At 36.8% G+C, this 60,948-nt stretch overlaps 1 protein-coding gene across 1 annotated transcript; it reads left to right on the plus strand.

Annotated features, from left to right (window-relative positions):
* The first annotated feature begins 6,596 nt into the window (after window positions 1-6,596).
* On the plus strand, window positions 6,597-60,636 carry ALDH1A1 (aldehyde dehydrogenase 1 family member A1). The gene is made up of 13 exons (XM_067744156.1): window positions 6,597-6,746; window positions 25,427-25,531; window positions 33,561-33,701; window positions 35,775-35,904; window positions 37,492-37,553; window positions 39,099-39,227; window positions 40,862-40,975; window positions 45,143-45,245; window positions 46,821-47,005; window positions 49,831-49,995; window positions 53,267-53,424; window positions 55,265-55,339; window positions 60,027-60,636. Exons 1-13 carry the CDS (start codon window positions 6,681-6,683, stop codon window positions 60,097-60,099), a joined length of 1,506 nt encoding a protein of 501 aa, XP_067600257.1. The 5' UTR covers window positions 6,597-6,680; the 3' UTR covers window positions 60,100-60,636.
* Window positions 60,637-60,948: the final 312 nt, after the last annotated feature.

Raw genomic sequence — 60,948 nt, forward strand, 5'->3', positions numbered from 1 at the left:
AGGGTCTTAAAATATGAACTAAGAGACTAGGTAGTTAACCTAATTGAGTGAAAATAGGCTGAACTAAATACTAGACATAGGTTGGGTCTATGTTTCAGTGCAGTGATCCTCAAACTTGACCTTGACTCAGAATCACCTGATGGGTTCCTTAAAGCACAGATTGCTGGGCCCTAGCTCCAAGGATTCTGATTCAGTTGTTCTGAGATGGAACCTGAGAATTAGCATTTCTAAAATATCCAGGTGATGTGATGTCACTCCAACATTGAGCACCATGAGGAAATAGAGCCAGAGCTGCTTCAGCGGTTCTGACAGCTGACCACACATTAGAATTACCTGAGGAACTTAAAATGCATACCAATAGCTGGGCTCAAACCACTGTTACTGAATCGGAATCTCTTTTGTTTTGTTTTGTTTTGAATTCCCTAGGTGATTCCAATGGGCAGGCAGGCTAAAACACTCTTCCAGTCTTCTGATGGTCAAGTTAAAATCTGGGTTTTTATGTAAATGTTTCTATTTTTTTTTAATCATACTGCATGGTCCACGTAAACAAATATACAAGCTCTCAATTTTCAAATCCAGCTACCTCACTAGATGTGACATGTAGCTCAGGTACCGAACAAGCAGCTGGAACCTAAGCCAGAGCCTGGAAGATAAGTTTGGATTGTAGTTATAGATCTGGGTACATATGTGTGTGGGAAAAATCCAAGCAAGCAAATGCAAACCAAGTTTGATATTGTCTAGCTGAAACGATCATTTTAAAAAAAGGCTTTCACAAACATCATTTTCTATTGTATCTTACTTTTGCAATTGAATGAGTATCCATTTATACTACAACGGAAACTGGAAGGATTTCAAAATGTCAGCACCTGAGAAGTTTTTATTCCAGGTACAGATGGGAGGGAGGCTTCCCTTTATTTGAACATGAATATTTAGATTTTAACAATAAACTAGAAAAACATGCAGAGGGCATGACCAATGACAGCGGATACTATTTGGCAACCCTGAACTCCTGCTTAACATTGATTATTGTATTGGGTGCCCATGACTGATGTAACAAATTACCATAAACTTGGTGGTTTAACACAGCACACATTCATTCTTACAATTCTAGAGGTCATAGGGCTGAAATCAGTTTCACTGGTCAATATCAAAGGGGTGGGCAGAGCCAGTTCCCTCCAGAGGCACAGGGGGAGAATCCATTTCCTTGTATTTTCCAGTTTCTAGAGCTGCATTCCTTGCATTCCTTGGCTCCTAGCCCCTTGATTGTCAAAGCTAGCTGCTTCAGTGGTCAAACTGCCTTCTGTTTCTGTGGTCAAATCTCCTTTGCCTCCCTCTTACAAGGATACTTGTGATTACATTTAAGGCCCACCCTGATAATACAAAATAATCTCTCATCTCATGATCCTTAACTAAATCATATCTGCAAACTTTCTTTTGCTATATAAGGTAATATTCACAGCTTCCAGAGATATCTTTAGGAATCATTATTCAGCCTGGGAAAATTCTATAAAATATAACCAAAGAAATCACATGATTGTTTTTATCATGCATAAATTCAAAATGCCAGAAATGACACTGAAGTCAAAATTCAGCTATTTAGCTTTCCAAATGCTGAGGCCAAGGTCAAAGGCAAATTGCAGATTTCAGCCAAATACTAAGAGTGAAGCACAATTTCTTAGCATGCCTACAGAGGGCACACGGGTTTATAACCTGCTTTTTTTTTTTTTTTTTTACTAATTTACAATATATCACAAAAGTTCCTCAAGTATTTGTTTACTTTTTGCACTAAGCCATGATTTATCTAACCATCTGGTATTTTTTTAATTTCATAAATAATATTCTTTTAAAGATACTTGTTCATAATTTACACATATTTATTTGTTTCCTTAAAAGAAATTTCTAGAATTAGAATAACCAGATCAAGGGTTAAATGTTTTTAATATTTTAATACAATTTGCCAAGTGTTATTAAGCTCTGAGAAACGCTACAGGAAAAGGGTCATTTCTCCGCACCCTTACATGTGCCGGGATTGGGATAAAAAAAGTGCCCCTTGACTCTTAAAAATGCTAACTTGTTGCTGCGTATTTTGCACTTATAATTTAAATTTATTGGAGGATATTTTGGTGGAGAGTACTCCCTGAGAAACTTTCTTTACCTACAACCACGATTTAACTCACTTGCCTGATTAACTTGCACCTCTGAAGTTCCTTTGTAAAAATATTCTGACTGTATGATTTGCTTACAGGTTCAAAATCAGGGAAAAAAGAATGTGTGGCATTAGAAGTTAGGATACTGGTCATCTGGGGTGAGGAAGAAGGGGATAGTGACAGAGAGGATGTACAAAGTGGGCTATGGGGTTCTAATATTGTTCAATTCTTTGACCCCGGTGGTGGTTATTTTGTTTTGTTCCTTTCATGACTGTTTGTTGAGATGTTATAAATAAAACGTTATGATTTTTGCAGTTTTTCTATACATGGTGTATTTGACTTAAAAAAATTTTAATAAAAAATAAAAGAGAAAAAAATTAGTACTGACACTCATGTCTACATACACTCAGTTTTGGGCACAATCTTATCTGCTTAGCAATAGTCAAATCTCTGCTCCAAAATCTTATCATTCACATGAACCTAGAAGTTCAACCGCATGATTAAATTAAATGTTATTCAAGTTGTTGATTTATTAGGAGGAAAGGGAAAGTGATTTCTATGAAAACAAAACTGAGTGTTATGCAAACAATCTCATCAAATTATTAAACACACTGGCATAATAATAATAATCTGTGTATAAGACAATTGTAAAAAAATTAAAAATACATAAAAATCTCAAAGTAGTCTACATTCAGATTGCCTCAAAGATGTCTTTAAAATTCTTTCTGCACTCTGAGGAAACAACAACGTGAACATTATTTATGCAAGGTTATTTCAAACTCTAGCAGCAGACCCAGTTCTAAGAAATGGTTTTGGCCCATGAAGTTTAGCAAAACCTATTTAAAGTGAAATAACTGTCTTATAGAGGATTTAATCTACTATTTCTTTTAGTGACCCTACTGATTAGTGTCCTCATTGTATCAGGTAAGAGGGACATCTGCCATCTTAGTAACACAGGACAAAGAGAAAGCGATGATAGGATATGTGAGGAGCAGGGGAAATCAGAGGTAAAAAAATATCGCCAATTGGAAAAGATTGTCAGATGAACAGAAATTAGCCCACAAACACATATGTTCACATACTCGAATTCTCTTTCCACCTCCATTTTTTTTTTTTTTTTTTTTTTTTTTGCGGTACACAGGCCTCTCACTGCTGTGGCCTCTCCTGTTGCGAAGCACAGGCTCCGGATGCGCAGGCTCAGCAGCCATAGCTCACGGGCCCAGCCGCGGATCTTCCCGGACCGGGGCACGAACCCGCGTCCCCTGCATCGGCAGGCGGACTCTCAACCACTGCGCCACCAGGGAAGCCCTCCACCTCCATTTTTAATAGCAACTTGCCAACTGAGCACATATTCTCTCATCACATACAAGATCCACTTTTTCCAAATTATTAAAACCCAAATAGGCACATAAGCCCATGTGGTGTCTGTTGAAACTGCAGTGATCAAAAGCAAAGGGACATATCCATTGCTGGGTTAACCACCTGGCAGACTCACCCAGTCATGCTGAAGGTGACAATGAAGTGTCAGGGATGGCAGATGTCACTGAGCAAAAGAAGTTCAACAAATTGATCCTGGATTTTGAAATCAGAAAATGTGAAAATCAGCTATTTTTTATTTTACCATACAATTAAGTTTGTTAAATATAAATGGTTTTTATTTCAATTACTCATGTGGGTGGGAGAAGGTTAGGTTCCATTAGCTTTTCAGTGACTATGGCTTGAATGGAGTTTTAGAGCGATTCCTTATAAAATGAGACAGCAGTTTCAGCAATGGTTGATGACCTGGTCTATATATTTCTTCGTATAATGACAGCTTTCACAAAGGACTGGAAGAAATCAGATTCAAAATAAAAATAAATTATGCTCCTTTCCCCATCCCCCCACTGCCGTGTGTGTGTGTGTGTGTGTAACTTAACTTGTCCCTAAGAAAGAAAGGAAGATTAAACATCCTTCATCTATTAATCCCAAATTCAAGTTCCAGCCCCTCCTCTGATGCATAATCCTGGCAAAATATACAAATACATATTGTATATAAAAATATACACGATTGGGTCCAGTCTTGAAGTGGGGCTTCTTGGGCCCTGTGTTCTCACCAAAGCCACTTTGTAAGGGAGGAAAGTGATCTCCTAGGCCTTTTACCCATGCAACCACTCCTAAAAATATACTATTCTACGAGACAAATTCCAGGGGCAGGATGATACTTACTTCAGAAATAGAAATCTCAGGGCCTGTGGTTTCTGGACAGAAGAGATCTGCCCTTCAAGTAAGATTAAGGTTGGAGAGTTCCTGATACTCTAATCGCAATGCTTTACTCATAGAAGATACTTGGTAAATATTTGTTAAAATTTAATGTGCAGGTGTGGTAACCTGTTTCCAAAGCTGTTCCTTTTACCTACATTCAGTAATATCTGGCATAAAGGGACCTGTTCTTATGTAATTATTCAATAGAATATGATTAAGGATGAGCTTAAAATATTGAGATGACACACCAAATGTGTTATGAAGCTTTGAGCTTTCACTGCCTGGACAAGTGTCTGACTCTACAAACACCTGCAAAGCTGAGAGAAGAAGAAAGTAGCAAAACACAGCTGTCTGGGCCTGGCCAGAGCACCACTCTGCAAGTTACGTAACAGCTATTGTGTAATTGTGCATTTAATTCGGAACACATTTTTAAGAGAGAAAACAATTAGATTTTCCAAAAAGAATGAAATTGAGAGTGAGAGAAAGAAAGGGACAGAGAGACAAAAATGGTGAAATAGCACAGAAGTTTCCATCTGGTCTTCAAGAGTGAAGCGCAGGGAAGGCAAGGACCTTGGGGATGGTTCTCTTAGAATCTAGGGGCCTGCCTATGAGTCAAATCTGGCCTGCCTCCTGTTTTTGTAAATAAAATTGTATTGCAAAACACCCTACACCCCTTAATGTATCGATTGCCTGTAGTTTGTTTCATGCAGGGTTGAGTAAGTTACAACAGAAACTATCTGGCCTAGAAAGTGGAAAATATTATCTCTTTACAGAAAAAGTTTGCTGACCCCCATTTTAGGTGAATAGAAGGCTAAGCTTGAGTGCCTGTGAGGAGTGACTACTCACTTAGAGAACCAAAACAGCCGATTCTCAAGCCCATCTGGGAATTCTCTTATGGAGAGGAGGGCAAGGAGAATAAATTGGAATAAGAGCCAGGGTTTTAGCATCCGACTGGCCTGAAATGAAATTCAGGCCAGTGAAATTCTTGTACATATTAGATTTGTGTTCATAAGCAAGCTACTTACTCTATGTCTGTAAAATGGGAAACCCAGTGAGGAAGGAAAGAGAAAGTAAGGCTTCTGCACCTGATTTGGAGTAACTACTCAGTAAGTCTTAGCTTCCCTACCTAAATCTCATTTGGGGGAGCTGGCATTTTTCACTGGAAAAAATAATTGTTGTTCTTAATTCTTAGTAACCAGTTAAGAGCATCCAAAGTTTTCCATCTTGTTCTGACTCTAGCTTTTGCTAGAGTTTCAATAAAATAAACTATTGTACTTAAAATGGGAGTAGTACAGTTAAAAATTGTCCTTTTTGAATGTTCCCAACTTGAAACATTAATTTCATTTTAAGAACTTGTATTACTTGGGAGTCCTGTTTAAAGTCACTCTTGGTACAATTGCCTGCATCAATGATTGATAAATACCAGCCAACTTCCAAAACCAGAGGTTACTTTCATTTTAAATGAGTTTTAGCAGACGATATTGCCATATTGCTACTGCGGTGACTGTGTGACAGCACAGTCCGAGTTTTTAAAAAATATCCTGCTAACTTTTCTATTCCCACATATAAAAGATAATTTAGATAAAGGTAATTTAAATAAAGGTAATTTAAGTAAAGATAAATTTAGAGCTCCTGAAATCCTAGTAGTTCTACTTACCAAGCACTGAAAATACATTTGATTGGTATGATTTTTTATAAGCTGACTTGGGGTAGGGTCTCTATAGAGGGCCTTTCTTCCACAAACAGCACCCTGCTTTTCTGGGACATGGACTGATTCTCGACTGCACTGTCCTAAAGATACCTGGCGAGGGTCCTCGACACACCAGCCTCTGCTGAGAACAAGTGCCCTTTGAGATTATTTTTCAATCCTCGAATTCTCTGATTCCAAGTCTGTCAGAGAACAGAAAGTTTCACAGCAGCATAAAAAGCATGAAAAGCCAAAAACATAATAACTGGCCTTAGTGGCCAGAGCAGCTGTGCTTCGTACCCTTATCACAGGTTTCGGCTTTGTAAATTAATTCGTCTGCAAATAGTGCCCTCTCTCCAGATGCAGCTTCAATGCTGTAGCACTGGTTTCTTAAGGATTTAAGTTTAAAGTCAAGGGCTTCCTGCCCTAGGTGTTACAAATAAGTAGTGTCGTTTTCTTTTTGCTCCCAGTTTGTTCATCCAATCATAACCCAGTATGCAAATAAACCTTAGCCCATGCAGATAAAAAGGAACAAATAAAGCCAAGTGCTCTATCAGAACCAAATCGCTGAGCCTGTCACCTGTGTTCCAGGAGCTGAACCAGAAATGTCGTCCTCTGCCATGCCAGATGTACCTGTCCCACTGACCAATTTGAAGTTTCAATATACTAAGGTTAGTACAACTTCTATTTGCTGTTTTGCCTCAGTTTTATAAAAACTACGTTTATTTAAAGCATAAAAGGTCAATTTAAGTAAACTTGTGTAAAGAGCCCTTTGCAAATATAAAAATAAAAGGCTTGCAAAATGCCGGTCTGGGTTTAGTGTCTTGATCAAATAATGAATTCTAAATTGTATCAGGCAACTTTTCATAAATTTATTTCTTAAAATATTTCTGAGTGAAAGGAATTCTCTTCGTTGTAAAAGGTTCTTGTGCCAGGATTCAGGGGACTTTACTAAGCAGTTCTATTAACTTTCAGCAGAGCCTAGCATGTGTGATAGGAGAGGCAAATACTTACTAGAGAAACTTACTGGAAACAGACAAACAAATGGGAATGTTTTTTTAAAAAGGAAAAAAAAAGAGAGAGAAACAGAGCATAGTGAAGTAACATGATTTTTATATATGTCAAATGAGTGTCAAAATTGAAAGACCTCAGTCTGATAACTGGATGAAGAAAACTCCAGTTACAAAAAAATTCATGGGACTTGCATTATTTAGCATATTTGGGGAAAGAAAGCATTCTTATTTATTTCTTCAGCCAAATTTGCTGCCATTGGAGCCAGTATGTAATTGTTAGCTGATAAATATTTACAGAAACAAGAGCAGAAGCCAGACCCAGATTTAAAAATCCACAGCTAGAGAGAAGGAGGAAATGGATCCTATTTGAGTCGATCAGGAGTATCTCTGAACTTTGCCTGTTTCACACTGTTACATTCCTGCTTTCTAGTCAGAGCCTAGAACTCCCAGAAAAACAAATAAAACAAACGAAACCAATCTAACCAAAATCATTTAAAAAGTGAGCTTTGTGGTGTGATGCAGAAAGGAAGGTAAGAAAGGAACTATTCCCACTCAGGGAGAGCCATTTTCCTGTCTGAATTAACCAATGAAAAACCAAGAGCATTATACGTTAATGAAAAAGTCCTGCTATTATTAAATTGTTTCCTTACTTGTGACCACGGATGCTTTTGAAATCCTAAAGTCTGTTACATTTTCATTTTCATAAGTACAACAAATGAGGAAGTTATTCAGCTGACTATTTTCCATAGGAAAGTGCCTGTAGAGATCAGATTGTGCCTTTAACATGGTTGACCAACAGCTACAAAGTGTATTAAAGTATTATTTTCACAAGCTTTTATTAAAAGGGAAAATATTTTTTGTCGGTTTGATTTTATTCCAAATGGGAATATGAAAAATGCGATGACACTATATATACCCTCCAAAAATTTTGCACTTGGCAAAGTTATGCCCAAAAGATAACAAGACTCCAGTTTTGCCAACTTTCTTAACTCTGTTATTCACAAGAAATTTCGATCCAAGGTAAGTACATTTAAAAATGCATTCACTTCATAAAGATCAAAACCATTGGCAATGATTGAATTATACCCTTACTATTATAGGAGTCTTTTTTTTTTTTTTCTATACTACCTGGGAAGATATTTTGGTAGTCTGAATGTCACTTTTTTTGAAAATCTGGTTTGTAGAAGTTTGCAGTCTTCCTTATATGAGAATCTCCAGGGACATCTAGTATGAAATATTCTTTCTACTGAATTAAGCTTCATTTAGTAGTTATTAATTAAACATGTGAGAAACAGTAGTAGACAAATGAGATGGTCCTTAAAATCTAACATACAAAAAAAATCTAACATACAAACACAGATCTAGTGATTCTTTAACACATAGAGATGATTTTAAGATTAAAGTCTCCTGTTCACTTAAAAGTCATTACACAAGAACACCCTCTAGGGAAACTAACTGACCTTCGTGTTCAAAAGGAGGCAAGATTCCAAGAGCAGAAATTTACTCTTGCATATAAGAACTTTTCTGGGTAAAAATGCCCAGTGCAAGTCAGTGAATTTTGATTGCTCACACATCTTCTCTACAAATCTGTTCTGCTCAGATACCATTTTATTGTCTGATTTATTGGTTACAGCATTTTCACACTTGGGAGGACACCAGTTATGTATGTAATTAAATCTAAATGGGTGAGCTTTTTCAAATGCCTTTGCATTTTCTTTTTACTGTGCCTCACTGAAGAATTGTATTGGATTTGCACTTGCAAGAGGAGTTGGAAAATGATGGTTATTAACTAAGTTTCCGGGTTGCAAACCAAATAAGCAAGGATTTTATAGTGTCTGAGAAATTACCTTCTATAGCTAGCCCCTAAACTCTTATTATTTTTCTCCCACTGTTTTAGTGTCCGTCTTTATTATCGCTAGAATATATTGGTCATTGGGGCAAGGCGGAGGGAAGAGACAAGCAAAATTGAGTAACCAAAAACTATTACAACTATGGTAGAAGAACTACACGCCCTCTCAAGCTTGAGACTGCCTCTCATCCAAACAAAAGACATCGCTGTCTCTTATGACTTATTTTCTAGTACAGTCAGTTTAATTTTTTAAGGTGCATAAAACAGAGATCAGAGTTTAAGAAATACTTTCTAAAATGATACCAAAGTTTTTAGAACTTAAAACCTCAATAACATCATTATAAATGCACATAAACTCAGATTTCATCTCTATTCTCATTTTCCCCCTTTCCAATTCTAAACAAACCCTACATCTGCCAACTCATCTGTTTTGTTGAGCTTTTAAATGATGAGGTTCTTCGGAAATTATGTGATCTTTGGGCAAACTACATTACCTCTCTCTGCCTTGGTTTCCTTACATGGAAAATAGGAATTCCTAAGGTGGAAAAAAGCATTAAATGAGTTTAATGTATTTAAGGCACTTGAAACAGTGCTTGGCACATGGGAAGTGATCGATTAACATTAGCTATCCTAGTCCTATTTATTTTTCTGAATTTCTTCCAATTTTCCAGAGCCTTCTTTTACTCAGCCTTTCCTAGACCTGTTTCCCACAAGTGTCCCTCTCATCTCATTCTCTTTTCCAAGGCTTTCTGTCACTCTTTCTTGCACAGTCATGCCCCACCTGACAGGACCGCATTGGAGCGAAGTTCCAGGGGTTGATCTGGGATTTCAGGGATCAAGAACTTTCTCTTACAGGATTTGGTAAATTTGTTTTCCATTCTCCCTTCGTAACACTGTTTTCTACCTTAAAAGATAAATAGAAAATTCAAGAAGAAAGCTTTCTCAGACAGGATTCAAACCCCAAAATATTTAACTTGACTCTTAAATGTAACTCATTGAATAATGATTTATTCATGCTGGAAAAGATCTTCATCAGCTAATGACATTTCACACCCCCCCACACCACCCCATACCCACACACACATGAAATATCATAGTTAAGTTTCATTGTGTTTACTCTGTGCCAATGACTGTTTAAGTCCTTTACAATGATTTTATTTACTCCTTACAATAACCCTATGAGGACGTTACTATTCCTGTTTTGTAGATGAGGACACTGAAGAACAGAGTGGCTAAGTAACTTGGCTTAAGTTACACAGCTAGTAAATGACAAAGCTAGACTTGGAATGCTGGCAGTCTCAGCCCTCACACCAACAAGTGACTTGTCTAAGACCAATATCACTACTTTGGGACATGGCGTTGCTGACATCCTATTCTACCTTTATTCTGTCTTTCATTTGTCCATTTCTGATTACTGGAGGGGCCATGCCCATGAGCCTTTCCAGCTGTTGCTCTGCTGTTCCCAGGCCAACAGGAGGAAGTTTGCCACCAACTTAGAAAAAGAGGAGAACAATAAGGAAGGTTGGAAATAAACATACTCTCTGCTTTGATTGAAAAGGCGGCCTTTGGGCTGGGAGAGACCATGATGCAGAGGACTTTGACATAGGTGTGCAATTTCTACGTGGACTGCATTTCTTCAACCCATAGGGAATAATAATACATTTTGGTTAGAGGAGGAGATATTTTCCTAGATTTCTGGTATTATTGTTTAACCCATGTGGGTTAAAGATATATTTTTGATAAAGAAGAGTTATGAATCATTGAATACTATGTGCTAGGCACAATTTAAAGTGTTTTCTTCCCCTACTATTATCTCCTTTTAAATTCTTACAACAAACAAATTCAGACCACATGCAGTTCCAAATACTCCACTCTCTTCACTCATTTCTCCCTTTTTCCCTTCCTCTCTCCCATTTTACCTCCCTTTATTTAACAAATCATTGAATGACTGTTCTGTGCTAGGTCTTATGATATAAGAAAGCTAGTATGATTCTTGCCTCATGGAGCTTATATTCCTGCAGGGTGTGGGGTGGGAAGGAAGGAAGCAAGTAAGTAAATACTTTAATCACAAATTGTGTTAAATGCTAAAAAGAAGAAAACAAAGCTGAGACAATATGAGGGGAAGAGCTTACTTTGGATGAGGTATCAGGGAAGGGGGAACCTGAGGGATGCAGAGCATAAGGTGGCCATGGAGCGTGGGGAAACAAAGATCCAGAGGTAATAACACGTGCAGGGACGTCTGCGGACAAGAGTTTGGTGTATTCAAAGAACTATCAAAAGGCAAACATAGCCGGAATAAAGTGAGGAAGAGAGAGCATGGAAGAGATAAGACTTGAGATGGAGCCTCCAGCCAGACTGCCTGATGGATTTCATTTGAGGGAAACCACTGAGGGGTGCTTAAAACAGGACAGGACTTATGTTGAAGACAAAGACGATTGTGCCGTGGCACTGCTTTCATTTGGGAAATCTTTTTAAGTCCCCACTGACTGAAGCAATATTTTGTTTGCTTTTGGCTTGGAAGCAGTTGAACAAATAGCTGGATGGCTGCAAGGTGCAGTGGCTTAACAAGATAAATCCGGCTTCAATTTCTAGCTCTTCTACTTATTTAATGATATGACCTTGGCCAAGCTTCTAATCTCCTTGAGTTTCAGTTCCCTTGTCTGTAAATTGGGAATAATAATGACTACCTTGGAAAGTGGCTGTGAGAATTAAGTGAGGTAATTTGTGTAAAGTGCCCAGCACTTATTAGCTCCTTGGTCCAGGCTCTCTTTAACCCTCTCCTTCCCAAGATGACTCCTAGAATTCTAAAAATTTTCAGTTGCCAATGTAAGTGGAACAAATACTTGCACTGCTTGTCAAAGTTCAAAACTACTTTCATCTGCTGGTCTCATCTGAAGTTCATAATTAACCACCGGGAAGGAGCTAGGGAAGATGTTACTTGTGACCCATTTTAGAGCTGAGGGACCTGAGCTCAGCTTAAGTGACTTGCCCAAGGTCACAGTTTTTAAGAGGCAAGCACAGAATGAACCGGATTCTGAATCTTATTTCAGATCTGATTCTTTTCCACATGATTTCATATTTTTCCTAAATATTAAAAATAGCATTTGAGTCTCACTGGATCGTCTCTAACAAATGCTTTTGCACCTGTTATTTAATTTGTATCATTCATTCCTTTATCCGATAGAGAGAATGGAAATTTGGATGATAAGAGAAGAGAGATAATTTGGACACTAGATCCCTAAACACGTGGACTAATAGAAAGAAGATACTCTAGAGCAGTATATCTCAAATTTGATTGTGTAAGTGCCTCAGTTAGAGACCATGTTGAAACACAGATTCTGATGCTGTAGGTATGAGGTGAGGTATGAAATTCTGCATCTCTAACAGACTTAAAGGTTTTGCTGATGCTACTCAAAGCATGGTCCATTGACCAGCAGCAACTGTCTAAAAGTTTTGGGTCAGCCTTATAACTTACCTACAGTGATCACCATCTAATTACTTAGGGACTTGACTTCCTATTTCTCCCAGAAACTCACTCACACCCAGCCAGGTCAGAAGCGCTTACTTTCTCTTTCAGTGCCTGAGTCCAGCAAGAACTATATCATGGCCACAAACCAGTGATGAAACCAACTATTGATTTTGATCCTGGGAGATAAACATTCTCTAAGAATGCAATATTTTAGCTTATCTCTGAAGACAGTATCTTGGCAAATTGTTTTGTTCTCTGGCACCTGCCTGGCTTCAAGAAAACCTAATCAACAAAATCCTAAAGTAAATAGCACATACCCAAAAGAGGGTGTTATTCCCATTTCATGAGGACCCTCAGGACTACAAGTGTTCACATGATTTCTTTAAACTGGACTTCACCTAATGGATTTGTCATTAACTACTTCTCAGACCAAGGGGGCAGGGTGAGAAAAACTCTTGAAGAGTATGAGAAACAACTCATTTGAAGAGCAACCCAAAGTTAGATTAGTGCCTCTGAAATGGCATGGGTAATCTACGGGATGATATAACCCAGATCAGCCAAAAAGAACCCTCATGGGAATACAGGCATTGATAAAATGGCCATAAACCTGTCTCAGGGTAGCAATTAGATGGCTTGGGGGGTGGTGGTGGTGGTGGTTTGTGTTTTCATAATGCTATTATAATTGTGGTCAAACCCATTACACATTTACCAGATTTAAGTGGCAACACAGAGCCATGTTCAAAAGAACAGGAGCAATAATTGCTTCATAATTAAACATTTAATTAAGAGCCACTGCTAATCTACAAATCAGAAAAGTAAATATTTGTGTAAACTGGATTTCATCACACTGATCCATTTGGAGTATACACACGTGCATATGTCTGTGTGTGTGTGTGTGTCTGTCAAAAGTTCCCACAAACACTGGCGATGCTTGCAAGGTATGTAGAGTGTTGCTAATATTTGATTTCTGATGTTATCTCTACCTGATGCCTTTATTGTAATGTTGGAATTATTAATGTATATTTCTTGGCTGGGGGTCTGCACAAACAGCACAGTTCTTAAAATTTTGCCTGAACAGCTACCTCCCTCACCCAGATCCCATTAACTGACTATTTCCACTGCTCTCCCAATACTTTTTCGGAAGTCAAAGGAATGCAAATATCAAACAACTGAATCATGCTCTCCATTTGGTACTTTCTTCAGAAGGAAGAAGGCTTATATGCGAGCAATTATATTATTGGGTCTTGATAATTGTTAAATATTAAATATATACAGAACTTTCTAGTGCTTCTGCATCTTACCTCTTTGATATAGGGTATATATGATGTATGGAAATTATCGACGAGTGTTTTTGTCATTTATGGGACAAAATGAAGTTGTGGCTCAAAACAGAAATGCTTTAGCATCTTTTCTTTTCCCCTAATTGAATTGAAAAGGCTGAAAGGTTTTTCAAAGAACAAGAAAGAATAGAGTATACACTCATGTTATTGAACTCAGACTATAATATAAAACAGAAATGAAAGGAAAATTTTATTTCTCTTACTTTTTTTTGGTCACCCCCTCATTTTGTTTTCATTCTTTTGACTGCAGTTAAGTATTTTCTTCCCATCTGTTATTTCCTCCTTAATTTCCTTTTAGACATTTTTACTTTGAGTCTCAACATTTTGCTTTGCAAAATGGGTTGCATTGGGGTTAAAAGTACTTGCTAGAGATCTAGCTTTGATTCTTTTAAATGTTTAACACCTGACTTCTGTTCAGTCTCTCTCTCTCTTATTATTGAACCCCCATCTTGTTCTTTCTCCCTGCCCTCACCCCCCACCCTCACGGTCTCTGGTGCTTTTTAGGTTCCTAATGCTGAGAAAAGTTTACACATTTACAGCATCCATCACTTCCTATACGTTTACAACAGTATCCATCACTTCACATGCCCGAGACCCAGGCTCTCAGGTTTGGAATTTCACACAGGTGACATAAAATGGAGAATATCATCAAACTTCCTCACTCTTGGCATGACTTAAAAGAAATTCTTTGTACGTTGAAAATGTGAAATCTGTTAAAATCTCTCTGCCACCAAGAAAGCATTGGCTTCTCTTATGGCATCTGGAGGCGCTGGCCAGGTTGCAGTCCTAAAGAGATAATGTGAATTTAGGGCTCCCCGAGGGACTGTTAGAGGGAGCCAACAGGTTCCAAAAATCTCATATCAGCAGATAAGGCTAATAGGTTTTATTTGCCTATTAGTCAAACCTAACTTGATCTAAGCCAGACATATTTTGAAGAAAGTGCTTATTTATTTAGAATTGTAGCTTTATACTAAACACACTAAGATATAATAACTTTTCCTCAGGAAAGCCTTTTTTTCCTTCAAAATTATGATTTATTGTTGGACACTAAACTACATTCAGGAAACAGCCAGTTTTTTTTATCAAAGGTTATGTACTGCATCTCTTAAAATCTGACATATCTAAAATTTAAAGAGTAAAAATCAATTTTTAAGTTGCTTCAACATTTCCATTGATTGTTTCCCCAAATAAGAAGCACTTGAAGTTTAAGAGTATGAATAGGCATCTATGATTTCCCATCAATATTGTGAACTTTGAGTCTACTGCACATATATATTATTCAAAAGTATCCTGAGTCCAAAATTCACAATTAGAATATAGTTAACATAATGGTTAAATAGGATCCAATAATTTTTTTTTTTTACTTTTATAGCATGATCCTTTCCCCCCTAAACTTGCTAAAGGCAAATAGCAAATGGAAAATGAGGTTGTAACCATGATAGATCATTTCAACAGGCCTAAAATAGGTTTCATAATCATTATAATAAACATTCATTAACCTACACATCTCCATATAACCATTTTATATAACTACAGGAAGGATGGTTATTCAAAAACATTCAGTCACACAGTTAGCTGGAAGGCAAATATAAACCCAATACAATTAAAACAGAAAAAAAGATGATTAAGATAGTCCCTATCAATAACTTCTCCACAGCTCAGGGTAAGAAAAAGATGGAACAATGCTTGCCTCTCATCTCATTATCTGTGCTGAGTTTTGTTTTCACGCTGCAAGGCCACTGTTTGGGGGAGAATGTGTATCATTCATAATTTGCAGACTATACTGCTGTGTCATTCTCCTCTAAAGCCTTAAGACGTCATGCCTGGAATGTTAGAATGGTCTCCAGGCAAATCCCCTGGACTGTCTGTGCTCCTCAAATCCATTTTGGGTACTGTAAAATCAATATTTCTAAAACATCCATTTGATCCTGTCACTCCCTTATGACATCCAGAATAGAGTCACTCAGGTATCAAGATCCACCACAAACTGGCTTCATTTTCACTGCTGGAACTTATCTAAGACTTGTTTGCACTGGAACTCTCTGCTTGGGGCTGATCTCTCTACCGTGTTCCAAACACCCCAAGAGGGTTCCCTCCTTCTGCTCCTTGTTTTCCTTTTTTTCTACCAATCCTATCTTCCAGATTGCATTCTTCCAGCCCATGGTCCTCTCTTCCATGAGTTTCACTCTGCAATTTACTGACTAAAGCACTGCTTTGGTCATTGTACTCTACAATCTTTAATTCTTTACTGGCTGATCTTGATATAAATATACTCTCCTCTTAGATCATAAACCACTCGGAAGCAGGGGCCAGAGCTCACTCATCTTCCATGTTTCCATATGACCTTACAGAGTATTTCTCAGCTATCTACACATTATTTGACAAACACTTTTCTGATCAAAGAAAAGTGACCATTTGGGATTATGTGAGTATAAGCACAAATTTAAACAAAAATTAAGTTCACTGTGTTTTCCTTTATTAAAGGTTAAAACTGAATAATGCAGAGTAGTTGCTGGTAATTTGGGATCATCCACAACTGATCTCTTCAGTTGCCTGGAGGCTGACAGATAAATTTGTTTTCTTTAATGCTCATTTACAAAATACTCACTGACTTTAATCTGAAAGGGGAGTTTTATGTGCAGTTTAAATGCAAGAGCCTGATAATAAAAATAGATGGTACATACATATTGTAATGGTTCTTTCACCAAAAGAGATTGTATGAAGGGATTAAAACAAGTTATAATGTATTGAGAGTGTATTACTGAAAAGTTGAAACCACAAATTATCAGGGTGAGAGGACTTAGGTGGGAGCTGGAAAGCTTCATCACAGGCCTATCAAAATATAATACATTCTGTCTCTTCTTTTTATGAGAGTTTTGGTGAAATTATACTGTGGAAGGGTGGAATTCTGGGCATATCTCTGACAGGGTGAGACTTTGTGCTCTCTTAGTTTAGAGATATAAAGTTGGAGGAGGGGATACTATCTTTAGGGCGAGAAGAGGCAGAATTAGACATCTGTGAGTGAATCTGAATCAAGTTTTGCAAGGCTGGCTCAAGAATCTAGAGCAAGTACCATGATGTCTTTAGTTTTCTGTTTATAATTTGATAAGCTGATACGTAGATAGCTAGCTTTAATTCAAAACAGAACATAATAAGTAATTTAATAGTAGGATATTAAAATGCTATGTTAGGAAAGAGAAAAAAAGAGGTTAAATCCAATCGGACAGACTAGTGAAATCTTCATGAGGAAATGACATTTTAAAAGAGTTTGAAGTATGAAGAGAAGAAAATAGTGAAACTCCAGTCTGAGGAACAGCATGAATCAAGGTATGGAGGAGAAAAAAATGCATGGTATTTGAGACAGTAGAATGAGGTTGAAATAAAGGGTAAATTGAGGAAAGAGTGGGATAAAAGGTTGGAAAAGGACATTGGGGCCAAACCATAAGACACCTCAAATGCCATGCTCAGTAGTTTGAGAATGGAGAACCACCTAAAAGTGTTCTGAGGAGGGGACAAAATTTGAACTGGCCTGGCTTAGGAAGGTTATGTTAACAGGGTAAAAATTAAATTTCAATTAGGCAGAGGTGGGGGCAGGGAGAACAGGGGAAAGTTTTTTATGATAGTATAAAACATAGTGATACAAAAGGATGAGTAGGGATTTTGTGTGCCATTAACAGAAGAGGGAAAGTGTGTGTGCATGTAAGAGAGAGAGAATGCAAGAGCAAGTTTTAGAACCTTAGTTTGAGTGAGAGCAGCATAAAGCTAGAGATGACAGTGAGCTGAACTTGCGACACTTAGATTGAGGTGCTTCCCAGCGATCCCATGTGAGGAAAAATAAGAGGTAAAGGCTAAAGACGCATGAAAGAGAATACTCTTTAAGAGTAATTACAGGATTCCATAAAATGCGTTTTTGATAGCTAGAATGCTGATTCACTCCAAGAGACGCTGAGTAAGTCAGTAGTTTTAATCTGAATTTATCTTTCTTCAAGTTGAACTAAGATGCCAATTTTTTTTGTTTTTTAGAAGCTAATAGGAGTTTTATGCTCTTCGTCTGTATTCCATTACCCTATCAGAGAAACAAGGATTTTCTTGATACCTCTATCTTTCTCAAACCTCCATATATGTGTCTTTGGACATCTAGTCTCTTTATCTGAACTGCTTTGTACTCCTCCCCCTTTATTTATTCACACCCACATCTTTTTCCTGTCAGTTCCAGGCTAGCATCACAATTCTTTTGAACGCCTCCAAATACATAGGTTATATTGGCAGGAACAGGCAAAGCAGGAGACTTATCCTTCCCCTTGTTTTTTAGCAAATCAAAATATCAGAGTGTACTCATGTGCAGAATATTATAGATATTACCCATACGTAGCTACTGGATTCTAGGTTCTTTGATTCAATTTTAAGTTATTTATTTAAGAGTTCTTTACTGAGGTTAAGGTCACTTGAGGACTGGGATTGTGCTGCACACCTTGGACACTTTGGCTGGGAATTTTTTATTCTGAGGATAAACCAGAAAAACAGACAAACATAACTTTATTCATCATATAAGTGGTACTTCTTAATTTGGCCTCATCAAATGTTTTTATTCTATGAAAAGATGAATATCAAAGCTCTATTAATTTCCATAATGAAATGCAAATTCAGGGCTGCAAAAGTTGAAACTCAGACTTTTTAAATGATGACATACTAACACTTCTTAATATTCTTTTTATTGTGTACAAAAAACAAAATTCCATTATTTTCTAGATCCTTCTGTTTCTTTAGATGCAGGTCTCTTTCTCATAGATAGCACTAAGAAATCTAGTACCTGATTTCAAATGAGGACAAATAATTTATTAGATAATCTTTTAAAAAGGAGAATGAAACCCTTATGCCTTTAAAAAGTCGATAAAAAATGTCACTAAGCCAATTTTTTTCTAAGCAATCTTCTTTTAAAATCCTCCCTCAGGCTACTTTCAAGACAGTAAAATAAAGGATCAAAAAATAGTCACTTATGATACCAAACCACCAGTAGCCCAAAATGAGCATGTTCAGAATCTTAAGTAGAAAACAGACAGTGATTCATAAAGATCAAGCCCACTCAAGCCTTCGCTCTTACCTCAAATTTATGGCTAACAGCATCTTTTTCTAGATTGTCTTCTCCAGTCTGTATTTTCTATTCTTTAAATGACCTCATATCTTAGTGAAATTTTAAAGTATTACCTTATCTTACTGTGTGTATGTGTGCAGGCGTGTGTGTGTATCTGTGAATGTGTGTGTAAAATGTCTTAAACGGCTAAAATATTCTTGGAGGGGGCAGGTAGGTGAGGGAGGTGAGGATGTAATATTGGCTTCACCTATGCATTCTGTAGTGCTTTAGTTTAAGTTTATAAAGAGTTTCCGAAATTTGCTGCATTATTTAAATGTCTTTTTAAAAATAGGTCTTTATTGGAGTATAATTGCTTCATGTTAGTTTCTGTTGCACAAAAAAGCGAATCAGCCATATGCATACACATGTCCCCATATCCCCTCCCTCTTGAGCTTCCCTCTCATCCTCCCTATGCCACCCCTTTAGGTCATCGCAAAGCACCGAGCTGATCTCCCTGTGCTATGCTGCTGCTTCCCACCAGCCAACTATTTTACATTCGGCAGAGTATATATGTCGATGCTACTCTCACTTCACCCCAGCTTCACCCTCCCACCCCATGTCCTCAAGTCCATTCTCTATGCCTACCTCTTTATTCCTGCCCTGCAACTAAGTTCATCAGTACCATTTTTTTTTTTTTTTAGATTCCACGTATATGTGTTAGCACATGGTATTTGTTTTTTTCTTTCTGACTTACTTCACTCTGCATGAGAGACTCTAGGTCCATCTACCTCACTACAAATAACTCAATTTTGTTTCTTATTATGGCTAAGAAATATTCCATTGTATATATGTGCCATATCTTCTTTATCCATTCATCTGCTGATGGACATTTAGGTTGGTTCCATGTCCTGGCTATTGTAAAGAGTGCTGCAATGAACATTGTGCTGCATGTCTCTTTTTGAATTATGGTTTTCTCAGGGTATATGACCAGTGGTGGGGTGCTGGGTCATATGGTAGATCTATTTTTAGTTTTTTAAGGAAACTCCATACTCTTCTCCATAGTGGTTGTATCAATTTACATTCCCACCAACAGTGTAGGAGGGTTCCCTTTTCACCACACCCTTTCCAGAATTTATTGTTTCTAGGTTTTTTGATAATGGCCATTCTGACTGGCGTGAGGTGATACCTCATTGTAGTTTTGATTTGCATGTCTCTAATAATTAGTGATGTTGAGCATTTTTTCATGTGCCTCTTGGCCATCTTTATCTTCCTTGGTCAAATGTCTGTTTAGATCTTCCACCCATTTTTGGATTGGGTTTTTTGTCTTTTTGATATTGAGCTCCATGAGCTGTTTGTGTATTTTGGAGATTAATCCTTTGTCTGTTGATTCATTTGCAATATTTTCTCCAATTCTGAGGGTTGTCTTTTTGTTTTGTTTATGGTTTCCTTTGCTGTGCAAAGGCTTTTAAGTCCCATTTGTTTATTAATTTTTTTTATTTGTCACTCTAGGAGGTGGGTCAAAAAAGATCTTGCTGTGGTTTATGTCAAAGAGTGTTTTTCCTATGTTTTCCTCTAAAAGTTTTATAGTGTCTGTTTTACATTTGAGTCTTTAATCCATTTGGAGTTTATTTTTGTGTATGGTGTTAGGGAGTGTTCTAATTTCATTCTTTTACATGTAGCTGTCCAGTTTTCCCAGCACCACTTATTGAAGAGGCTGTCTTTTCTCCACTGTATGTTCTTGCCTCCTTTGTCGTAAATTAGGTGCCCATATGTGCGTGGGTTTATCTCTGGGCATTCTATCCCGTACTACTGATCTATATTTCTGTTTTTGTGCCAGTATCATACTGTCCTGATTACTGTAGCTTTGTGGTATAGTTTGGAGTCAGGGAGATGATTTCTTCAACTCTGTTTTTCTTTCTCAAGATTGCTTTGGCTATTCGGGGTCTTTTTTGTTTCCATACGAATTGTAAGATTTTTTGTTCTAATTCTGTGGAGAATGCCACTGGTAGTTTGATAGGGATTGCACTGAATCTGTAGATTGCTTTGGGTAGTATACACATTTTCACGGTGTTGATTCTTCCAATCCAAGAACATGGTATATTTCTCCATCTGTTTATGTCACCTTTGATTTCTTTCATCAGTGTTTTGTAGTTTTCTGAGTAAGTCTTTTGCCTCCTTAGGCAGGTTTATTCCTCAGTATTTTATTCTTTTTGTTGCAGTGGTAAATGGGAGTGTTTACTTAATTTCTATTTCTGAGTTTTTGTTGTTGGTGTATAGGAAAGCCAGAGATTTCTGTGCATTAATTTTGTATCCTACAACCTTACCAAATTCATTCATTAGTTCTAGTAGTTTTCTGTTGGCGTCTTTAGGATTTTCTATGTATAGTATCATGTCACCTGCAAACAGTGACAATTTTACTTCTTCTTTTACAATTTGTATTCCTTTTATTTCTTTTTCTTCTCTGATTGCCACGGCTAGGACTTCCAAAACCTTGTTGAATAAGAGTGGTGAGAGTGGACATACTTGTCTTATTCCTGATCTTAGTGGAAATGCTTTTAGTTTTTCACCATTGAGTATGATGCTTGCTGTGGGTTTGTCATATATGGCCTTTATTATGTTGAGGTAGTTTCCCTCTATGCCCACTATCTGGAGAGTTTTTTATCATAAATGGGTGTTGGATTTTGTCAAAAGCTTTTTCTGCACCTATTGAGATGATCATATGATTTTTTATTCTGCAGTTTGTTCATATGTTGTATCACACTGATTGATTTGCATATATTGACAAATCCGTGCATCCCTGGGATAAATCCCATTTGATCATGGTGTATGATCCTTTTACTGTGTTGTTGGATTCTGTTTGCTAGTATTTTGTTGAGGATTTTTGCATCTATGTTCATCAGTGATATTGGCCTGTAGTTTTCTTTCTTTGTGACATCTTTGTCTGCTTTTGGTATCAGGGTGATGGTGGCCTCGTAGAATGAATTTGGGAGTGTTTCTCCTCCCTCTGCAATTTTTTGGAAGAGTTTGAGAAGGATCAGTGCTAGCTTTTCTCTAAGTGTTTGATAGAATTCGCCTGTGAAGCCATCTGGTCCTAGACTTTTGTTTGTTGGAAGATTTTTCATTATGGTTTCAATTTCATTACTTGTGATAGGTTGTTTATATTTTCTAATTCTTCCTGGTTCTGTCTTGGAAAATTGTACCTTTCCAAGAATTTGTCCATTTCTTTGAGGTTCTCCATTTTATTGGCATATAATTGTATGTAGTAGTCTCTTATAATCCTTTGTATTTCTGCAGTCAGTTGTGATTTCTCCTTTTTCATTTCTAATTTTAGTGATTTGCGTCCTCTCCCTTTTTTTCTTGATGAGTCTGGCTAAGGGTTTATCAATTTTGTTTATCTTCTCAAAGAACCAGCTTTTAGTTTTATTGATCTTTGCTATTATTTTCTTCATTTCTATTTCATTTATTTCTGCTCTGATCTTTATGATTTCTTTCCTTCTACTGACTTTGCGTTCTCTTCTTCTTTCTCAAGTGATTTAAGTGTAGCATTAGATTGTTTATTTGGGATTTTTCTTGTTTCTTGAGGTGAGACTGAATTGCTGTAAACTTCCCTCTTAGAACTGCCTTTGCTTCATCCCATAGGTTTTGGGTCGTCATGTTTTTGTTGTCACTTGTTTCTATGTATTTCTTTGTTTCTTCTTTGATTTCTTCAGAGATCTCTTGATTATTTAGTAGCACACTCTTTAGCCTCCATGTATTTTTGTTTCTTACAGTGTTTTTCCCTGTAATTGATTTCCAATCTCATAACGTTGTGATCAGAATAGATGCTTGATACAATTTCAATTTTCTTAAATTTTCCGAGGCTTGATTTGTGACCCAAGATGTGATGTATCCTGGAAAATGTTTGTGTGCACTTGAGAAGAAAGTGTATTCTGTCACTTTTGGGTGGAATGTTTTATAAATGTCAGTTAGATCTATCTGGTCTTGTGTCATTTAAAGCTTGTGTTTCCTTATTTATTTTCTGTTTGGATGATCTGTCCATTGGTGTAATTGGGGTGTTAAAGTCCCCTACTATTATTTTGTTACTGTTGATTTCTCCTTTCATGGTTGTTAGCATTTTCTTTATGTATTGAATTTCTCCTATGTTGGGTGCATAAACATTTATAATTGTTATATCTTCTTCTTGGATTGATCCTTTGATCATTATGTAGTGTCCCTTCTTACCTCTTGTAACAGTCTTTATTTTAAAGTCTATTTTATCTGATACGAGTATTGCTACTCCAGCTTTCTTTTGATTTCCATTTGCATGGAATATCTTTTTCCATCCCCTCATTTTCAGTCTCTATGTGTCCCTAGGTCTGAAGTGGGTCTCTTGTAGACAGCATATAGATAGGTCTTGTTTTTGTAACCATTCAGCAAGCCTGTGTCTTTTGGTTGGAGCATTTAATCCACTTACATTCAAGGTTATTATAGATATGTATATTCCTATTACCGTTTTCTTAATTGTTTTGGGTTTGTTTTTGTGGGTCTTGTTCTTCTCTTGTGTTTACTGCTTAGAGAAGTTTCTTTAGCATTTGTTGTAAAGCTGGTTTGGTGGTGCTGAATTCTCTCAGCTTTTGCTTGTCTGAAAAGCTTTTAACTTCTCCATCGAATCTGAATGACATCCTTGCTGGGTAATCTTGGTTGCAGGTTTTTCCGCTTTAATCACTTTAAGTATATCCTGCCACTCCCTTCTGGCCTGCAGAGTTTCCACTGAAAAATCAGCTGATAACCTTATGGGGATTCCTTTGTATGTTATTTTTTGGTTTTCCCTTGCTGCTTTTAATATTTTTTCTTTGAACTTAATTTTTGTTAGTTTGATTAATATATGTCTTGGTGTGTTTCTCCTAGGGTTCATCCTGTATGGGGCTCTCTGTGCTTCCTGGACTTGGGTGACTATTTCCTTTCCCATGTTAGGGAAGTTTTCCACTATAATCTCTTCAAATATTTTCTCAGACCCTTTCTTTTTCTCTTCTTCTTCTGGGACCCCTATAATTTGAATGTTGGTGCATTTAGTGTTGTCCCAGAGGTGTCTGAGATTGTCTTCAATTCTTTTCATTCTTTTTTCTTTATTCTGCTCCTCGGCAGTTATTTCCACTATTTTGTCTTCCAGCTCACTTATTCGTTCTTCTGCCTCAGTTATTCTGTTATTGATTCCTTCTAGTGTATTTTTCATTTCAGGTATTGTGTTGTTCATCTCTGTTTGTTTGTTCTTTAGTTCTTCTAGATCTTTGTTAAACATTTCTTGTATTTTCTCAATCCATGCTTCCATTCTATTTCTGAGATTCTGGATCATCTTTACTATCATTACTCTGAATTCTTTTTCAGGTAGATTGCCTCTTTCCTCTTTATTTATTTAGTCTTGTTGGTTTTCACCTTGTTCCTTCATCTGTGACATTATTTTGCCATCTCATCTTTTTTTTTTGATGAGTGGGATTGTGTTCCTGTTTTACTGGTTGTTTGGCCTGAGGCTTCCAACACTGGAGTTCATAGGCTATTGAGTAGAGCTGGGTCTTGGTGCTGAGATGAGGACTTCTGTGAGACTTCACTCTGATGAATATATTCCCTGGGGTCTGAGGTTCTCTGTTAGTCCAGTGTGTTGGACTTGGAGCTCCAAGTTCATGGAGCTTCCACCCGACCCCGGGCTCCATGAACCGAGATCCCTCAAGCCGTGTGGTGTGGCAAAAAAAAAAAAAACCCAAAACAATAACAAAGTAAAAAATAAAATTAGACTAGGAAAGTAACAGATATGTTAGAAAGAATGTAAAAATAAAAATATAGATGAATCAACAACTGGAAGGTACATCAGTGCCACAATAGTAAAAAAGAGGAGGAGGGAAAAGAAAGAAAAGGGGGGGAAGGCCTTGGCTGTGGAGGGTGGGGCCTAAGCAAGGGTGAGGTTTGAATGGTGGGTGGGGCCAGTGCTCAGGACCCACAGGGCTGGAAAAGGCCCTGGGGGCATGGGAGGGCGGGGCTTAGGCTCAAGGAACAGAAGGGGCACAGGCGTGCCCCCCACCCCTGGTCTCAGAGGGCAGGGGACCTCACCTGGGAGCCCAGCAGGCTTCCTGGGCTTGAGTGGGCGGGGAAAATGTCCTTCTCTCCCCTACTGCTCCTCTGGTCTGGGGTCTGGGAGGGCCCCTCCCGCCTGCCTCTCCTGATCTCCCCGAGCCTCCCTCCTATGCCCCCAAGGACACACATGGCCTGGAGGGGGCTTTGGAGGGCAGGGGATCAACCCAGGAGCTCAGCAGGCTCCCTGTGCCCAAGTGGGCCAGGCAATCTCCCTTCGCTCCTCTCCCGCTCTTCCCAGAGAGTCTCTCCTACCTGCCTCTCCTGATCTCCCTGGCCTCAGGGGCACCGATCCTGTCTGGCCTCCACTTCCCCTCCCCCCTCAGTCCCCCTACATCCTACCGGTTCACTCTGGGGTTCCTTCCGTCTCCTTGGGCGTCAGAGTCCCCCACCAGCAGCTGGCAGTCACCCTAGTTGTGGGGAGATGCTAACTCCATGTCTTCCCACACCGCCATCTTGACTCTGCCCTTAAATACCTTTTTATTTACCTTTTCTCCTTCTCTGCAGATATTCATAAACAATGAATGGCATAGTTCAGTGAGTGGCAAGAAATTTCCAGTCTTTAATCCTGCAACTGAGGAGAAACTATGCGAGGTAGAAGAAGGAGATAAGGTAAGTTTTATAACACTAGTTCCATTTTATGCCACCATTCTGAGCTCCCAATCTCCTTCCATGTTCAAACAGACATGTCATGAAAACATGGTTTCCAGGTCATCTGGGGAAATGTTCTTGGTACATAATGGGTACTCACTAGTCATGCAATGATGATGAGCCTGTGCTTGTGCTTCTGGGTGTGGTGATTCTTTTCATATTATTTTCCTTGCTTTTCAATTGAAATAGTGTCTGTATTTATTGTACAAATAGACTGCATATGAAGTGAGTGGTCATACATTTAAAAAGCAGAGAAATCCTTTATTCATACAAAATTTTTTAAGTTGCAAAAGGAAACTAAAAAATCTTAATATAGGGCTTTTGTAATGATACATTGCCAAGTTATTTCATTAAAAATCATTGAATTTATATTGATCAGTACCTTAAAAATTGAATTTTAAAGTGACTTAAATTGAATCACAAATTAAGTGTTGTTGCTTGCTAGCTAATAATACTAACAACAAAAATTAACTTTTATAATGATAATTTTTAATACAAATTAAAAAAAAATTTAATACACAAAGCAACCCTACGTACTGCTGTTAGCCACTTTTACAAATGATGATGAAACAGCAGAATGAAAAGGTTGAGTAATTTACTCAAGAAGATATTGCTAATAAATAATGAAATCAGCATTCAGCTGCTGTGCTTCTGTCCCTGGAGCCTGTGTCTGGCAGGGCTACTGCCTTACCTTGTGATTATTATAAAAGAGAGGGTAATATTAAATAGGCCAGGGAGTGAAGAGAGTATAAAAGCCTTCAGAATTTTTATCTCAACACATACCTTAAAAAGCATATGGTCTAATTTGAAATGATTTTTCTGGTCTTTAGCTGTCCAGATGTTATCAAGCTTTTAATTTCTGTTATATAAGATATAAAGAGGTAAAATATTTTGCAGCATGAAAAGACTACTTATTGGAAGATGAAGTCAGCAAAATCCAAGGATAATACTACTTCCGACACTATGTTCAGTTCATGGTAGCAATCATGTGTTCCTGTCCTGTCTCCATTCTTTTGCTATCTTCTTCCCAATCAACTAATCTCAAGGTATTACACCTTGCAAACCTTTTTGAAAATAGTGATAGACCTGAGGGGCTCTTTGGGATTTAGGAAAGGCCCTGGATTCAGGTTGCAGTGTTATCAGAAGAAATAAGACCCATGCCTCAAGGGGCAAGGATGCAGAGTGTAGACAGAGGGGTCAGCAGCTTGAGAAGTAGAAGCAACATAGAATGGAGACACACGTCACCTGCTTTCAGATTTCACTTTCTATATATCAGAGTTCACCCGTGCATAAATTCTTCAAGGGCTTCTCATTGCCTCTGGGGGGCGTGGGGGAAACCTTTGTTTCTGGCTTCCATTTTTCCTCATCAATGTAAGAGTTCCAACCTTACGGCGCCCAGTACCATGCCCCAAACATTGCATGTTGATCGCTGCCTCTGGGCCACAGCCACAGTGCAGTCCTTGAGACCTAGTTCAAGTCACCATCTGTGGTAAGGACACAGAAGTTCCACATTTGCATTTACCATTTACCCTCTTTGAGTTCCTGTTCCTTTTTGTGCAAAACAGGGAGATAGGAAAAACTTGGGGGAGCTTAAATAAGAAAATACGTAGTGTTTTAACAGTGCCAGGCATATAATGTAGCCTCAATCATTATAGGTATTACACTTCTTTAAAGCCTTCTCTAACCTTTGCAGGTAGAATTGCTCTCTTCTATGTCATTACAGAACATCACTTATACTTATATTCTATCCCTTGTGTTTTACTGCTTATTGGTTAATTTGTCTGAGACAATATGCTTCTTGTAGAGATTGACATTACATCTCACCTTTATGCCCATGGTATCTAACACCCTATAGATAATGGATAAATGAAATCATTTTCTCTTTCATCAAGCTTTGTTTCCATATACCTCATACACCTTACCTTAGGAATCTAGTACTAAAATGACTACTGACTAAAGCAGTGATTCTTGAAATTTTGGTTGCTGTAGAACTTCTTGGAAGGCTTGTTAAACACAGATCCCTGGACCCTACCCACCCTGAGTTTGTTTCAATAATTCTAGAGTGAGACCTGAGAATTTGTGTTTCTGACAAATTCTTAGCTGATGCTGATGCTGCTGTTTGGGGTAAAGGTAGGGAATACACCTTGATAACCACTGAACTAATGTATTAAATTGTAAGCTGTATCTCCTCTCAGGTGTTAGCATTTAAGAGGAAGCATGGAGGGCTTCCCTGGTGGCGCAGTGGTTGAGAGTCCGCCTGCCGATGCAGGGGACACAGGTTCGTGCCCCGGTCCGGGAAGATCCCACATGCCGCGGAGCGGCTGGGCCCGTGAGCCATGGCAAAAAAAAAAAAAAAAAAGAGGAAGCATGGGTTTTGACAGGTAAGAAAGTTGATGATTGGAAACTGTGCTATGATCATCACTCTGCATCTCTATGAAATGGCACAAGACCAAACTTAGGCAGAAAAATACTGATGATCCCTAGCAATGTGCTCTAGGAAACCCAGAACCCTGGGTCCTATTAGGCATTCCCAGAAATCAGAGAAAAATTGATTCTTCACATTCAATAAAGAATAGTTTTTATCATAGACTTCTAGAGGTCTACCCAGAATTACGTGACCTCAAATGTCCTTCTAGTTGCTTGAGTGGCTCTGACAACCCTGAAGAGGTGGGAAAAGCAATAAAGGACAAGATGAGGGCAGAGCTGAGCCCCTGACAGCTGCCTACGCTTTCTCTCCAGAGGTATAAATGCCACTCAGGAGGGAGACTGCAGACTGTGTGCAGTTTGCATTAACGAAAGAAAAAAACAATTCTTGATGCTTTAGCTCTTGGGCCTTGGACATCTTGCTTTGCCACTAGCTTCTGAGATTAGTTTCCTCAGTAAAACAAATCTGTGCCTGGAATTCCAGGTGAAATCTTGTCAGGCAATCTGAGGACTTTTCTTGGTATCATTGGTGAGATTTACTCTTTTCCTAAAGTGTAGTGAGGGAAAGCTGATGATCACACCTGAAGCTTTAAAAATATTTGATATCTATTTGCTCTCTGCTTATTGACAATTATTCCTGCTCTTACTAGGGCAGAACTGTCTGGGCAAATGTGGTTTAAAAACATTCATTAAAGTCCAGCAAAGCTTCAAATCAGGTCACCGTGCTAATGGAGTTGGCTGGATACTTGATCTCTCAAGTTAGATTGTTTATGGTATAAACTGTCCATAGTAAGCAATTGTTTGCTTAAGATCCAGTGCTCTTGTCGTCATATTCTTTTTTGAAATGATCTACCAGCATTTGCTTTAAAATAATTTTACTGCTGTTCTCACAATTTTGCTGACAAATGTATAGTAACTTCCAACGTTGCTTAGTGAAAGGTACAAATCTAGTAAATTACATGGTCACAGTAAACCTAATATTCTGGAACTGACTCTTTAGATAATGAGCCAAGAGGTTTTAAGGATTTAATTGATGAGTAGAATGGAGCTAACAATGGGCTACATACCGCCTTTCAATGGTACTATAAAGAAAGGAGGAAGGGCAAGAACAAATGCAGGTTACAAAGAAAAGCACAGATGGGGGTGGGAACTGTTTTCTTTTCACTTCAGTGGCTCTTTTGGGCTATATTGACTAATCCCGAAAACTGCTTTTAATACTAAAGCATGACCTAACAAATAATTGGTGGGGATAAAAGTAAATGTCCATTAAAGTAAATGCCTATGACAGGTGTAAAACTGGTCTGATAACTACTTTCTCCAAATCTGAACAAATTTCATATGGAAATGCATGGTCTGGGAGGGATGGAAGAGTTCAGTCCTTCCTTAATTTCATCTTTTCAACTTGTGGTCCCTACTTCAAAAAGGAACATTTTAAACACTATAAGGTAAAAGTATTATTGATGGTAGAAAATCTGAGTTAATGGTATCAAATTGTTTTCTAGTTAGTTAAAAAATTATGTCCTTGGAAATGCTAGTCCTGGATTAAAAATCCAAGAAATAGTAGTCTTGGAATAAAAATAATAATAATAATAATTTACAAAAACCCCTTATGCCTAATAGTTTTGGTTAATGTAAAAGCTTTGTTATATAATGGAATCAATTACGATATGAATTATTTTGTAAATATCAATATAAGAAAATTATTTCTATAAGGAGCATGCTTATATAAAATCAATGTAACATAATGAGTTTATAAGATGCATAATAAACTTATTAAATATTTATAACCTGCCTATTGTAGACCCAAATAGTAAGAAGTATTATAGCTTATAATAAAGATAGCAGTGAGTATTCATTGCAAATGAGATCATTATCAGGATAGCCTTGAAGAGCTATACAACTGGATTTTGGAGTCAGATTTGGGACTAAATTTTGGTTCTACTATCTGCTAGATTTCATGTCCTATAAAACAAGGTCTGTGATGCTTAACTATAGCAGTAACTGTGGGGTTATAAAGGGTTTAGCATAGTGCCAGGAACTTAGTAAGCTCTTAACTAGTAGCTATTATCAAGCTGGATTAATCTGGCAAGGGTGTAGGTAGGTTGTGATATTTGAGCTGGGTCTTAAAGAATATGTAGGACTTTGAAAGGAAAGGGGTGTGCTGGTAGAACATTCTAGGCGAGGAGAATTATAGGAGCAAAGGTGAGAAGTAGTTGGGCCAGACAGAGTAGAAAAAATGTGAGCACAAGTTTGAGTAGGTGAAGTGGGGCCCCAAAATGCTAGGCTTTGAAAATCAGAAAGAGAAGTCTGACCCAAGGACTGTGGGCTAAGGGGGCATTTGCAAATATTGGAAAGGGAAAGTGATAAGGTCAAATTATTTGAGGAAGATTAGCCTGGTAGCAATAGGCAAGACAGTTTGGGGAGAGAAGAAAATGGACTTAGGAAGGCTAGCAACCATACGAGATAATGACAGCCTAAAATAATACAGGGCAGTGAAAACTGAAAGGAAGGATTAAAACACACTACAACTGCTGAGAGTTATTTTAAGGTTGTTTTGACTGCTCTGATTCCAATAGCACTTACTACCATTTAATGAACAGTTAACATAATGTCTGTCACAGAAAATGTGTTTCAAGTGTCACCTTATTTAATCTTCAGCACAACTCCATGAGGTACATTATCCCTATTTTAAAGATAAGAAAACCAAAGGTGAGAGAAGTCATATCACAATATAGTTCACTTCAGAATATTTCTCATGGTTTATAATAATGATGTGATTATTTGGTTGTATGTTTCTCCCACACAACTGGAATTTTCAAAAGGCCAGTCTCTTTACTTCACTACTTTATCGTTAGCAGCCTGATGATAAGAATGCTACAGAATAGAGTGTTTAGCAAATCTTTAGAGAGACGGATGAATGAATAGATGGATGCGTCAAAGCTTACATAGCTAATAGGTGAGGAACCAGAATTCAGATCAGGGTTGTTTTGTTCCAGACCTATATATTACCTACCATTATTCTATTTCTGTGCCAGCAAGATAAAATATATGAGAAAAGGAGAAGCACGATACAAAAACGTCTGTATTTATAGCAGCATTCTCCAGGAACATATTTTCCATATGGCAGAGTTCCTTGTCTTGAAGCCAATTACTCCATATCCCTTTGAGAGGCCAGGATGCCTATGATAAACCATATTTGGCTAAGGCTGATGAGGGAACACGGAGCACAAGGATCCATACGAAAGCTGTGTCACACAGACTTTTTTAAACACAGAGCAGAATGTATTTTATAAGCTGTGGTATCCACAGGTCATGCTGGCAATTTCAGATTCTTGTGGTTTGCTTTTTAATTTTTTTCAACAGTGCTCTTCCAATATAATTTGGAAAAGGTGAGATCCTATGGCATAACACAATGTCCAAATATAAGCAATCAATGTGATTAACTGAATGCCCAAAATACGACTGTATACATATTTCTCAGGGAGGGAGAGTAAGAATACATGTATTTTATTGTACATAATCACTATTCTCTCAAAAGTTAGACAGTAAGATACACAAGTGACTAATAAGAACCTGCTGTATAAAAAAATAAATAAAATTAAATTTAAAAAATTTTTTAAAAAAGAAAAGATACACAAGTGTGTGATGGTTACAGTGAAAGAATGTTTGCTTGTAGTCTGTATTGTGATAATATTATCATTTAATCAGACCAAATTATACTTCTAAAATGTCCCTCTGGCCCAAGATCATCTTAGTGTGGTGATAAATAATGTAAAAATAATTTACTTTTCTTGTATTTTAATATGCAGACTTGTAAGTTTGGGATTCTTTTTTTTTTTTTTTTTTTGGTGGCGCTACGTGGGATCTTTATTCTCCAACCAGGGATCAAACCCATGTCCCTGCAGTGGAAGTGTGGAGTCCTAACCACTGGACCACCAGGGAATTCCCAGTTTGGGACTCTTGACTAAATATAATCAAAGGCAGGGAATATTAATCTGAGATCCATGCCTCCCAAAGGGGGAGGTATCATCGTTAAATGGGTTCAGCTTAATTTGAGCAACTTAAAAAAATTTAGGACAATTTTCCCTTCAGATTCTTTAAGGAAACTATGGCTCCTGCACAAAAGACAACCCACTGGCCTAAGAGGTACCATGATTTGTGGAGCTTATATAGCTCCATGTAGTGACCAGACTGATAAGCAAAAGAAGATTGGGAAAATCTATGCCTTTAAAGTGTTTGCAGCTGATTTGATGGAGGAAGAAAAAAGACAAAGTAGTAATGGAAGAGGTAGTGAATTTTGTAGTAGGTGTATTCTATAGGCGCTCAAATGGGATCTGAACAAAGATCTATGGGAATGAGTGGCCAGGGAAAGTATTTAACTGAGGCAGACTAGGAAAGAACAGGAGGAATAAACCAGTTCAGAAACAAGAGTATGAGTGAGGACAGATGAGAGACGGCAAGAAGACTGAGTGTGAAATGACTCAATTATTTGACTTTTGCTTGAATTAATGTAATTTTAAGCAGTGCCTTAATAATAAGAAACTGATTTCTTTACCTAGTGAGGGAATGAAAGGAACTCTTTGTACCTAGTTGGGAAATGAGAGGTTGTAATATACTGCCCTTTCTCTATACCAGACCCGCTGCCTCTGTGCCTTTTTCCCTCTGAACAAGAGGAATGAGCACATGTTTATAATGTTTACTCTTCAACAGCAAAACACAGTTCTTATTCACCCTTCAGTAGGTTCTTCATTAGAGTACACAGCCCTTAAAGTCACCAGAGATCCAAGAAGATATTCACTATTTTAGATCTTGAGCTTTCCCTGGAACTCTTGACAAACCAATCACCACAGCAGTAAAATGCAGTGGTGAAGAGCAAAGACTCTACAGTCAGCTGGGCTCCTTTTAAAACACAGTTCAGCCACTTTCAGCTATTGAGCTTGGGCAAATCTCCTCTTTCTCTTTGCTTCAGTTTCTTCATCTCTAAAATGGGGAACGTATCTGTCTCATAAAATTATTAAGAATTAAATGAGGGCTTCTCGGGTGGCGCAGTGGTTGAGAGTCCGTCTGCCGATGCAGCGGACACGGGTTCGTGCCCTGGTCCGAGAAGATCCCACGTGCCGCGGAGCAGCTGGGCCCGTGAGCCATGGCCGCTAAGCCTGCGTGTCCGGAGCCTGTGCTCCGCAACAGGAGAGGCCACAACAGTGAGAGGCCCACGTACCACAAAAAACAAAACAAAACAAAAAAAGAATTAAATGAGTTAATTTAATTAACTCATAAAGCAATCAGAACATTACCTGATATATGGTAAGCACGCCAATAATAGGAACTATTAAAATATAATATTTCTATTCTAGGAAATCAAGCATGTGCTATGTGTGTGGTACTCATCATTCCAAAGAGTAGGCAGCAGGTATAATTCCAATATATGGTAGTTGAGTTTGTACAGTATGCTGGAATTAGGCTGATGAAGACACAGCTTATGAGGAGTTTTAGTGTATTTTATAGGGTTATCGCCACTGGATTTGCTAATATATTTAGCCCACGAATTGAATTCTTTGACTTGCAGGAGGATGTTGACAAAGCAGTGAAGGCCGCAAGACAGTCTTTTCAGATTGGCTCTCCATGGCGTACTATGGATGCTTCAGAGAGAGGACGGCTAATAAACAAGTTGGCTGATTTAATCGAAAGAGATCGTCTGCTTCTGGCAGTGAGTATTAACCGAACTACGCAGAACTCAAAATCTCTAGAAAGCGTTCATTGTTTGGATTGGTGAGTTGTTTTAATTTTAGTGTTCACTATATACTCTCTACAAATAAAACAAAAAGACTTCTACCAGCTCTTGTATATGAATGGTACCATTGAGCTTATTCTCGGATAGTAAGTAATCTGCACTCTGGTTTTAGATGACGTTAATGTCTACTCCCAGAATAGAGTCTACAGTCTAAACATTGGTTTTTTTTGCTTTATTTATTTATTTAGTTAGTTGCACTGGGTCTTAGTTGTGGCAGGCGGGCTCCTTAGTTGCGGCATGCACGTGGGATCTAGTTCCCTGACCAGGGATCAAACCCAGGCCCCCTGCATTGGGAGCGTGGAGTCTTAACCACTGCACCACCAGGGCAGACCCTGAGTTAAATCAAATTAAACAAGTTTCTTTCCTTTACTGTAGAATTTCTGAGCCTTTATAAAATAAGGTCACATGCAGCATGAAGATCCTAGAATAATATACCAGCTTTCTTGAACTTACTTGACCACTGAACTCCTCAAGTGAAAAAATCTCATGGAGTTTGTTAAAGGTGCCCAGGATATTTCTTTAAAATAAACCTTATTTCTCCATAATCTAGCCCACCAAGACAGTTAATAAAATGGCCACTTTTTCCTTTCCTGAAATGTACATGTTCACAATGGTCTTGAATAAATTATGTTCTTTTTATAGGTGAAAGAGCGAATAATAAAGAAAAATCCATTCATGTGTTTATAAAAATGTTATTTTTATGTATACTGCTTTTTAAAACACATTTCAGCAGTTATATGAATCAGCACATAAAATGGGTGGGGGAGGTGTTTCCTTGTTTTTTCCTAGAGAAGCCAATTTAACACAAAGCAACAGCAACATCAGATTTCAGAGTAAGTTTTTACTACCTTTAGAATCTTAACTGGCGGCAACAGAAAGGCTTATGTTTTTTAAAATCAACATTAGCAATTATAGTTAATCAAAGGGCCATTTATTATCCAATCAAAGATTCAGCATAATTCACAGTATGTAAAAATATGGAATTAGAAGTTATACACAATACAACAACCATAACCAAAACATCCTGCAGGAAGAAAGCAGAATTTGTTAAAACTTGCCTTCCCTAATTTATCCGATCTGTGAATTACAGAATGCTGACTGCCTCTGTCAGCATAAGATCATAAAGGGGGAAGAAAGAGTAAGCATACAAAAATCATATTTGATAAAGTTTTGAGGTAGCATACAATATAATGCAGAGAGAGAAGACTGTACAACAGATAAGGAACTGATTTAAGAGTTTATCACCTGTACACTCCTGCCCCAGCAGAACATTACGCCCCAAAGTCTTTACAGTTCTGCTTAAGAAAAGGAAGAAAAGAAGAGATACGTCATCCTAAAACCATTAGGGCACCATACTAGAAAATGTCGAACCTTACAGCCTGACCATTCAAACAATAATTTTGATATTAGTGGCAAAACTCAGAGTTTCACAATTTAAAATTTTGTTGAAGGAAACTCATGGCTTAAAAAAAAATCCAGGGGTTACTTAAGTTTGTGTGAATATCCAGATGGGATGTAAAAATTAAAAATGATTATTGAGGCATTATTAATGGTCACTGACAGTAAATTGTCACCCACAGTTGTATCATACAATAAGTGAAATCTTGTTGGAACTCTGATCTGACTAAGGAGACTAAGTGCCACTCTCACAAGCTGTGTGTATATCAAATTGTGACCAATTCCTAGAAAGCTGGTTCACTGGCGGACGTTCAGAATGAGATAGAAGGGCACGAGGGTTTAGAAACCAGAATCTCACTACCTTTTCTACCCAGATCTTGCTATGTCCTTAATCAGGTATGGTCTTAAGCAAGTCCTTTTAACTCTTTTTTTAGTCTCCTTTTTAAAAAGAGGAGGTTACAAAAGATTGCTTACAGGACTTCTTCTAGTATTTTCAAAATTCTCTAGCACACGATTACTCAAAATATTGACTATTTTTTTAATCTAAAATTTCTGTAGAAGTTTAGATTTGGGGTGTGATCTCTTTTTCAGACAATGGAGTCAATGAATGGTGGAAAACTATTTTCCAATGCATATCTGATGGATTTAGGAGGTTGTATAAAAACATTACGCTACTGTGCAGGCTGGGCTGACAAGATCCAGGGCCGCACGATACCCATTGGTAAGTAGCTTTGGGAAACCACCGTGGGTGACGGTAGGGGTGAGGAGATTATTGTAGAGATGAAAAATTCCAAACTCTCCCTTTTAAAGATGTCAACCAAGTAGGGCAGAATTATTTTCTTCTTGACTTTGAGACAATGCAGTTCTGAACCTGGACGTTCTGCTAAGATTCATCATATGGGTTTTAAAATTGTTTCAACATAATTATGCAGAAGATAACACTATAGATACTTTGGAAAATATTAAAGTAAGAACATTCGTATGCCCACAATTACTGATTTAAGCAGTTGTCTCTCTAAGGACTCAAACTTTTCAGAGCTGGCCTCTGAAATTATTTATTTGGGTTTTATTCCAATGGTGACATTTATACCCTTTCTATAATGTAATTATTTAAGCCTCTTTGTACGTTCCAGTATGTGTCAGCTATGGTCATCTGTGCCTGGTCTAACTCAGTATAGTTAGAGCAGACTAATTAAACAAACTAATTCACATTGATTTGTTTCAAATAGTTTCAAAGAAAGATGGGTCTGTGTTTACGGCTTAAGAATTTGTGTGAGTGAATGTGTATGCATTTTAGTATCTTAATAGAGTATGTACACAACGGGATAGGAATATGAAAAGGCATCGAGTCGGAAAACATTACAAGTAGAATTTAATTCATATAAACGTATTGACTATGGAAATACAACACCCTCCAGGACTGGCCCCAAAGTGCATTTCCAATCTAACTGGAGCATCCCGCTGGTTAGATGTGAGAGCCAGGAAGTGGAAAGGGGAGAGTGAGACCATGATGGGACCAAGAACTGTGGTTATTTCAGAAACTTTTACTTTACCCTTTGATAAAATGGGAGAAACCATTTAAAGTACAAATCGATCTTGATTAAGTAGCCTTCTTGCTATGATAGCCAGGAAGCTTTTGTGGGAACTAGAACGAACACAAAGCACAGTGCAACCTCAGGATGACCACATCAAACTTGGAGGCACATGAATCAATCAAATCCAGATGGAAATGTCCTTTACTTCCGGCATTTTTTTTCATAGATTAAGAGAGCTTGCTTTTATTGTTCGGCAGGCAAAAAGAAGAGGACTTTTTAGAACAAGCCAGTAGGAAAGGCTTGTCACTCACAGGGAGATATTTTTTTAATTCTACTATATTTTAATTTTACTATTTTTTAAATTATATTATGCACTTAAAAAATTACTGGTAGAACTCAGAGCTGTCAGAAACAGAACTCTAACAGTTTCTTTCTTAGTTACACACCTTTTATTTCCTTTATCATGAAAGAAAGGAAACTGAGAACAAGTATGATTTAGAAAGTAGCCCTCCTATAAGATCAGAGATAGAATAAATATTGTTCAGATCTTTTCCAGTTGTGCATCTTTGCTTTGACCTAACTCAGTTTTATGGTTCCTCTCATTTCAAATTACTATTTGAGGGCTCAGTTTTTCATTTTGTAAATAAGCAGAGATATGTTCTTTCTTTTTTTTAAATTATTGTCTATACCTTCCTCTCACATCAGCCCCAAACCACCGTTCTGTGAATATCAAGCACATTTGTCTATAAATGATTGTGTGTTTTATTTTTCAGATGGAAACTTTTTTACTTATACAAGAAATGAGCCTATTGGTGTGTGTGGCCAAATCATTCCTGTAAGTTGCCCTCATACAATTTTCAGTTAAAAAAAAGTGAGTTCCAATTCTATTTCTTTTGTTAATGAAGATTTCTTGGGCACAAATGAATGCTTAGATATTTGCTAAATGTGGAGCAAATATAGTAATTGTTGAACTTGGGTCTCTCTGTGGCCGTACCCTTTGGATACGAACTAGTAGTCCAGAAACCTATCTATATTCTGGCATATCTCTTGAGTGTGTTTCCATATACAGCATCACCAAACCTTAACCTTTTACTCTATGGTTTGTTTTTAAGAAGATGTATTGTGCACTCTGTTTAAGACCCATGCTTTACATGTACATAGCAAAGTGGTCATCGTGCAAGACGCCAAGCATTTCAGTGAAGTATAGTATGGCCAACCACTCTCCAACACTTTCTATCAATATATCCTCATTGGGATTTCTCAACATAGAGAATGGTAGCAACCAGAGTGTTCAAATTGAATGAAATTTCTTAACTAAATGGAAGAAACTGTGCCAGAGGCATTTGGAGCACAGTATGGAATATATCCTACCTTCAGATAAGAGGCTTTGATACTCCACATTCCTCTTAGAGAAAGTACCATTTTATGCAGAATCATGAAGATCTCCTTTTATGTCCAACAAATAGGAGACTATCAATGATTTCACTTTGACTGACATATTCAGAAAGGCCAAAAAGGCCAAACGAAAAGATGATAAAATGTCCTGATGTTCTTAGAAGAGGAAGTGGCAATGACTTATCTTCTGCTCCAATGAGATTGAAATGTACACATATTAACATTTTGAATGAAATTGCTCATTAGTTCAAAAATCCCAATAAAACCCATAAAAACTACATAATCCTGAATACTAAGAATTGTTAATATTTACTGTATGCCTGTGATGAACAATTCACTGCATTAAACATTTGGCCCACTTTCTCTATGAATCCTCAGGACAACCTTCTGAAGTAGAGAGGACTGTTTTCAGCACTTATAGATGATGAAATCATACACAAAGTGCATATAACGTGTCTGAATTCACATGGCTGCTCAGTGATTGAGCTGATGTGAACCAAGCTGTCAGCCTCCAAACCCTAGACTTCTGTGTCTTTAGCAAGATATTTGTCTTGGAATTAAATACTACTAAATATTATTATTGGATAAATGGTTACATTTAAAGACCTATAGGGAGGGAGGAATAATTACATTTTTTAAACCCTTACAGGTAACTTACAATATATTTAATAGTAAGGCTTGATTTCTAAACCATGCAGTGATTTTTTTTCCTGGTAGAAAAAGAACTCAAAATAACAGCACTTGATAAAATTTTATGACTTTCTCCTGCTCTCTTCCTGTATCTAGTTTGTTTGGAGGGTTTTTTTTTTTTTTTGCATTTATGAGTTGCTTTGAGCAATGAACTTAATTAGAATATACCAGATGATTAAACAAAACTACTACAATTCTTGTTTAACGTCTACAGGGAGTGTATAATGTGGAAGTTAGATTAGCAAATGTGCCTTTCAGCAATACAAAGAATCTATTGTTATATATTGCTTTCTAGTGGAATTTCCCATTGGTCATGCTCATTTGGAAAATAGGGCCTGCCCTCAGCTGCGGAAACACAGTGGTTGTGAAACCAGCAGAGCAAACCCCTCTGACTGCTCTTCACATGGCATCTTTAATAAAAGAGGTACGTTTCCTAAATCAAAATATGTTTAATCTTTGGATGCTGAAGGAGATGGATGGGCTTTGGAGTGAATGTGGCCGTTAAAAAAAAAAACCTTTATTTTTTGGACCTGCATATTTAGCTGTTTTGGAACACAGCTGTTTCCTCCTTGAGTTTCAAATATAAGACTGCTACAATCACATGACGATATTGAGAGGTGGAATCTTGTTTGTTACTGTCATTCCCATTTCTTTTCGTTTAGAATCAGAATAAAGTTGTATTTCAAATATCTTAAAAAAAAAAAGTATGTGCAAGAAATCAGTAGTCCTGATTTACAGTAGGAAGACTTCATCTGTTGCTACTGTAAATTACATTATCTGCCAATGGCTCCTGTCCAGTGGGGACGCATTAAGCATAGCTGCTGGCAGGGACTTTTGGCAGTCAACCCAAATGAACCTCTGCCCAAAGGAGGACAGGAAGCCAGACCAGAAGCTTCATGTCCAGCTGCCACCTTATGATCACTTTTTTTATTTCTTTTGCCCAACACCCATGAATGCAAGTTCATGTTGAAATTGCTATGATTTTCTTTCAAATGTTGAACTGTAAGTTGGTATATAACTGCAACTAACAGCCTGGAAATTCTACAAATTTAAACTAGCTTAAACTAGTCTATCTGACGGTTGGAGGCTTCTGAGTTAATATGCTTGCTTGTGGCATTGGGCTACATTATTTCTAAACTCATTCACCAATGAGGGAATACCTTTATATTCTCTTTTCTATTACGGTTTCCTCTGCATTTACCTTCCTGCTCAAAAACTGACAAAAGAGCACATAGAATTTATTTTCATCAGCTATCTAGATTGTTTTAATATATTTTTTCTTGCAAACAAGTTATTGTCCTTTATATTATACCAATATTTAAAAAATAAGCTTTAGTCCCTAGAAATTTAAAATTCAGGAAATCTGAATCCATATCTTAAAAATATTCTTCACTTCAAATTAAAAGTAGGCAAAAGAGATGTCAAAATGAGACATTTTGATGAAAATAACATGAAATTTCAATGTGTTGTTTCAGTTGCCACACTGCTCTATACTTCATAATTCTTTAATTGGGATTGGAATCAATCTGTGAAGCTTGATCATGAATGGGATGACCATTTTTAACCTAACATTTTTCTGATTAAATAATGCTGATAGGAATTTGCAACCTAGTTGGTATGCCCTGATCAATCAACAGGTAGAAACTAAAAATGTTAAGATCGCTTTAGCTTCTTATTTTTGCTGAACGGATAATAAACACATTGTTTTCCTTCTTTGTGAGTAATTTACCAACCACTTTTACACACACTATCTTTTTGAGTTACTATTATAAAATTTGAGACAGCCATCATTGGAGCAAATGATCCATGAAAGTCAAAGATGGACTTACTCTGAGGAGAAATAGTCCCTCAATAATGCAACCCTTGAGGTTATTTTAAGTGGGCTTAACAATGAAATAAGAATAATAATAAATAATAAAACCACCTATATGCATCTTTCTTTGTAGAGAAACTCATAAGATTAGCATAAAGAGGCAGCTTTGATCCCATACTCTCCTCTTTTTTCTGTAGAATTAAATGATCAGTTCTGTTCTAACTATTTTACTTGTTATCTTTTAGGCAGGGTTTCCTCCTGGAGTAGTGAATATTGTCCCTGGTTACGGGCCTACTGCAGGGGCGGCCATTTCTTCTCACATGGATGTAGACAAAGTGGCCTTCACAGGATCAACACAGGTAACATCATTTACTGAGGCCAGTAGTGAAGCAGTTGGAAGCATGTTTTATGTTACTGTTTTTAAGCTGACATTTCCTTAAAACAAAAGTTCTTTTAATGATTTGTTCCTTATTCTAGCCTTCACACATGTTTATAGAACATAAGCAGATGTCGTTGAGATGAAACGAAATACCTATTACAAAAGCAGAAGGACTGGAGTAAACTGTTTTTAGTATGTTATTACTTTCTCTGACGAGAAATATGGCTGATTAGACCTTGTCGTATGATTAGTAAGGTTTATGATAAAAAATATAAATTAGACCACAGTGATTTGTATGAATGAATTGTAATTTTATCCTGTAGATCAGGGAAATCAAAGAGCAGAGCCTCACCCTTAGCTCCTTATTTGGGGCTCTCTCTTCCCTGAACATTCTGAAAAGGAGTCAGCAGCTCAGCTTCCCGATCCAACCTAACTTTTCTGCCTCAGTAGCTCCAGCTTGGCTATCCAGAAGATTAAAGAACAGGACCCCAGCCGTGGGCACTTCAGAGGAGAGGGATGGGGGAGAGGAGGGATGCTAAATGCTCTTTAAATGTTCTGGGTGTTGAAAATGCTTACTTTTTTAACTTTCTGGAGAAACAGGAAGAACATTCCAGATAGTGTGGAAAGGCTAATTTGATTATTTTATACTCCTAATTAGCCACTCCAATACAAAGAGTAGTTTACATAAAGAACTAAAATGATAGAAAATAAAATTTTATTTTTCTTGATCTTTTTTAAACTAGATATATCAATATATAATTTTTTCTTGTTTTTTTTAGACATAGAGTAGAAAAAGTTTACATTCTACAAACTCCTAATTGAGGTAGGGGAAAACCAATTCTTCAATCAGGAGTCTGTGGACAAAACAATTGGTAATGGTCAAGACACAGCAATAAATTAAAACATGATGAAGTCACAGGTTGAAATCATAGCCGAGGAGGTAAAGCAGGAAGGTACCAATTTCTCAGCCTAGCATGGTAGACCTTCCCCAACAGGGACGCCACATACAGCTTCTGCTCTAGATCCCAGACGCTTCTCTAGTTTGTCTGAGCCAGAGGCTACTGTTCCACGATGCCATCTCTGCATCACTGCCTGTTTGTCTTGGCTCATCCCTGAACCCCTACAGCACTTTAGGGGTACTTTATCTGCCCCCTCCCCCAGAAAACTTTGATATGAGAAGACTAGGAAACATCTAGGTTTAAATTCTAAGTCTACCCCTCCTAGCAGTATGTCTTCCAAAAGTTAAGTATCCTTACTAAACTTGAGTTTCTTCATATGTAAAATGGGAATAATAATATCTACTTTATTGAGTTATACCAAATAAAACTGAATAAGCTAATGAGTAGTAAAACATTTAGCATCCTACAGAGTAGTCACTAAATGGCATGATTATTGTGTGTTCTAGAGTCATTTCCATTCCCTTGTTCCTTCCCTCACTCTTTAATTTCTCACACTAGTTCATGAGGTGTGAGGGAAGAGGTCCCTTCTCCACAAAATATTTCTTCATTGCTGCCCCATCACTTCCTGATTATTTCATGCATCTTTTCATTCCCGCAGGCGTTTGCTCATGCGTGGCCACACCTACTATAATGTGGCTCCCATCACATGCCCTCTATGGCTTTCTCCGCAGTCTCAGGAGCATCCTGAATTTAAAAACTTTCCATCTGTGCCCCCATTGTCCCTGATATATAATTATGATAGCATGTTCTCCTTGCTTTGTTATGTATCTCTCTCCCTTTTGCTGACTATCCTCAAAGACTATCTTATTCATTCTCATCTCCAGAAACCAGTACAGTAACTACTTCTGATTGAGTATTAAAGAATTAAGTGTGACTAAGATGATTTTAGAAGCCACACAAAAGATCAGTCTTTCTGGGTCCTCTTTTAGCTTCAAGTTCGTTGCTTTGAAGATAGTAGTGAACTTGCCAAATGCCATGAAAGAGGCAAACTATGGATTTTATGTTGTTGTGGTTCATTGTAGCAGTCACGCTCATTATAAAAATGTTTCTGGCATGGTAAGAATTTTAATGTCCCATTAGATTCATTTAAAACAGAATCCAACCCACGTTGTGCAGGATGTGCTAAGTTAGAACATTATTTTGAGCATTTGCTACTTCTGCCCCACAAGGGCAACGCCACAATATCATGGAACATACTTTTTACCATAGCCTAAATAGTCCTTATCCTCTCTTCATTGTAGACCTTTTTGAGGAAAAAATGACAACATTTTACTTTTTTCCAAGTGAGGGAACAAAATCATGGGGCAAAAACTGATGTTTCCTTATTTTGACTTTAGCTAGACCTTTGGGAAAACTCAAACAAACCTTTTATTTGCCATCTGAAACTGCACGAAGTAAAAGTGTAACCTTTCTTTCTCACTCGTACCTCTAACCATTCTTCATGCTAGTTCTTTTGACATTGGTAGCTTTTAGAAAAATGCCTCTGATCTTACTCCCTTCCCCAAGACAAAAATGATCTGCTTTAATAAAGTTTCTCCAGCAAATCTTTCTAAGCTAAAAACAAAAAAAGAAACCCCAAAACCCCAGAAAATAAAAGAAAGATGCAGAGAAAGAATTTGGAGAATTCAAAGGGAGAAAGGCAAAGATTATTATCTAGAAAATACAAAATTCTTAATCACCTCAAATGAAAATTCAATTTTTGAGAGTGGTCATAAGAAATATGTTGTGGAACCAAAATGGGATATAAGAGAAATTTCAAACAGGGTTTCTGCATTGCCAGTCTACTTTTAGTTTATTTTTATTAACCTACATTTAAGGGTTTGATTTAGTGCATGAAGATTTTAAATAAGATGAAAACATCAGCAGATTAATTAATGATCTACTCTGTAATGCACAGTAGGAGTCAGTTCAACAGTCAAAATTTAAACACACATTCAAGCAAGCGTCTACTTAACTTTTATTCAGTTGAGATAGAAACTTTTTCTTAAAATCTGATGTGTTGAGGAAGAAAAGAAATCCAGAAAATAAAAGAAGCAAGATAAAATGAATCACCTTGTAAAAAGAAAAGCAAAGATCCTTTTAGTGTTCTAAGACTTCAATAAAAAATAAAAAGGAAGAAATAGTTATATTAAAGAAAGAAAGAAAGAAGAAATAATTATAAAACAGGCCAGAGTTTAAAAATGAGAAAAATATAAAGAATGCAAAAACTAATTTTCATAGGAAGTGATCCATAAAGAAAAAAAATGAAAACTCTTTCTCTGAAGAGAGGCCACTAGCATTAATAAGAAAAAAAACAAAAAACAGTAGGATTCCAGCTAACTGAAGTAGCAGCACAGAACACAGACCCAATTTCTTTCTCCAAACTCCACTCTTCAAAGGTGTGGAGGACAGCATGAGAAAGAGGGAAAGTGAGAGCGAGAGCCATGGGGGAGAGGGGATATCAGTTCATCAATAGTTAAGTGAGCCCACTCTGACAGACAGTGCTGAGAAAAGGTATGCAATGATAGGACATTGTCACTGCTACCAGGGAGGCAACATCTGTTTGGGAAACTGATATTTATACAAATAATACAATCCAAGAGAAACTCTGAAACGAGTCCTCATGAGGGCACTTATTGGAGATCAGAGAAAGAAAGGGTCATGTTCACCTTGAGTTGTCATAGATGGCTTCAAAGAGGAGCTAAGATACGAGCTGGACCCTAAGAAAGGGTAGGAATGGAGGCAGCCCAAGTCGGGGTAAGACCTTTGGGTCTCATTATAAATGAGAAGCAGAGAGAGATTCGAGGCTGGTAAATACGCCACTTTGTCTGGATAGAGTTTTCTGGATTTCAACAGAAGGATGAAAAGTCAAAATAGATAAATTATGGTTGGATCATGATTTGTCAGACTGATCAGAAGAATGATGAAGTTCTGATTAAAATGAAAAATAACCTGTCTAGCCATGTACATCAAGATCATGTACATCAAGATCAGCTATCACGTTCAATATATCTGTTTTCATGATCCATCATATGTTTATGTTTGGATGGAGAAGTCTTTGGTATCTGAAAGTGCCAAATCTGCAAAAATGCCATTTCTCCCTAATGAAACGTAACTGTGGCACAAACATCGTATAAATTTAAATCGCTAAAGAAACCTGCCTTCATGAGAGCAGATTAAGCCTCCTCCTTTGTAATGCTCCATTTCAGGTTGGCAAAATGATCAAAGAAGCTGCTGGGAAAAGCAATCTGAAGAGGGTGACCCTGGAACTCGGAGGAAAAAGTCCTTGCATTGTGTTTGCTGATGCCGACCGTGAGTAAAAGTCACTCTGCTCACTTCTCACCCTTCTTTTCGGTGTCTGGTAATGCCATACAGTGAAGGGTTTGCTTCTAACGTCAAGGTGTAAGGCATTAACCAGAGTCCAAAATTACTCTTAAAAATCTCTTAAATTGTCCTAAAGTTATAACGCCTAGATAAGTCCAACACAGACACAATTTCTTGGTTTGGAATAGATTGCTATTTTCTCAGCTGAACTCTAGAGAAACTAACTATTTTGCATTTAGGGGCCGTAATGTATATTCTTAATTCCATACCTTTAAATATTAGCATCACCTTAAGCGTGATGAGATACCCTCAGACACGTTGGACTGAGACCAGCTGGAGAGACAGCAAGTTGCACATTTGTGTCTCCCTTCTCTCTGGGTCACACGCTCATTGAATAAAATGGCAAGAGGAAAAGGATGCCTACTATTTAAGTAATTTCTCTCATTTTTTTCTAGCAGGTGTAGTTGAATTTATATATATTAAATCTCTAATTATGATGTGACTCCATTATACAATATTCCTAGGTTCATCCTGATTATATTATCAAGTAGAATCCCTCAATTATTTCCAGCAGAGAAAGAAGGTCAAACATTCATCTGTCTCTTTAAGAGCTGCATTATTGGTCTGAGGCAATCAACACAGATGACTTATGTTGTTACTGTGATCTTACCTGAAGCTTTTTAGAGCACACTATCTTATACATTCTACAGACATGACAAGATTTCTGATTTTACCAAATCTTCCTGTAAACTGCTTTCACTACAGCTAAGCGGATGTGATTAGTTCACAAAATAAAGATAACAATATCCAGTTGCTACAATGTTAAATTAAACCTTCTGCCTTTAGAAAATTAAAATGCGAAGAAAAATTTCTTCTGGTTGTTTAGGATCTACTAATGAAGCAAACTATTTCCTCTTTTTAAGACCCACATAACCATCTCAAATAAACAGATAAGAAGAATTTATAGGCATATATGAAATAACATGGCACACTTTACATAAATTTGGAAAAATGTTCTCATAGAATAGGGTTGTAAGGTGGGTGGGCAATTCTGAATATTAGTTGTTTGGAGGTTTTGGGGGGTTTTATGGGGTTTTTTTGTTTTCAGAAATATCACTTTTTCTATTGATTAGGGTATCTAAGAATGTTTTAAAATTCTTATTTATTGTAATGGATATTTTATATTTTCTTTGTCATTAGTTAAAACCTGAGGCCTGAAAGAAATATTCACAGTCGTCTAATTATAAATGGAGATATTTATAAAAATCACTTGCAGTGAGATTTGATCTTAGGATAGTTTCCACATTCTTGGAATTGCACATATTAAAGTTGTATTAATAACCACTATTATTTCAGAGTCTACTATTTTTACTATCATTTTAGTAGCAAATAAAGGATCAGAAAGGTTAATGTGTCACCTGGCTAATGAGGAAGAATATACTGAATCTATGACTATATGACTCATGATTTTTTTATACCACCATATCACCTCTGAGAAAGATGTATAAAAATATATAATCTTTAGAAAACATCTCTTCTTTAACATGAATGTCTTCTTTGCAGTGGACAGTGCTGTTGCATTTGCACACCACGGGGTATTCTACCACCAGGGCCAATGTTGTATAGCTGCATCCCGGCTCTTTGTAGAAGAATCAATTTATGATGAGTTTGTTCGAAAGAGTGTTGAGCAGGCTAGAAAGTATGTTCTTGGAAATCCTCTAACCCCAGGAGTCAATCAAGGCCCTCAGGTGAGTGTAAAATAGACGGAACAGCGTTCACCAGGCACAAGAATAAAGTATCTTCTCTAGACCTGCTTTTACTTGAATACAATTACTTCCCATTCACATATCTTCCCAGGTGACAATACTGTATCAGTTTGGTGATTAAAAAAATAATGAATCTAACTCCCAATGGTAAAGAAAGTATCCTGGTTTTGTGTTGCCCGGTTATCACATCCAGAAACAGTTGAAGAGATATGTTGGAAATTAAAGATGTGAGGAAAAATAACGAATGCTGTAAATTTGTTTTCCTCAATCTGTACACCTCTGAATCCCTATTTACAGTTCCTATCCACTTGGAAGTTCTTAAACAATCCTATCATTTATTCTTTCCTCAGCATCAATCCTTTTTCTCGGCTTCCAATCCCAGATACAGGCAGCTGGCACACCTCTATAAATTCTCTCCAAAGTCTTTAGTCACTCGACCTTCTAAAGATAGCATGAGTGCCTTAAAAAGTCCCGAGTTCCTGGCTTTGTGGCAAACTTCCCATTTTAGTTGTTAAAGCTCAATGATCCCCTAGGGTTCCCATTTTCTTCTGTCTGCTTAGAACCACTGTCAACAAGAGTGTCTCTCTTATCCAAGCTCATCCTTCCCTCTTCGTTACACAGTTCTCTGTTCATTGTCTGCTTTCAAGCTCCTGGACCTTTGGTTCTAAATTTACCCCTGCCCTTTGAGGTCTTGATCCAGAGCAGAGTTTCTACCTGATCTCATAGAGCTTACAGTCTAGAAAGTTAAAAGGCTGCCTTGGATTTTCCTGCTCATGACAAGATACCCAAGTAGGAAAATTTTAGGACTTAGGCAATACCAAATATTGAAATCTAAAAGCCCTAAAATAACTTAACTGGTAAATGAAGTAATACGTTTTGTTAAGTCTAATCTTGTTATATTTTGTATTTATCTTTGTGTTTAGTAACCACATAGAAATAGTTGCTAATTTTGATCATATTGGGTAACTTTCCAAATGGATGCCAAGACATGTATTAAATTCAATTTTGACTTGGTCTCCCATGCTAAAAAAGGATGGGATTCTAAGGTTTTAGCTGTGATTGTTTCTTTCTCTAAATATCTGTCTATTTATCTATCTATGTAAAAGTAAGCACGTTTCCCATTTGCGATACACATCTATCAAACAGATGATAGATAGACAGATTGATAGATAGATAGAAAGAAATATATATGTGAAGAGGAAAGAAAAGAAGAGAGAGGAAGGGAAGAGAAGATACTTAATATTAAACATTGTTGGGCAATATTTTCCCCCATCAGGGGATCTGCACAATTCAACCGGAGGCTCAAAAATTGAGCTAGAATGCTTCATTTTAAGAAAATTTCCATTCATAGCGTTCTTAAGTAAATAATCCAGTGATCTAACTACTTAACATAATAATTTAAACTTGATAAGTGAACATATTTTTGTCACAGGTTGCACTAAATAAGTAGAAAAAGTAGATACGTTGGGACTTTGAGTAAAAGACCAAAAAGCCCCTGAAGCTTCTTTACCCTTTGAAATACTCACTTGTTGTTATAAGAAAGAGCTTATGGAAAGAGACACTCATTTACTAAGCTTTAATATATATTCTAATTTATAATATAAAATTATATACATATGTGGATATCATAACTTCTTTTTCAAATGAAAATACTGATTATTTCCAACTTTTTAAGGAAATGTATATTTTGGTCTTTGAAATCAGATTGGAAAAGGACTTTACCAAGGAAGAATTTGTTATATGTGTAAATAGTATTTAATCTAATTGGATATGGAGCTGGACTGTGTGCAGTGAGAACTTTGAAAACTTTTCCTGGGATTTAGAAGATAGGGGAGATTACAGAGTCATAGAGGACGATAAAGAACAACAGTTTTTAAGTAGTCAGAAGAGTCAAGGCAAATTGACAAGAGGCTCACACCTTAACTCCAGGATCTCCAATGTTTTTCCTTTAAAACCTAACCCTAGCCACATCTGAGACAAGGCAGTCTTCACCAGTGATTTGGAGTCCAAGAATCACCCAGTCCTTCAACCCCCCCAAATAGGAACCGAGGCAATAGGTAGTCCGAATTCCAGTGTATGGAGGAGAGGTATGGGCTCCTGACGTTCCCAGCTAGAACTCTGTAGTCATTCTTTTCCTTGTAAAAATAAACCATTTAAGTTCTGTAGTTCTTGTAATATATTTAGATGTGGTCCATTTAACAAAGCAGGTTGGCAACGATCGGGACAGGTCAGAAATTAGAACCAGACCTACTCACTGCCCCAGGGGGACTTAAACTGGGTGGGATAACCAGGCTGTGGTCAGCATGGACCCTGCCACAAGGGGATGGTCAGGATGAAGAGAAGCAGAGGTCGAGGAATCTTCCTAAAGTCACAAAGCATCTGCTTTCCAACTGCCATGTCTAATTAACCCAGTATCAAAGTTTTCTTTTTCTTCTTTCACCTTTTAATTTCATTTAGGATTACAGTTTCCAGGTTAAGTGTGGTTGATGATTAACAGACATTTCTTCCTGTAAATAAATGACAGTTGTGTGAAAAGGTTTACACGTTTGCAGTGCCAATACACTTCTCTTACATGGCTGTGAAACAAACACTAAATACAAATATTTATCTTCAAGGATTCTTTCCAGAAAAGTCTTGAGATAAAATATACCCAACAATAAGTCTGAGCCTCTGTCAGCTGTTTAGGTTGAATATTTAACTTAATAACAATAGCCTAGCATTTTGAAACCTTTATTTACAGGCCGGGCAAAGTATTATCTTTACGAGTTGCTATTTTTTTTCCTTTTCATGTGATATTTTTCAAATAGATTGATAAGGAACAATATGAAAAAATACTTGACCTCATTGAAAGTGGGAAGAAGGAAGGGGCCAAACTGGAGTGTGGCGGAGGTCCATGGGGGAATAAAGGCTACTTTATCCAGCCCACGGTTTTCTCTAATGTTACTGATGAGATGCGCATTGCCAAAGAGGAGGTAAATGGTTTCATTCTGTTCTGTTCCCTTTGTTGCCGTATTTTGTCTGTGTGGATGTATACAAAGTATTACTGTAACATTCTCAGCTCTTTGAACACCTTTCCCAATAAATGTTACTTCTCATTTCTAATACTGATAAAGGATTAATTTATTTTTGATTAAGACTAAAAATAGTCAGGAGTTCACTGGGCAAGCCAAGAACTTCCAGTCGACTGCAGATCAGGATGCTTAGCAATTTCTAGGTGCTTCCTTCACAGATTTAAGGTAATAGAAAATACAATTCCACGTTCATTGTTGCTTTTTCTCCTTTGGAAATAATATATTTGAAAATAATTAGAAAAGAATAAAGTGATATGCTGTTTTTTTTAAATTAAAGTCCTTATTTTGAGATAATTGTAGATTCAGTTGCCATTGTGAGAATATAGAAAGATCCCATGTACTCTTTATCCAGTTTCCATCATTGATATCATCTTACAAATCTATAATATCACAGCAAATATGTTAACATTGATACAGTCAAGACACAGAGCATTTCATCACCACGTGAATCTCTCATGTTTCCCTTTAATAGCCAAATCTATTATCCTTCCTACACCATCCCATCCTCAACCCTTGGCTTTCTCTTAACCACTAATCTCTTCTTTATTTCTGTAATTTTGTCATTTCAAGAATGTTACATAAGTGGATTCATACTTCCTGCAATCTTTTGGGATTAGCTTTTTTTCACTCAGCCTAATTCTCTATAGATTCGTCTAGGTTGTTGCACGTAAGGATAGTTTGTTCCTGTTTATTGATGAGTAGTATTTCATAGTACGGGTGCACCATAGTTTAACAATTCACCCTTTGAAGAACTTTGGGTTGTTACCAGTTTGGGGCTACTTTTAATAATGCTGTTATAAACATCAGTATACAGGTTTTTTGTGTGAACGTAAGTCTTCATTTCTCTGGGATAAGTGCCCAGGAGTATAATGCTAGGTCATATGGTAGATGCAACTTTTTAAGAAATTGCCAAACTGTTTTCCAGAGAGGCTGAACGATTTCACATTCTCCTTAGCAATGTATGAATGATCCTAATTTCTTTGCATCCTTGCTAACATTTGTTGTGACTTTTTTATTTTAGCCATTCTGATAGGTGTGATAGCTCACTGAGGTTTAAATTTGCATTTCCTTAGTGGCTAGTGATATTGAACATCTTTAATGAGCTTATTTGCCATCTGATAACTTCCTTGATGAAATGTCTCTTCATTTTTTTTGCTCATGTTCTAATTGGATTGTGTGCTTTTTACTGTTGAGTTTCGAGAGCCCCTTATACATTCTTGATACTGATCTTTTTTTGGATGTGTGGTTCACAAATATTTCCTCCCAGGCTGTAGCTTGTCTTTTCATCTTCTTTACCAGGGTCTTTCTCAGAAGTTTTTAATTTTACAGAAGTCCAATTTATCCATTTTTCTTTTTATGGATAGTATTTTTGGTGTCAACTCTATGAACTACTCTTTGTTTACTCCTAAATCCAAAAATACTTTTTTCCGTGTAATTTTTTTATTCTTTCTGAAAGCTTTATAGTCTATGTTTTACACTTAAGTCTATGATCCATTTTAGGTTAATTTTTATACAAGGTGTGAGATTTAAGTCAAGGTTGTTTGTTCGTTTGTTTTTGCCGATATGTTCAATTGCTTCAGCATCATTTGTTGAAAAGGTGTTTTTCTTCCATTCCATTACTTTTGCAACTGTGAAAGTTCAGTTGTGCATATTTGTGTGTGTATCAATTTCTGGGTTCTCTACTCTTCAATTGATCTATGCGTCTATTTCTCTACTTATACCCTCTTTTTTAATTTATTTACTTTTATTGAAGTATAGTTGATTTACAATGCTGTGTTAGCTTCAGGTGTACAGCAAAGTGATTCATATATATATGAATATATATATATATATATTCTTTTTCAGATTCTTTTCCCTTATAGGTTATTACAAAATATTAAGTATACTCTTTTGATTTTGGTAGCTGTATGAGAAGTCTTGAAATTGGAAAGACTGAGTCCTCTCACTTTATTCTTCTTTTTCGAAATTGTTTTATCTAACATTCCTTTGCTCTTCCATATAAATTTTAGAATAACCTTGTCCATATATACTAAAAAATCTTGCTGAAATTTTGAGAGGAGTTGTGTTAAAATTGTGTATATATCAATTTGGGGAGAATTAATGTTTTTATTGTGCTAAATCTTCCAGTTATTGAATATAGTAGATCTCTCCATTTATTTATATCGTCCTTTATTTCTTTCATTAGCATTTTGTAATTTCTGGTAACAAGTCCTATATGTGTTTTATTGGATTTCTACCTAAGTATTTTCTGAGTGATTGTAAATGGTATTTCTGATTTCAGTATGCACATGTTCATTGCTAGTATATACAAATATACAAGTATATTTGATTTTTGTATATTTTCTTGCATCCTGTGACATCACTGAGCTCAGGTATTCTAGAAGATTTTTGGATATTCCTTGGGAATTTATATGTAGACAATCATGTCATCTACAAATAGGGACAATTTTATTCCTTTGTTTCTAATCTATATGCCTTTTATTTCCTCTTCTTGCCTTTTTCACTTGCTAGAATTCCAGCACTATGTTGAATAAGAGTAGTAAAAGTGGACATCTTGCTTTGCTCCCTATCTTAGGGGAAAAGCATTCAGTATCATATCATTGAGTATGATGTTAACTGTAAGATTTTTCATAACTGTCTTTGATCAGGTTCAGAAGTGCCTTTCTATTTTTAATCTGTTAAGGGGGAAAAGAGGTTGGATTTTTGTCAAATGCTTTTTCTGCATCAATTGAGATGATTATATGATATTTTTCCTTCATTCTATTAATATGATGTATTATATTGATTGATTTTTGAATACTGAACCAGCCTCGCATCTCTAGAATGAACCTCACTTGGTGATGGTGTACAATTCTTTGTAGGTATTGTTGAACACTGTTTGCTAATATTTTTAAGGAATATTTGCTGTAGTTGATATTGGCCTGTGGTTTAAGGGATATTGGTCTGCAGTTTTGATTGTTTTTATTGATAATAAAAAAACATTTAGTGACTGCTCACTGTGTGCCAAGTACCTTATAGTCAATATAAAACATAAGTATATTTACATGAAATATAATAAATATAGATATTTTATTTATATATTAATAGATTTATATTTATAACTATAATACAAAATAAATATTTAGTTGTAACCTATTACTTTGATTTATTTCATTCATTTCTTGTGGTATAGATATTTGGACCAGTGCAGCAAATCATGAAGTTTAAATCTTTAGATGATGTAATCAAGAGAGCAAACAATACTTTCTATGGCTTATCAGCAGGAATTTTTACCAAAGATATTGATAAAGCCATCACAGTCTCCTCTGCTCTGCAGGCCGGGACAGTGTGGTAAGTCAAACCTATGTAATACCACCTTTTCAATGTTAACCACATTAACAGACTACTTTGAATTTTTTCTGACTTTGATTTTTTGTTTGGAATCACATGGCCTTCTGTTTGAAAATAAAACAAACAAACAAACAAAAATCCTGCTGTATTGGAAGAACTTTAGAAGAGCATAGAAGATAGATAGATAGATAGATATAGCATATATATATATATATATACACATATCTATATCTATCTATCTATATATATACACACAGACACATATATATATTTAACTCTATCCAGCCTTCTGAAATTACTTGCCCAAAATACTTTATTGATGTTTGGCTAATACAATATGTATTATTATTATAAATAATTTCTAGGCACTTGGCACTATGCTACACACAAGGGAGATAAAAGTTCTGTTTAATCAAGATAATCAGATAGTAAGACAGTATTTATTCAGTGCCCTTATGTATACAAGCATTTAGTTCTTACATCAGCTTTTTACTCTGGGACTATTAGAGATGTCTGAAGGTTTTAAATTGGAAGAACATATTGCATTTTGAGATGTCTGTTTTATTTTTGACCTGGTTTATATCTCTGATGTTTACACTTTAATTTAGAGTATATAAGTGCCAAGGCTATGCCTCTCAAACTGTCACATCCCCCGCCCAGCCCCCCATCTCTGGACTGCGTTGTTACTAATTTTTTTTCCACCAGACCTCACTTTGTCCCCTCAGTCCCATCAACAGCCCAAGATTATTTTCTTCCCAATAATGTCACAACCAAATCCACTGGACATTGAAAAGTATTTATCCTTGAGAGACAGCCAAGAAATCCTTGCCCCTCTTGATAGCTCTAGAATCTTTTTTCTTAAGCAAAGGGACATTCATGATTTAGTCAGTATGCACTCTACGCTAAGCACCACGTGGCAGTCTTCACATTCATTATCTCATGTTACCTTGCTACAACTGTTAATTGGTATGGCAAATTTATGGACGGAAAAACAGAAGCTTACTGAGGTTGCATAATTGATCGAGATCATGAAATAAATGACAGCTGAGATTCAGACCTATTTCAGACTCTAAAGCAGTGACTCTCAACCCTGGCTGTACAGTAGAATTGTCTGGGGAGCTTTAAAAATATCTACACTGATTTGGGTAGAGAAGGGTGTATGTCAAACCCACCAATTATATCAGTGTCTGTGACTGAGTCTGGATGTAGGTCTTTTAATTTTTTAAAATTCTAATTATTCATGTTTTTATAATTATATGTTCATAAAAGCATTTTGAAACATTTTTTAAAACATGGCAAGGGATAAGCAAATTAATAATGAAATCCAACTCCTGTCAAGCCCTCTGTCTAAGCAATTTTTTGAATTAATTAATGAAAAAAGTAAACTAAGTAATATGAGACATATTACAATTATAAAAGAAAATTAATTCTAGCCTGTTAAGTATACAACCCACAAGAGAACTACAAAGCTTACGAGTATAGGCAGTAAAGAACACCCATCCAACAAACTCGTCTCTCACAGACCATAGCCTTCCTCTTATGGTACGTTGGGTAGTCTATCTTTTATAATTCAAGCTATAACTTCTCAGGGACATGATGTACTGCCAAAATGGCTATCCACACATAGAGTTGTACCATTTTTTTAAAATTCCTAGGCAGTATATATACATATACTTATACTCCTGCATTCTAATTTATAGTGCTACTTTTGCTTAAAAATGACTACGTAATATTAAAATTAATGGAGTTGTTAAAGAACTCGCTGAATTTCAAAAATTCCAAATTTAGGAGTTATTTCATAGGTTAAGTATGACCTATAACGTACTTATTTTCTTTTCAGGGTTAACTGCTATAGTGTGGTATCTGCCCAGTGCCCCTTTGGTGGATTCAAGATGTCTGGAAATGGTCGAGAACTGTAAGATTAACTTTCATTAAGATAAATACTTATCTTGATAAAAATGGTTCTCACTCTCAAGGAATTAATCCTTAGTTACTACTCAGATTAAAACCTGCCTCTGTTCTTTCCTGGAGATTAATACTGTCAAACAGCTTTTTAAATGCTGGATTTACCCCAAAAAGTGCAAACAGGTGATGGCAGAGGGAAATACAATTTATTAAACTCTTAGAATTCACAAGGGATCATACTAAGCACTTTACATTGGTTACTGAAATATTGCTTACTTTTAGAATTGTTTACTGTATACATGAATGTAATATATTGGGGAAACATTTCCAGAAAGGAGGTGGAAACTACAAATTGGTGATTGTAAGAAGTGTGCAAATATAAGAAGAGTTTAGCTATTTGAATATGCCTCTTACATAAGTAAATTAGGTGTGTTTATATCAAAAAACTTTTCAATGTAGGAGTAATGATTCTCATTTGTTGTAATATTTTTGATGTAGACTCTAAAATAACCTGAATGAGTTATTTTTGGTACTAATATCTAAACTGAAAGAAAATTTAACTAAGGAAAACATGTTTTATAGTCATGACTAGATTGAGGATATATATATTATACAAATGCATTTATGAGCCTTCAGTTGCTTTTCAATCCAGGAAATATTGACTTTTTAAAAACGTGCACATACATATTTACACACAGAAAGTAGTGGCAATGTGTTTGGTCAATTTTGTTCAAGCACTTTTAACCATTTTATTTCTTAAAATTTTCTCATGTTTATCAATAAATTTAAAAAATCATCAGGAAAAGACACATTATATTCAAACCTTATGGAATCAAACATAGTAAAGCTGCTCATTTTGTAAACAGCAAGTAAAAGTGAGTCTCAGCTTCTAAAGGTCATGAGTGCCTTAAAGAGCCAGGTACTTGTCATTTAAATAAATCAGCAAAATCACATTGAAACAACTACCATTGGGGAGTCAGTGAAAAGAGGGCACGTTAAAATGATCCACTCTCCTTCTCAATATACTTTCATTAAGTAGTTACTATGTATATGAGGTCCTAGGAGCCCCAGAAACACGGTACCACGTTCCACCTTCCATATAATCGTGGTGGCAAGAGGAACATGTAAAAATACAGAGAGAGCAAAATAACCAACACACACTATGAAATAAATAGTAACAGACTGGGAGTCCGTGCCTCGCGAAGGTAGAGAAGCAGTTAAAATGCAGAGCGCAGTATCAGAGGACGGAAAATCTGGGCACCACCAGACTATAACATTCACGTCACCTCGCTAACTCTCACTGTTTCCATCTGTCAGACAAGTTCAGCATTTGTGGTGGGGATAGGAGTGGGAGAAGAAAGTAAAAGGTCTTTGAGCTCCTTTCCATGCTTGAGATTCTGTGGTTTTAACCCCGGTGAAAATGCAACGGATAAAAACTTAAAGACCGTTTATAGAATAAGAGAAGACCTAACAGAAAAGGTAGGACTTGATCTAGGGCATGTAACAAGTGTAGGATGTTAGGAAGCAGACAAGAGGGCATTCTTGAAGGAATGTTCTATGTGGCATGTTGAGGGGTTAGTGAATTTGCCTGACAGGTGGGGATTTATGGGGGTGAGAAGTGTGATTTCAGAGTTAAATAGAATACAGATTAAGAAGACTTGAATTCAAGAAAATCGGCTTACATATATTAGTGGAGCAGGGAAAGCGATAGCTAGCTTTAGAATGTTGATGGAGAGGTGGAGTGGCCAAAAGATCAATTTGTCAAAGGTGCACACGGCATAGTAAACATAACTGGAGACTAACCAGCCTGCCTGTGAACTCTGACTTCACCTCTTGCTAGCCACAGAGTCCAGTTCAAGTTGCCTAACTTCTGAACATCTATTTTCTCCTATTTAAAAGGGAAATGTTAATATTCCTCTTAAGATGGTTGTGAGAGTTAGGAAACATACTACGCCTTCATTCCCTAGCACTGTATCTGTCACAAAGTGGGGACTCAACAAATGGTTTCATCCTTCCCTAGCTCCTTGTCTTTATAATACCCATTATTGGGGAGTCCCTTGGCAGCACTAATTACTTTGTACAAAGAGCTATAACAAAAGTTAGATTATTTTGAAGATCAGATTACTGCTGGCCCAGCTATCTAATACACTTCCTTAGGAATGTCATAGATAAAATAATCAGAAGGGATGAAATAATTAAAGTAGACTAAACATATCAATTTTGTTAAATACAATTTAGTCAAACATTATGTTCTAGACATATGGAAAGCAAATAAAGAGGGGGATGAAAACAAGAATCAATCATCAGTAATTTCTTAAATATCTGGACTGTGGGTATAGATGATTTGCTTCTTTGAAATATAAAGGAAAAAGTTATACTGTAATTTTTACTTCAAAACTTCCAGCTGAGGATGCTAGTGTTAATGTCTATCTGAAACCAAATTTGGCAAATTTAATAAATAAGTCATTTGCTGCAAGATGTTTAAAGAGAATTACTAAAGCAATAACCTCAAATGACTCCCAAGAGTTCAATTACAGTTTATCTTCAAAGATAGAAAGGTAGAATTGATCAGTTGGAAAGAGTTCTCAAAGAGCTGAAAATAGTAGTATGCGCAGCCCAATGTGGTGGTGATGCTGAGTGCCCAAACCAGGATTTGCATCTCAGGTCATGGTGCTGGCCCTGGAATGAGTTAAATGGTAGAAATCCCTCTCTCTGTGTAATTGCACTAATTTTTACTTAGATTAACATAGATCACTTGAGACTTTACTAGTATGCCATTTCAAACTTAATTGGCTCTCAACACCTCACAAGATATTTCTTTCTTCCTGTCCCCTTCAGAAATGGGGAGAGATAAAGTGGTATAAACTGGTGGGCTAACGTGAGTAGTTTTTGCTTGATTATATTTGCCAAACCAGTTCAGCAAACATTTTCCTGTGCCTACTTAATTAGTGCCAGGCTCATTTCTGGATACAGAGTGAAAAACAGGCATAACTTGTTATTAGCACCTTATCACTCCAGTGTGGACCCTGGATGAGAAGCCTGGGTATCACGTAAAAGTATGTTGGAAATGCAGAGTCTCAGGCCTATCCCCAGACCTGCTGAAATAGAATCAGCATTTGCATCAGGTCCCGGGTGACTGGTACATTGACAATTTTAGAAGCACAGAACCAATAACTCATAGGCTAGTGACATAAAGAGAAATATAAAGATGTTTTTGTGTTATATCATAGACATAGGAATTTGTATACATCGGAACACTAAGAAGCAGGACCTATTTCAACTTGAGTAAGACAATTATCACACTTTGTACTCTCCTGAGAGTTTCAAGTGTCCATGTAACCCAAAATACAATGGAAAGCCTATTGGCAAAAATCATGGGTTAATATATCTAACTTTGTGAGATAAAATACTTACTAAAATATTATCCTTTAATGGGTTTCAGACAACTGAGGCTAAACCCTTTAATTACTTTGAAGAACATGCTCACTGAAGCTTTTAGAAGGTATTTTCAGAAGCTTAATGGCCCAAGAAAATAATCAGTGTAAGAGGATTAGGTTACCCAGGAGAAAAAGATGTCTTCTACATACCTGTCTACCTCACCAAAGGAGAGGGGTAGAAAAAGATCAAGATCTTTTTCCTCTGTAAGCCTACATGTGCATGAGTGTAATGATTTTAAGAGTACTCTTATGTACATGTAATTTAATCCTTTCATCAAAACCATATAGAGAATAATTTAGCCTAATCTTTTTAGTTATCTCTTTAATGAAGGGTACATCACAGTTTCCAAAACTGATAGGAGGTCTCAATAAACCTGATAACAAGATACAAGGATTTTAATTGACTGACTCAAGTTAATTCCTGATCATCTGGGTTGGATTTAAGAGTTATATAAGCAAATGACAGAGGTTGCATAAACAGAAAAATCCAACAACCACAGAAAGCCCAAAAGCCCTGAATTTTAGGCCAATGAACGCCTTCCCCCTCTTAAAACAAAACAAAACAAAACAACCCCACCCTCAAATAAAAAGTTGTAACAGTTACGGTCAGATTTTTGGTTTTGGGGGGTTTTTGTTTTTGTTTTTGCCAAGAATCAAGAACAAAAGATATTAGAACTACAGCTAGAAAATATTTTGTTTTAAGCCATATTAGGGCCAGTTAGAGTGAAAATAGAAGCCTGGTCATTTTTAGCCCCTTCCTCATTTCTGGACCAACTGGACATGGTAAATACACTAAACTGAGCTATACTTGAATTTATAGTTGTTCTATACTACTCAAGTAATTATACATTACTACTTTTCCTATAGTAATATAGCCTTCTTATTTATTTGAACCTAAGCTAGATATGATAAAATTCTTGTTGGGCCGATTTGTGTGTATGTGTGTGCGTGTGCGTGTGCGTGTGTGTTGAGCCCTTTTATAGTCAAGCAGAAAAAATGTCAAAATTGAACAATTTCTTTGAAAGTCTACTGAGGGTACATGATCATTTAAAAATGCAAAAAAATTATTTTCCCACAAGGGGATTTATATAAGACCAGATATCTTACGGTTGGCTAGCTACTATTTGAAATGGTTCTGTACACAGAAAATATTTTCCATTGTCCCTAGCCAGATAAGCAGGAACAAACTTCGATTATCATTGACCATAGTATATTTGTACTGCTCTGCTAAATTCTGTTCATTTTTCCCCCTCTCTCTAGAGGAGAATATGGTCTCCATGAATACACAGAGGTCAAGACGGTCACAATCAAAATTTCTCAGAAGAACTCATAAACTACAAGAGTGCAGAGATGACTCCTCAATGGCTAAGCACCTCCTTCAGTGGCTAATATATCATAGTGGGTTTTAAATGCAAAATTGTTGTTTCTTTCATTTTTTAAACATGAGCTAATCATATTAGCATTAATACTACACATAGAAAACTTGATATGTAGCTTATTCTGAAGGAATCATCTGTCTCCTGATATGTGACACCCAAGTCCTACCCGTAATGAAAATGATGGATTTGGATGCAAGATCTCTCTAGCTCTGTAACAGTCATGTGCTTTTCTTTGTAGCTACTTGTCTAGGATAAACATTTTATGAAAGAGGACCAGTTATCATCTAGCTTCTTTCCCTTGACCACCCCTTGAAGTACTTACCATACCTGTTAACTGCAGACTAGATGTGCTCTGTTCCCCATAGTTGTGAAGTCCTTGGAGTTTGTTGAAATGTTTCCTAAAATGTCATGTCTGCTTGTCAAATGAAGTAATGCCTGAAATACTTAGATGTAATCTAAACATAAAGCTTAATAAAAACAACCTTGCATGATTCTTGTTCAGTGTGAATTTTTTAAATAGAGTCTTGGTTACGGTGATTTACTCTCCCTGTCACTCAAAAGCAGTGTTAAATTGAGAATAAAGATATATTTAAAAATAAAAGTCTAATCTACTTATTCTCAAATAGGTAAAGAAACAAATTTTATTTTCTGCAGGAATTCTTGCAATCAATAGCAAACATTTGAGATAGATGGCTTCAGTCCTTCAGCAAGCATTTATTGAGTTCCTACAAAGCTCTGGGCACTATGGTAGGTGTTATAGAAAATAGGTGAATAGTGAATGGTCCATTATCCAAAATGCTTTA

This window comes from Pseudorca crassidens, chromosome 7, assembly GCF_039906515.1.
Source record: "Pseudorca crassidens isolate mPseCra1 chromosome 7, mPseCra1.hap1, whole genome shotgun sequence".
Taxonomy (NCBI): Eukaryota; Metazoa; Chordata; class Mammalia; order Artiodactyla; family Delphinidae; genus Pseudorca; species Pseudorca crassidens.

Coding starts and splice junctions, on each gene's coding strand:
- ALDH1A1 (XM_067744156.1), top strand. CDS start 6,681: ATGTCGTCCTCTGCCATGCCAGATGTACCTGTCCCACTGACCAATTTG. Junction 6,747..25,426: donor TGAAGTTTCAATATACTAAG/GTTAGTACAACT, acceptor CCTTCTCTGCAG/ATATTCATAAACAATGAATG. Junction 25,532..33,560: donor AGGTAGAAGAAGGAGATAAG/GTAAGTTTTATA, acceptor TTTGACTTGCAG/GAGGATGTTGACAAAGCAGT.